General features: G+C 34.6%; 7 protein-coding genes and 1 long non-coding RNA gene across 11 annotated transcripts; 7 read left to right on the top strand and 1 right to left on the bottom strand.

The window, feature by feature from the left end:
* Nucleotides 1-1,768: 1,768 nt before the first annotated feature.
* LOC120339203 (uncharacterized) lies at nt 1,769-4,814 on the top strand. 2 transcript variants are annotated; one of them, XM_078115527.1, is made up of 5 exons: nt 1,769-1,862; nt 2,200-2,317; nt 2,392-2,517; nt 2,766-2,958; nt 3,254-4,814. In XM_078115527.1, the coding sequence occupies exons 1-5, from the start codon at nt 1,809-1,811 to the stop codon at nt 3,450-3,452; spliced, it is 690 nt and encodes a 229-aa protein (XP_077971653.1). In that variant the 5' UTR covers nt 1,769-1,808; the 3' UTR covers nt 3,453-4,814. The 2 variants fall into 2 exon arrangements, with proteins under 2 accessions (XP_077971653.1, XP_077971654.1); XM_078115528.1 differs by lacking the exon at nt 2,392-2,517.
* A 2,823-nt stretch (nt 4,815-7,637) lies between these two features.
* On the top strand, nt 7,638-9,773 carry LOC144421085 (uncharacterized). 2 transcript variants are annotated; one of them, XM_078111315.1, is made up of 5 exons: nt 7,638-7,731; nt 8,068-8,185; nt 8,260-8,385; nt 8,634-8,826; nt 9,122-9,773. In XM_078111315.1, exons 1-5 carry the CDS (start codon nt 7,678-7,680, stop codon nt 9,318-9,320), a joined length of 690 nt encoding a protein of 229 aa, XP_077967441.1. In that variant the 5' UTR covers nt 7,638-7,677; the 3' UTR covers nt 9,321-9,773. The 2 variants fall into 2 exon arrangements, with proteins under 2 accessions (XP_077967441.1, XP_077967471.1); XM_078111345.1 differs by lacking the exon at nt 8,260-8,385.
* A 3,834-nt stretch (nt 9,774-13,607) lies between these two features.
* On the top strand, nt 13,608-18,075 carry LOC120339219 (uncharacterized). The gene is made up of 5 exons (XM_078114814.1): nt 13,608-13,684; nt 14,022-14,139; nt 14,214-14,339; nt 14,588-14,780; nt 15,076-18,075. Exons 1-5 carry the CDS (start codon nt 13,631-13,633, stop codon nt 15,299-15,301), a joined length of 717 nt encoding a protein of 238 aa, XP_077970940.1. The 5' UTR covers nt 13,608-13,630; the 3' UTR covers nt 15,302-18,075.
* A 2,326-nt stretch (nt 18,076-20,401) lies between these two features.
* On the top strand, nt 20,402-21,095 carry LOC144424457 (uncharacterized). Its single transcript, XR_013476724.1, has 2 exons — nt 20,402-20,533; nt 20,836-21,095. It is a non-coding gene; the product is annotated as an uncharacterized LOC144424457 (long non-coding RNA).
* A 3,966-nt stretch (nt 21,096-25,061) lies between these two features.
* On the top strand, nt 25,062-33,080 carry LOC120338849 (uncharacterized). The gene is made up of 14 exons (XM_039406827.2): nt 25,062-25,533; nt 25,853-26,042; nt 26,461-26,654; nt 26,976-27,186; nt 27,677-27,821; nt 28,167-28,289; nt 28,738-28,850; nt 29,196-29,383; nt 29,492-29,653; nt 30,024-30,156; nt 31,105-31,201; nt 31,473-31,549; nt 31,651-31,910; nt 32,333-33,080. Exons 1-14 carry the CDS (start codon nt 25,174-25,176, stop codon nt 32,513-32,515), a joined length of 2,436 nt encoding a protein of 811 aa, XP_039262761.2. The 5' UTR covers nt 25,062-25,173; the 3' UTR covers nt 32,516-33,080.
* Nucleotides 33,081-38,589: 5,509 nt separating this feature from the next.
* Nucleotides 38,590-41,205, bottom strand: LOC120339248 (myophilin-like). Its single transcript, XM_039407343.2, has 5 exons — nt 41,069-41,205; nt 40,313-40,440; nt 39,937-40,003; nt 39,330-39,467; nt 38,590-39,171 (listed from the first exon to the last, which is right to left on the bottom strand). Exons 1-5 carry the CDS (start codon nt 41,117-41,119, stop codon nt 38,962-38,964), a joined length of 594 nt encoding a protein of 197 aa, XP_039263277.1. The 5' UTR covers nt 41,120-41,205; the 3' UTR covers nt 38,590-38,961.
* Nucleotides 41,206-45,341: 4,136 nt separating this feature from the next.
* LOC120338750 (P-selectin-like) lies at nt 45,342-63,597 on the top strand. Of its 2 annotated transcripts, XM_039406690.2 has the most exons (33): nt 45,342-45,466; nt 49,263-49,348; nt 49,543-49,647; nt 49,745-49,856; nt 50,388-50,475; nt 50,552-50,646; nt 50,986-51,067; nt 51,303-51,397; nt 51,644-51,725; nt 51,872-51,966; nt 52,278-52,359; nt 52,593-52,687; nt 53,386-53,467; nt 54,780-54,874; nt 56,497-56,578; nt 56,672-56,766; nt 57,046-57,127; nt 57,220-57,314; nt 57,692-57,773; nt 58,045-58,139; nt 58,510-58,591; nt 58,764-58,858; nt 59,129-59,210; nt 59,277-59,371; nt 59,447-59,528; nt 60,010-60,104; nt 60,390-60,471; nt 60,702-60,796; nt 60,871-61,056; nt 61,135-61,246; nt 61,599-61,750; nt 62,343-62,506; nt 62,785-63,597. In XM_039406690.2, the coding sequence occupies exons 1-33, from the start codon at nt 45,397-45,399 to the stop codon at nt 62,953-62,955; spliced, it is 3,288 nt and encodes a 1,095-aa protein (XP_039262624.2). In that variant the 5' UTR covers nt 45,342-45,396; the 3' UTR covers nt 62,956-63,597. The 2 variants fall into 2 exon arrangements, with proteins under 2 accessions (XP_039262624.2, XP_039262640.2); XM_039406706.2 differs by lacking the exons at nt 45,342-45,466; nt 49,263-49,348; nt 49,543-49,647; nt 49,745-49,856; nt 50,388-50,475 and having other exon boundaries at nt 50,986-51,054.
* Nucleotides 63,598-68,429: 4,832 nt separating this feature from the next.
* Nucleotides 68,430-69,676, top strand: LOC144425222 (collagen alpha-1(XIV) chain-like). The gene is made up of 4 exons (XM_078114747.1): nt 68,430-68,434; nt 68,967-69,087; nt 69,393-69,530; nt 69,671-69,676. The coding sequence occupies exons 1-4, from the start codon at nt 68,430-68,432 to the stop codon at nt 69,674-69,676; spliced, it is 270 nt and encodes an 89-aa protein (XP_077970873.1).
* The last annotated feature ends 1,733 nt before the right edge of the window (nt 69,677-71,409 follow it).

Below are 71,409 nucleotides of genomic sequence, written 5' to 3'. Positions count from 1 at the left end.
AGTTGATTCTTTGGACCATGTTTACAAGCGTATTGTCGTTTCATTGAGCAGGGCGCACTAGCGGTGGAAAGTTTATATCATTTACATATTAACCAAGTTTTTTTTTTATTCGAATATATTTATCCATTTATCCTAATTTTTTGACATATATAACTCGCATATATAACTTCTAGAAACGAAGCTTTCGCTAAAATGGTTTGTGATAAAGGGGTGTTAAATTAGCTGAGACGCTATCAATTTTATTAATGCTTCAACAATTAGGTTCTTAAATATAGCAAATTAAAATGTGCTGATATATAATAAGGACGATATGTAAATTCTTGTGTATTATTTTTGCGGAATTTATGTCTATTAATATTTAGAATCTCCACATTCCATTTGAAATTTGACCGTCTCTTACGTGTACGGCAAAATCCCAGTTCATATATTTCTACATATATGTATATATATCGACAAAAAAAATTAGCAAAAACATTTTAACATTAAACCACGATTTCATCATATATACAACTATCTTATTAAAAACATCCGAAACAAAGTTCAAGGTTATTGATTTAATATTTGTTATTTACAAGAATCTTCAAAAAGTCAATTGCTTATCTCAGATTATATTCATTTTGCGCTGGGACTAAACTCAATTTATTTTGTTCAGTGATATGTGTATTTGTCATTATATTTATGGCTGTGGATACCATGCACATGGATGTTTGTAAACTGAGATATCATTGTACTCTCATAGCATATTGGGTTAATTTAACCAACTTAAGTTAACAGTTGGACGTGTTTTAACTCAAAATAATTCCAATTTGATTCGGACATTGAAATTAGAACCAAACTAAAGTCTAAAAACGCGATAATTAGACCACCTAATCATTTTCATTTTGTTACACCCTGTGTTTCTTATTCGATATCGAAGTGCCGTTCCTGTACATGAATATTTCTGCCAACTGTGGTAGGTTGTTCTTTGACCGTCTCATTTAATTTGCTTAAATATGTGATTTTACTGAGTAATAAAATTGCTTGTAGCGTAAAATACATTGTCTAGCTTTGCAGCAAATGAGGATCGTGTGAACGCTTTGTTATTTGGAAGCATAAATAGTGCGAAGGTCAATTTTACATGAAAATACGGTTGGCAGAATATTCTCAGTCCCAATGAAGGACGGAAATTCTGTCACTTAGGTCACAACAATTCATTAGTGTACGAATAGCCCTTCCATATGAAAGTATTGTACCGCAATACTACATTAGTGCATTAACATAAAACAAACACAAATAAACCTGACGTAATTCAGAACTTACCGATCTTTTTAAACCATGTAACCTCAGTTTGAAGTCCGTATGATAACACAACCAAGTGTCCACCGATTCCTGAGCTGCAAACCAATTTACTAAGCAGGCTTCCAGCACAACACTATGAGGCGCTTAGAAAAGAACTAATCATTTTGCTTGGCGCCATTATGAAGTCTGTTTGGACTTCATTGCTGCGGACCGTGCTAATACAGTTATGAGCAAGGCAAACGAGTGGCGAAATCGTCGTCAGCGACCCGCGCACAGATACGGTGTACACGAAAACAATCCTGTTTCATGAAATGGAAAGCTGCTTTTTTTATTTTAATTTTATCTAACACTTATTCTGGAAATCACTTTAAACGGCAAACAAATATAGTAGTATAAAATGCCACAAGCAATGGCACGTCCGGCGAAGTGAATTTTGTTATTGTGACGTCATAAACGTAACAATTTTATTAAAATTGATTTATATTTTGAGAAAATATCAATTGCACAGTTTTCACCGCGTGAACAACTAGATGACAATTATGCAGTCGAGAATGAATATTATGAAAGCTTCTGGGGATATGATGGTAAGCAATTAATTGAAATTTAAATGCCAGTATGCACATGCCTGCGGTATGCGATAACTGTGTCGATTTTTTTTTCTACAAAAGAATATGGGAGACTTTCTCACAAAAGATTATGAACCTATCATTAATCTTGTACATCAGCTGACTACTTTTTTGTAGAAAAGAGTTATTTAGGGTGAAGTTAAGATAGCGTAAACGTTAACAAACCTCTTCTCTATTAGTGCACCGAATCTACTAATACATATCATCTTTCTGAATTTTCGCTTCATTTTGGGCATGATATTTGTATCACTACTATTTAAAATGTCCATGGTACAATTTTTTTTAATTTACATAGATCTCACCACTAACGACAACCAAAAAGTGGAGAAGCGAGTACTATCTCAATCCATCAATCATTCAAAAACCGAAGCAGGAATGCTGGCTGAGCACTCAAAGTTCACCTTGCATCTTGAGTAAGTATATATTTTTAAAATATGTAATGGAATTTTAAAATATAGATGTTAAAAAATTAGTTATAAATTCCCAGGTTTGTTCGAAACGAAGCATGTCGAATATCAGAAAATTATGGAGAAAATGATTAGCGAACCTATCGTGATGACGCAAGATCAGGCAATTGTTCCGATAATGGAAACATGCAGCTATCCGAATTTAAGTAAGTTTGAGTAAGCAGAGTGAAATGTGAAACAATATTGAGTCGTAGTATAGGAACAAAAAAATGTGATGACCTATACTCGTATTTATAGATTAAAGCCGACCGGTCGGCCCTACATATTTGTAGCCAGGGTGCTGAGGGCTCGTCTGGAACTACATTTTAACGAAAATGTTAATGTTTGTGAATGGAAATAACCGTTGGGAAGTTCAAGTTTCGTGCCCTATATTGAACATATTTTGTTTAAAAAGGATCTTTGGAAAGCCTGCAACTGGAGGACGACATTCTTGGATTGTCTGATCAAGAATCGGTTCATGATCCTAAACCACAAGCAGTCGCCCTACCCATACCGAATTATCCGGAAGAAATATTTTTATCGTATGAATATTGCAGCAACGTAGCGGAAATTCTCAACGTGATGGTTGACGAACTCATTGACGAATGGTGATTACTAACTTGTATTTATTTATTTCTAATTAACGACGTTTTTTAACGACGTAGAATCAAGAGTTATGTATAATAAGAAAGTCGTATGTCCCGTCTGCTTTTACTAACGGGTAAATTTAAACGCCAGTACTGGTAACACTTAATAGAGTCACGACATAATAATTGACTAGAGAAGCGTGTAAGTTCTTTTGGCCAAGTGGCTAGTCATATATACGCACAAGTGGTTCAATTTACGATCAAGTAAAGTCCTGTTTCAGAGTTCCAACTGACACATATACATGATTCTTTACAGCCTTGAGAGAGCAAGAACAGAGGAAGCAATGGAGGCAAAACTGAAACCCATGAAAATGGAGAACGAGCCAATCAACACAAGACGTAACCACCGACGTGTTCATCCTCAACAGAAAGCAAAGGGGAAGAAAGCAAGCAAGTTTCTGAAATGCTTGTTATTCCCATTTGCGCGATGCTTGGGTTTACATCGCAAACATTAACAGAAAAATTTAATTATAATTGAGTGAGTGCGAGCGTGAGTGACTATTTAGGGGCACAGAGTTGTAAGCAAGCTGATTTTAACCCACATACTTGACCAGAATTCACAATTCCAAGCGCCATCCAGAATTAAAATTGTTGTAATTGTAAATTTAATGAGATTGGTAAAATTATTTAATAATGTAAACAAATCTTTATAGGGAATTCCAATACATGTTAATTAGTTGAATTTGATTATTGAAAAATATGTTCATTTTCCATTCAAACTAAATCGCGCACCCAATCCTGTACAGATAAACTCGGCTCAACTTACAACTCTGTGTCGATAGTATTTTATATAGGTAGTATTAGGATTATACTTTGTATTTATCCCACTGGTAATCGAATGCTTGCCCATTCTCCACACCTGGTCTGGTTAGGTGGGTATTCATTCTAGATGCATATAAGTAGTAATTGTTGGGGGATGTACCTCTCAACATGTACCTCTCAACTTACAGTGGTATGATTCTAATTCTGTTTTAACGTAGTGGCAAACGCATCTATCATCTAGCTAAAGACCCTTAAAGTCTTAACCCTGTTTGGCACATATATATATATAGTTCTATGTTACGAAGTTTACCAATTTGAAAGCAGCCGAATACTCTGTCAATAATGTCGCAACTTTGGTCGCGATGACTCAGTGATTAGTGCGTTTGCATAAGATGTTGGTATCGCATTCGTATTAAAGATCTCGAACCAAGGCTAGTCCGTTGTTCAAGCTCACCGATAAAGCAAAGGTTAGGTCATAAGAAATACCGTCAATCTGAGAAATATTAATGGTTAATTTATTTATAAAAAGTCCAGTCATCTTCTAAATTCGATTATTGTACTTTATTTTAACAATTGATTCACATTGGTGCGTATGTTAAAAACAATGTGTTGTAGCAATTTTCGCAAAAATTCCCGAATGAATTATCATAAATTTTTAGGCGATATTCATCAATCTTTCATTTATTTTGTACCAAAAATTAAGGCAACAACAGAACATCATTAATAATTGTTTTCAAATATCAAAACCCAGCATATAACATTCATTCAATCAACAGTGTTTCCAACGACATGGTGGTTTCACCTTGAGGCTTGTGACGAGCCTGACTAGTTAAGGAAATGCTCTGTTTGGATAATGTTCCTACTTGGATGTGAAATGTTTCTGTATGGCCAATTGAGCCTTGAGATTTTTTTATTTTTTATACTGAAAATCTGACTATTTACAGAAACAACTCGCAGACAGTAGTGTTGCTGTAATGTTGTTCATGTTGTTGACAACAGCTTCTTTTCTGCAATTGTTAGACCAATCCCTTTAGTTCAAAGTAGAATAGTTTTGTTTTCTGAAAGTCTTTTACTTTGATTTGGTTTCAAATTATTTTTGGAATGTCCTAACTAGTGCCAATTGTTCTATTCCAAATTTGGCTAATTTCGAAGAGTTACACCAACACGCGGGTTTTTCATCCCTCAAATTGGTGCAAGTTATTCTCACCGAACGTTGTATGATTACCTGGCGATCCCCCGTTAACGTGCCCTGTCGAATGTCCATACGATACCAACGTGGTCAGTGCAACGCCATAACCACAACACCATCGCTCCTAAGAACGATTGTAATACTACTATGTCTTCATTTGCTTGCATTTATTGCAGTGTTATTATTGAACCATTTCGCAAATGTGAAATTGCTTTATGTATTATATCGTACTATGATTGCATTATGGATGTAGTTTACAATTTGTTGTTGTTTGCTACAATTTGAATTTAAATATTTAATTATTTTGTTTTATTCAACAACGTATTTTAAGTCAGCAACAAACAATTTGTAGGTTTTATATTAACACATTAGAAATTGGTGGGGTAGTTTGTTCATTTATTGTGTTTGTGTTTGTTTGTGTGTAAGAATTTTAGTGAATATATATGTAATGTAAATAAAAGTATATATATACCATAGTCTGTTACGTTGGTTCATGCAATCCACTCAGGTTGGGTATAGTTTATTTTGAAAACATTGAAAATGACAAAAAGATCATGCTTCCAGCTTGCGAAAACTAATAAAGCGTTACTCAATGGCAAATAGTTTCATGTAAACTATTCCAACAGCCGCGATTAATATCTAATTGCTTCATGCCTTTTTTTGAGTAGAGTAAGATTTGAAGAAAAATTATTCAAATACTGAAACCAAATAACATGACGTAGAATTTTACAGGTTTATTAGACAATTTGATTAAACCAGGCTAAATACTTTCTTCACTGTAAGATTCAGATTAGCTGTATCTTTCTTGTAATAGGCAAAATTCGACGAGCCAATATAACAATAGTCGAACGACAGCCTTTCCAGGAAGTTCACATTTTTTATGTGGGCAATTACGCGAGACACCTTGCGGCATGAGGAGTTGATTCTTTGGACCATGTTTACAAGCGTATTGTCGTTTCATTGAGCAGGGCGCACTAGCGGTGGAAAGTTTATATCATTTACATATTAACCAAGTTTTTTTTATTTGAATATATTTATCCATCAACTAATTTTTTGACATATATAACTCGCATATATAACTTCTAGAAACGAAGCTTTCGCTAAATTGGTTTGTGATAAAGGGGTGTTACATTAGCTGAGACGCTATCAATTTTATTAATGCTTCAACAATTAGGTTCTTAAATATGGCAAATTAAAATGTGCTGATATATAATAAGGACGATATGTAAATTCTTGTGTATTATTTTTGCGGAATTTATGTCTATTAATATTTAGAATCTCCACATTCCATTTGAAATTTGGCCGTCTCTTACGTGTACGGCAAAATCCCAGTTCATATATTTCTACATATATATATATATATATATATACCGACAAAAAAAATTAGCAAAAACATTTTAACATTAAACCACGCTTTCATCATATATACAACTATCTTATTAAAAACATCCGAAACAAAGTTCAAGGTTATTGATTTAATATTTGTTATTAACAAGAATCTTCAAAAAGTCAATTGCTTATCTCAGATTATATTCATTTTGCGCTGGGACTAAACTCAATTTATTTTGTTCAGTGATATGTGTATTTGTCATTATATTTATGGCTGTGGATACCATGCACATGGATGTTTGTAAACTGAGATATCATTGTACTCTCATAGCATATTGGGTTAATTTAACCGACTTAAGTTAACAGTTGGACGTGTTTTAACTCAAAATAATTCCAATTTGATTCGGATATTGAAATTAGAACCAAACTAAAGTCTAAAAACGCGATAATTAGACCACCTAATCATTTTCATTTTGTTACACCCTGTGTTTCTTATTCGATATCGAAGTGCCGTTCCTGTACATGAATATTTCTGCCAACGGTGGTGTGTTGTTCTTTGACCGTCTCATTTAATTTGCTTAAATATGTGATTTTACTGAGTAATAAAAATGCTTGTAGCGTAAAATACATTGTCTAGCTTTGCAGCAAATGAGGATCGTGTGAACGCTTTGTTATTTGGAAGCATAAATAGTGCGAAGGTCAATTTTACATGAAAATACGGTTGGCAGAATATTCTCAGTCCCAATGAAGGACGGAAATTCTGTCACTTAGGTCACAACAATTCATTAGTGTACGAATAGCCCTTCCATATGAAAGTATTGTACCGCAATACTACATTAGTGCATTAACATAAAACAAACACAAATAAACCTGACGTAATTCAGAACTTACCGATCTTTTTAAACCATGTAACCTCAGTTTGAAGTCCGTATGATAACACAACCAAGTGTCCACCGATTCCTGAGCTGCAAACCAATTTACTGAGCAGGCTTCCAGCACAACACTATGAGGCGCTTAGAAAAGAACTAATCACTTTGCTTGGCGCCATTATGAAGTCTGTTTGGACTTCATTGCTGCGGACCGTGCTAATACAGTTATGAGCAAGGCAAACGAGTGGCGAAATCGTCGTCAGCGACCCGCACACAGATACGGTGTACACGAAAACAATCCTGTTTCACGAGATGCAAAGCTGCTTTTTTTATTTTAATTTTATCTAACACTTATTCTGGAAATCACTTTAAACGGCAAACAAATATAGTAGTATAAATTGCCACAAGCAATGGCACGTCCGGCGAAGTGTATTTTGTTATTGTGACGCCATAAACGTAACAATTTTATTAAAATTGATTTATATTTTGAGAAAATATCAATTGCACAGTTTTCACCGCGTGAACAACTAGATGACAATTATGCAGTCGAGAATGAATATTATGAAAGCTTCTGGGGATATGATGGTAAGCAATTAATTGAAATTTAAATGCCAGTATGCACATGCCTGCGGTATGCGATAACTGTGTTGATTTTTTTTCTACAAAAGAATATGGGAGACTTTCTCACAAAAGATCATGAACCTATCATTAATCTTGTACATCAGCTGACTACTTTTTTGTAGAGAAGAGTTATTTAGGGTGAAGTTAAGATAGCGTAAACGTTAACAAACCTCTTCTCTATTAGTGCACCGAATCTACTAATACATATCATCTTTCTGAATTTTCGCTTCATTTTGGGCATGATATTTGTATCACTACTATTTAAAATGTCCATGGTACAATTTTTTTTAATTTACATAGATCTCACCACTAACGACAACCAAAAAGTGGAGAAGCGAGTACTATCTCAATCCATCAATCATTCAAAAACCGAAGCAGGAATGCTGGCTGAGCACTCAAAGTTCACCTTGCATCTTGAGTAAGTATATATTTTTAAAATATGTAATGGAATTTTAAAATATAGATGTTAAAAAATTAGTTATAAATTCCCAGGTTTGTTCGAAACGAAGCATGTCGAATATCAGAAAATTATGGAGAAAATGGTTAGCGAACCTATCGTGATGACGCAAGATCAGGCAATTGTTCCGATAATGGAAACACGCAGCTATCCGAATTTAAGTAAGTTTGAGTAAGCAGAGTGAAATGTGAGACAATATTGAGTCGTAGTTTAGGAACAAAAAAATGTGATGACCTATACTCGTATTTATAGATTAAAGCCGACCGGTCGGCCCTACATATTTGTAGCCAGGGTGCTGAGGGCTCGTCTGGAACTACATTTTAACGAAAATGTTAATGTTTGTGAATGGAAATAACCGTTGGGAAGTTCAAGTTTCGTGCCCTATATTGAACATATTTTGGTTAAAAAGGATCTTTGGAAAGCCTGCAACTGGAGGACGACATTCTTGGATTGTCTGATCAAGAATCGGTTCATGATCCTAAACCACAAGCAGTCGCCCTACCCATACCGAATTATCCGGAAGAAATACTTTTATCGTATCAATATTGCAGCAACGTAGCGGAAATTCTCAACGTGATGGTTGACGAACTCATTGACGAATGGTGATTACTAACTTGTGTTTATTTATTTCTAATTAACGACGTTTTTTAACGACGTAGAATCAAGAGTTATGTATAATAAGAAAGTCGTATGTCCCGTCTGCTTTTACTAACGGGTAAATTTAAACGCCAGTACTGGTAACACTTAATAGAGTCACGACATAATAATTGACTAGAGCAGCGTGTAAGTTCTTTTGGCCAAGTGGCTAGTCATATATACGCACAAGTGGTTCAATTTACGATCAAGTGAAGTCCTGTTTCAGAGTTCCAACTGACACATATACATGATTCTTTACAGCCTTGAGAGAGCAAGAACAGAGGAAACAATGGAGGCAAAACTGAAACCCATGAAAATGGAGAACGAGCCAATCAACACAAGACGTAACCACCGACGTGTTCATCCTCAACAGATAGCAAAGGGGAAGAAAGCAAGCAAGTTTCTGAAATGCTTGTTATTCCCATTTGCGCGATGTTTGGGTTTACATCGCAAACATTAACAGAAAAATTTAATTATAATTGAGTGAGTGCGAGCGTGAGTGACTATTTAGGGGCACAGAGTTGTAAGCAAGCTGATTTTAACCCATATACTTGACCAGAATTCACAATTCCAAGCGCCATCCAGAATTAAAATTGTTGTAATTGTAAATTTAATGAGATTGGTAAAATTATTTAATAATGTAAACAAATCTTTATAGGGAATTCCAATACATGTTAATTAGTTGAATTTGATAATTGAAAAATATGTTCATTTTCCATTCAAACTAATTCGCGCACCCAATCCTGTACAGATAAACTCGGCTCGACTTACAACTCTGTGTCGATAGTATTTTATATAGGTAGTATTAGGATTATACTTTGTATTTATCCCACTGGTAATCGAATGCTTGCCCATTCTCCACACCTGGTCTGGTTAGGTGGGTATTCATTCCAGATGCATATAAGTAGTAATTGTTGGGGGATGTACCTCTCAACATGTACCTCTCAACTTACAGTGGTATGATTCTAATTCTGTTTAAACGTAGTGGCAAACGCATCTATCATTTAGCTAAAGACCCTTAAATTCTTAACCCTGTTTGTCACATATATATATATAGTTCTATGTTACGGAGTTTACCAATTTGAAAGCAGCCGAATGCTCTGTCAATGATGTCGCAACTTTGGTCGCGATGACTCAGTGATTAGTGCGTTTGCATAAGATGTTGGTGTCGCATTCGTATTAAAGATCTCGAACCAAGGCTAGTCCGTTGTTCAAGCTCACCGATAAAGCAAAGGTTAGGTCATAAGAAATACCGTCAATCTGAGAATTATTAATGGTTAATTTATTTATAAAAAGTCCAGTCATCTTCTAAATTCAATTATTGTACTTTATTTTAACAATTGATTCACATTGGTGCGTATGTTAAAAACAATGTGTTGTAGCAATTTTCGCAAAAATTCCCGAATGAATTATCATAAATTTTTAGGCGATATTCATCAATCTTTCATTTATTTTGTACCAAAAATTAAGGCAACAACAGAACATCATTAATAATTGTTTTCAAATATCAAAACCCAGCATATAACATTCATTCAATCAACAGTGTTTCCAACGACATGGTGGTTTCACCTTGAGGCTTGTGACGAGCCTGACTAGTTAAGGAAATGCTCTGTTTGGATAATGTTCCTACTTGGATGTGAAATGTTTCTGTATGGCCAATTGAGCCTTGAGATTTTTTTATTTTTTATACTGAAAATCTGACTATTTACAGAAACAACTCGCAGACAGTAGTGTTGCTGTAATGTTGTTCATGTTGTTGACAACAGCTTCTTTTCTGCAATTGTTAGTCCAATCCCTTTAGTTCAAAGTAGAATAGTTTTGTTTTCTGAAAGTCTTTTACTTTGATTTGGTTTCAAATTATTTTTGGACTGTCCTAATTAGTGCCAATTGTTCTATTCCAAATTTGGCTAATTTCGAAGAGTTACACAACACGCGGGTTTTTCATCCCTCAAATTGGTGCAAGTTATTCTCACCGAACGGTGTATGATTACCTGGCGATCCCCCGTTCACGTGGCCTGTCGAATGTCCATACGATACCAACATAGTCAGTGCAACGCCATAACCACAACACCATCGCTCCTAAGAACGATTGTAATACTACAAGGTCTTCATTTGCTTGCATTTATTGCAGTGTTATTATTGAACCATTTCGCAAATGTGAAATTGCTTTATGTATTATATTGTACTATGTATGCATTATGAATGTAGTTTACAATTTGTTGTTGTTTGCTACAATTTGAATTTAAATATTTAATCATTTTGTTTTATTCAACAACGTATTTTAAGTCAGCAACAAACAATTTGTAGGTTTTATATTAACACATCAGAAATTGGTAGGGTAGTTTGTTCATTTATTGTGTTTGTGTTTGTTTGTGTGCAAGAATTTTAGTGAATATATATGTAATGTAAATAAAAGTATATATATACCATAGTCTGTTACGTTGGTTCATGCAATCCACTCAGGTTGGGTATAGTTTATTTTGGAAACATTGAAAATGACAAAAATAACTTGCTTCCCGTTTGCGAAAACTAATAAAGCGTTACTCAATGGCAAATAGTTTCATGTAAACTCTTCCAACAGCCGCGATTAATATCTAATTGCTTCATGCCTTTTTTTGAGTAGAGTGAGATTTGAAGAAAAATTGATTCAAATACTGAAACCAAATAACAAGACGTAGAATTTTGCAGGTTTATTAGACAATTTGATTAAACCAGGCTAAATACTTTCTTCACTCTAAGATTCAGATTAGCTGTATCTTTCTTGTAATAGGCAAAATTCGACGAGCCAATATAACAATAGTCGAACGACAACCTTTCCAGGAAGTTCACATTCTTTATGTGGGCAATTACGCGAGACACCTTGCGGCATGAGGAGTTGATTCTTTGGACCATGTTTACAAGCGTATTGTCGTTCCATTCAGCAGGGCGCACTAACGGTGGAAAGTTCATATCATTCACATATTAACCAAGTTTTTTTATTTAAATATATTTATCCATCAACTAATTTTTTGACATCTTGCATATATAACTTCTAGAAACGAAGCTTTCGCTAGCTTGTTTTGTGATAAAGGGGTGTTAGATTATCTGAGACGCTATCAATTTTATTAATGCTTCAACAATTATGTTCTAAAATACAGCAAATTAAAATGTGCTGATATATAATAAGGACGATATGTGAATTCTTGTGTCTTATTTTTGCGGAATTTATGTCTAACAGAATCAATGTGTATTTATAGATGGCAAGCCAATGTCAAGTGACGATTACATACATGTTTTCCACCGTCTTATCAGAACAATATGCTGTTTGTCTCTTATGAGATAAATTTATTTAATATTTAGAATCTCCACATTCCATTTGAAATTTGACCGTCTCTTACGTGTACGGCAAAATCCCAGTTAATATAATTCTACATATATATATATATATCGACAAAAAAATTTAGCAAAAACATTTTACCAATAAACCACGCTTTCATTATATATACAACTATCTTATTAAAAACATCCGAAACAACGTTCAAGGTTATTCATTTAATATTTGTTATTTACAAGAATCTTCAAAAAGTCAATCTCAGAATATATTCATTTTGCGCTGGGACTAAATTCAATTTATTTTGTTCAGTGATATGTGTATTTGTCATTATATTTATGGCTGTGGATACCATGCACATGGATGTTTGTAAACTGAGATATCATTGTACTCTCATAGCATATTGGGTTAATTTAACCAACTTAAGTTAACAGTTGGACGTGTTTTAACTCAAAATAGTTCCAATTTGATTCGGACATTGAAATTAGAACCAAACTAAAGTCTGAAAACGCGATAATTAGACCACCTAATCATTTTCATTTTGTTACACCCTGTGTTTCGATATCGAAGTGCGTTCCTGTACATGAATATTTCTGCCAACTGTGGTGTGCTGTTCTTTGACCGTCTCATTTAATTTGCTTAAATATGTGATTTTACTGAGTAATAAAAATGCTTGTAGCGTAAATACATTGTCTAGCTTCGCAGCAAATGAGGATCGTGTGAACGCTTTGTTATTTGAAAGCATAAATAGTGCGAAGGTCAATTTTACATGAAAATACGGTTGGCAGAATATTCTCAGTCCCAATGAAGTACGGAAATTCTGTCACTTAGGTCACAACAATTAATTAGTGTACGAATAGCCCTTCCATATGAAAGTATTGTACCGCAATACTACATTAGTGCATTAACATAAAACAAACACAAATAAACCTGACGTAATTCAGAACTTACCAATCTTTTTAAACCAAGTAACCTCAGTTTGAAGTCCGTATGATAACACAACAAAGTGTCCACCGGTTCCTGAGCTGCAAACCAATTTACTAAGCAGGCTTCCAGCACAACACTATGAGGCGCTTAGAAAAGAACTAATCACTTTGCTTGGCGCAATTATGAAGTCTGTTTGGACTTCATTGCTGCGGTCCGTGCTAATACAGTTATGAGCAAGGCAAACGAGTGGCGAAATCGTCGTCAGCGACCCGCACACAGATACGGTGTACACGAAAACAATCCTGTTTCATGAGATGGAAAGCTGCGTTTTTTATTTTAATTTTATCTAACAATTATTCTGGAAATCACTTTAAACGGCAAACAAATATAGTAGTATAAAATGCCACAAGCAATGACACGTCCGGCGAAGTGTATTTTGTTATTGTGACGTCATAAACGTAACAATTTTATTAAAATTGATTTATATTTTGAGAAAATATCAATTGCACAGTTTTCACCGCGTGAACAACTAGATGACAATTATGCAGTCGAGAATGAATATTGTGAAAGCTTCTGGGGATATGATGGTAAGCAATTAATTGAAATTTAAATGCCAGTATGCACATGCCTGCGGTATGCGATAACTGTGTCGATTTTTTTTTCTACAGAAGAATATGGGAGACTTTCTCACAAAAGATTATGAACCTATCATTAATCTTGTACATCAGCAGACTACTTTTTTGCAGAAAAGAGGTATTTAGGGTGAAGTTAAGATAGCGTAAACGTTAACAAACCTCTTCGCTATTAGTGCACCGAATATACTAATACATATCATCTTTCTGAATTTTCGCTTCATTTTGGGCATGATATTTGTATCACTACTATTTAAAATGTCCATGGTACAATTTATTTTAATTTACATAGATCTCCCCACTAACGACAACCAAAAAGTGGAGAAGCGAGTACTATCTCAATCCATCAATCATTCAAAAACCGAAGCAGGAATGCTGGCTGAGCACTCAAAGTTCACCTTGCATCTTGAGTAAGTATATTTTTTTAAAATTTGTAATGGAATTTTAAAATATAGATGTTAAAAAATTAGTTATAAATTCCCAGGTTTGTTCGAAACGAAGCATGTCGAATATCAGAAAATTATGGAGAAAATGGCTAGCGAACCTATCGTGATGACGCAAGATCAGGCAATTGTTCCGATAATGGAAACACGCAGCTATCCGAATTTAAGTAAGTTTGAGTAAGCAGAGTGAAATGTGAAACAATATTGAGTCGTAGTATAGGAACAAAAAAATGTGATGACCTATACTCGTATTTATAGATTAAAGCCGACCGGTCGGCCCTACATATTTGTAGCCAGGGTGATGAGGGCTCGTCTGGAACTACATTTTAACGAAAATGTTAATGTTTGTGAATGGAAATAACCGTTGGGAAGTTCAAGTTTCGTGCCCTATATTGAACATATTTTGTTTAAAAAGGATCTTTGGAAAGCCTGCAACTGGAGGACGACATTCTTCGATTGTCTGATCAAGAATCGGTTCATGATCCTAAACCACAAGCAGTCGCCCTACCCATACCGAATTATCCGGAAGAAATATTTTTGTCGTATGAATATTGCAGCAACGTAGCGGAAATTCTCAACGTGATGGTTGACGAACTCATTGACGAATGGTGATTACTAACTTGCGTTTATTTATTTCTAATTAACGACGTTTTTTAACGACGTAGAATCAAGAGTTATGTATAATAATAAAGTCGTATGTCCCGTCTGCCTTTACTAACGGGTAAATTTAAACGCCAGTACTGGTAACACTTATTAGAGTCACCACATAATAAGTGACTAGAGCAGCGTGTAAGTTCTTTCTGCCAAGTGGCTAGTCATATATACGCACAAGTGGTTCAATTTACGATCAAGTAAAGTCCTGTTTCAGAGTTCCATCTGACACATATATATGATTCTTTACAGCCTTGAGAGAGCAAGAACAGAGGAAGCAATGGAGGCAAAACTGAAACCCATGAAAATGGAGAACGAGCCAATCAACACAAAACGTAACCACCGACGTGTTCATCCTCAACAGAAAGCAAAGGGGAAGAAAGCAAGCAAGTTTCTGAAATGCTTGTTATTCCCATTTGCGCGATGCTTGGGTTTACATCGCAAACATTATCAGAAAAATTTAATTATAATTGAGTGAGTGCGAGCGTGAGTGACTATTTAGGGGCACAGAGTTGTAAGCAAGCTGATTTTAACCCATATACTTGACCAGAATTCACAATTGCAAGCGCCATCCAGAATTAAAATTGTTGTAATTGTAAATTTAATGAGATTGGTAAAATTATTTAATAATGTAAACAAATCTTTATAGGGGATTCCAATACATGTTAATTAGTTGAATTTGATATTTGAAAATTATGTTCATTTTCCATTCAAACTAAATCGCGCATCCAATCCTGTACAGATAAACTCGGCTCGACTTACAACTCTGTGTCGATAGTATTTTATATAGGTAGTATTATGATTATACTTTGTATTTATCCCACTGGTAATCGAATGCTTGCCCATTCTCCACACCTGGTCTGGTTAGGTGGGTATTCATTCTAGATGCATATAAGTAGTAATTGTTGGGGGATGTACCTCTCAACATGTACCTCTCAACTTTACAGTGGTATGATTCTAATTCTGTTTTAACGTAGTGGCAAACGCATCTATCATCTAGCTAAAGACCCTTAAAGTCCTAACCCTGTTTGGCACATATATATATATAGTTCTATGTTACGAAGTTTACCAATTTGAAAGCAGCCGAATGCTCTGTCAATAATGTCGCAACTTTGGTCGCGATGACTCAGTGATTAGTGCGTTTGCATAAGATGTTGGTATCGCATTCGTATTAAAGATCTCGAACCAAGGCTAGTCCGTTGTTCAAGCTCACCGATAAAGCAAAGGTTAGGTCATAAGAAATACCGTCAATCTGAGAATTATTAATGGTTAATTTATTTATAAAAAGTCCAGTCATCTTCTAAATTCGATTATTGTACTTTATTTTAACAATTGATTCACATTGGTGCGTATGTTAAAAACAATGTGTTGTAGCAATTTTCGCAAAAATTCCCGAATGAATTATCATAAATTTTTAGGCGATATTCATCAATCTTTCATTTATTTTGTACCAAAAATTAAGGCAACAACAGAACATCATTAATAAATGTTTTCAAATATCAAAACCCAGCATATAACATTCATTCAATCAACAGTGTTTCCAACGACATGGTGGTTTCACCTTGAGGCTTATGACGAGCCTGACTAGTTACGGAAATGCTTTGTTTGGATAATGTTCCTACTTGGATGTGAAATGTTTCTGTATGGCCAATTGAGCCTTGAGATTTTTCTTTTTTTATACTGAAAATCTGACTATTTACAGAAACAACTCGCAGACAGTAGTGTTGCTGTATTGTTGTTCATGTTGTTGACAACAGCTTCTTTTCTGCAATTGTTAGACCAATCCCTTTAGTTCAAAGTAGAATAGTTTTGTTCTCTGAAAGTCTTTTACTTTGATTTGGTTTCAAATTATTTTTGGACTGTCCTAAAGAGTGCTAATTGTTCTATTCCAAATTTGGCTAATTTCGAAGAGTTACACCAACACGCGGGTTTTTCATCCCTTAAATTGGTCCAAGTTAGTCTCACCGAACGGTGTATGATTACCTGGCGATCCCCCGTTCACGTGGTCTGTCGAATGTCCATGCGATACCAACGTAGTCAGTGCAACGCCTTAACCACAACACCATCGCTCCTAAGAACGATTGTGATACTACTAAGTCTTCATTTGCTTGCATTTATTGCAGTGTTATTATTGAACCATTTCGCAAATGTGAAATTGCTTTATGTATTATATCGTACTATGATTGCATTATGGATGTAGTTTACAATTTGTTGTTGTTTGCTACAATTTGAATTTAAATATTTAATTATTTTGTTTTATTCAACAACGTATTTTAAGTCAGCAACAAAGAATTTGTAGGTTTTATATTAAGACATCAGAAATTGGTAGGGTAGTTTGTTCATTTATTGTGTTTGTGTTTGTTTGTGTGTAAGAATTTTAGTGAATATATATGTAATGTAAATAAAAGTATATATATACCATAGTCTGTTACGTTGGTTCATGCAATCCACTCAGGTTGGGTATAGTTTATTTTGGAAACATTGAAAATGACAAAAAGATCATGCTTCCCGCTTGCGAAAACTAATAAAGCGTTACTCAATGGCAAATAGTTTCATGTAAACTATTCCAACAGCCGCGATTAATATCTAATTGCTTCATGCCTTTTTTTGAGTAGAGTAAGATTTGAAGAAAAATTGATTCAAATACCGAAACCAAATAACAAGACGTAGAATTTTACAGGTTTATTAGACAATTTGATTAAACCAGGCTAAATACTTTCTTCACTGTAAGATTCAGATTAGCTGTATCTTTCTTGTAATAGGCAAAATTCGACGAGCCAATATAACAATAGTCGAACGACAACCTTTCCAGGAAGTTCACATTCTTTATGTGGGCAATTACGCGAGACACCTTGCGGCATGAGGAGTTAATTCTTTGGACGATGTTTACAAGCGTATTGTCGTTTCATTGAGCAGGGCGCACTAGCGGTGGAAAGTTTATATCATTTACATATTAACCAAGTTTTTTTTATTTGAATATAATTATCCATCAACTAATTTTTTGACATATATAACTCGCATATATAACTTCTAGAAACGAAGCTTTCGCTAGATTGGTTTGTGATGAAGGGGTGTTGAATTAGCTGAGACGCTATCAATTTTATTAATGCTTCAACAATTAGGTTCTTAAATATAGCAAATTAAAATGTGCTGATATATAATAAGGACGATATGTAAATTCTTGTGTATTATTTTTGCGGAATTTATGTCTAACGGAATCAATGTGTATTTATAGATGGCAAGCCAATGTCAAGTGACGATTACATACATGTTTTCCACCGTCTTATCAGAACAATATGCTGTTTGTCTCTTATGAGATAAATTTATTTAATATTTAGAATCTCCACATTCCATTTGGAATTTGACCGTATCTTACGTGTACGGCAAAATCCCAGTTCATATAATTCTACATATATATATATATTTATATATATCGACAAAAAATTTAGCAAAAATATTTTAACATTAATCCACGCTTTCATTATATATACAACTATCTTATTAAAAACATCCGAAACAACGTTCAAGGTTATTGATTAAGTATTTGCTATTTACAAGAATCTTCAAAAATGCAATTGCTTATCTCAGATTATATTCATTTATTGGACGTGTTTTAACTCAAAATAATACCAATTTGACTCGGACATTGAAATTAGAACCAAACTAAAGTCTAAAAACGCGATAATTAGACTACGTAATCATTTTCATTTTGTTACACCCTATGTTTCTTATTCGATATCGAAGTGCCGTTCCTGTACATGAATATTTCTGCCAACTGTGGTGTGTTGTTCTTTGACCGTCTCATTTAATTTGCTTAAATATGTGATTTTACTGAGTAATAAAAATGCTTGTAGCGTAAAATACATTGTCTAGCTTTGCAGCAAATGAGGATCGTGTGGACACTTTGTTATTTGAAAGCATTAATAGTGCGAAGGTCAGTTTTACATGAAAATACGGTTGGCAGAATATTCTCAGTCCCAATGAAGTACGGAAATTCTGTCACTTAGGTCACAACAATTCATTAGTGTACGAATAGCCCTTCCATATGAAAGTATTGTACCGCAATACTACATTAGTGCATTAACATAAAACAAACACAAATAAACCTGACGTAATTCAGAACTTACCGATCTTTTTAAACCATGTAACCTCAGTTTGAAGTCCGTATGATAACACAACCAAGTGTCCACCGATTCCTGAGCTGCAAACCAATTTACTAAGCAGGCTTCCAGCACAACACTATGAGGCGCTTAGAAAAGAACTAATCACTTTGCTTGGCGCCATTATGAAGTCTGTTTGGACTTCATTGCCGCGGTCCGTGCTAATACAGTTATGAGCAAGGCAAACGAGTGGCGAAATCGTCGTCAGCGACCCGCACACAATTACGGTGTACACGAAAACAATCCTGTTTCATGAGGTGGAAAGCTGCTTTTTTATTTTAATTTTATCTAACACTTATTCTGGAAATCACTTTAAACGGCAAACAAATATAGTAGTATAAAATGCCACAAGCAATGGGACGTCCGGCGAAGTGTATTTGGTTATTGTGACGTCATAAACGTAACAATTTTATTAAAATTGATTTATATTTTGAGAAAATATCAATTGCACAGTTTTCACCGCGTGAACAACTAGATGAAAATTATGCAGTCGAGAATGAATAATGCGATAACTGTGTCGATTTTTTTTTCTACAAAAGAATATGGGAGACTTTCTCACAAAAGATTATAAACCTATCATTAATCTTGTACATCAGCTGACTACTTTTTTGTAGAAAAGAGTTATTTAGGGTGAAGTTAAGATAGCGTAAACGTTAACAAACCTCTTCGCTATTAGTTTACCGAATATACTACTACATATCATCTTTCTGAATTTTCGCTTCATTTTGGGCATGATATTTGTATCACTACTATTTAAAATGTCCACGGTACAATTTATTTTAATTTACATAGATCTCACCACTAACGACAACCAAAAAGTGGAGAAGCGAGTACTATCTCAATCCATCAATCATTCAAAAACCGAAGCAGGAATGCTGGCTGAGCACTCAAAGTTCACCTTGCATCTTGAGTAAGTATATTTTTTAAAATATGTAATGGAATTTTAAAATATAGATGTTAAAAAATTAGCTATAAATTCCCAGGTTTGTTCGAAACGAAGCATGTCGAATACCAGAAAATTATGGAGAAAATGGCTAGCGAACCTATCGTGATGACGCAAGATCAGGTAATTGTTCCGATAATGGAGACACGCAGCTATCCAAATTTAAGTAAGTTTGAGTAAGCAGAGTGAAATGTGAAACAATATTGAGGCGTAGTATAGGAACAAATAAGTGTGATGACCTATACTCGTATTTATAGATTAAAGCCGACCGGTCGGCCCTACATATTTGTAGCCAAGGTGCTGAGGGCTCGTCTGGAACTACATTTTAACGAAAATGTTAATGTTTGTGAATGGAAATAACCGTTGGGAAGTTCAAGTTTCGTGCCCTATATTGAACATATTTTGTTTAAAAAGGATCTTTGGAAAGCCTGCAACTGGAGGACAACATTCTTGGATTGTTTGATCAAGAATCGTTTCATGATCCTAAACCACAAGCAGTCGCCTTCCCCATCCCGAATTATCCGGAAGAAATATTTTTATCGTATGAATATTGCAGCAACGTAGCGGAAATTCTCAACGTGATGGTTGACAAACTCATTGATGAATGGTGATTACTAACTTGTGTTTATTTATTTCTAATTAACGACGGTTTTAGCATCTCATAACGTAGAATCAAGAGTTATGTATAATAAGAAAATCGTATGTCCCGTCTGCTTCTACTAACGGGTAAATTTAAACGCCAGTAATGGTAACACTTATTAGAGTCACGACATAATATTTGACTAGAGCAGCGTGTAAGTTCTTTTGGCCAAGTGGCTAGTCATATATACGCACACAGTGATTCAATTTGCGTTCAAGTAAAGTCCTGTTTCAGAGTTCCATCTGACACATATATATAATTCTTTACAGCCTTGAGAGAGCAAGAACAGAGGAAGCAATGGAGGCAAAACTGAAACCCATGAAAATGGAAAACGAGTCAATCAACACAAGTCGTAACCACCGACGTGTTCATCCTCGACAGAAAGCAAAGGGGAAGAAAGCAAGCAAGTTTCTGAAATGCTTGTTATTCCCATTTGCGCGATGCTTGGGTTTACATCGCAAACATTAACATAAAAGTTTAATTATAATTGATTGAGTGCGAGCGTGAGTGACTATTTAGGGGCACAGAGTTGTAAGCGAGCTGATTTTAACCCATATACTTGACCAGAATTCACAATTCCAAGCGCAATCCAGAATTAAAATTGTTGTATTTGTAAATTTAATGAAATTGGTAAAATTATTTAATAAATAAAACAAATCTTTATGGGGGATTTCAATACCTGTTAATTAGTTGAATTTGATAATTGACAAATTTGTTCATTTTCCATCAAACTAAATCGCGCACCCAATCCTGTACAGATAAACTCGGCTCGACTTACAACTCTGTGTCGATAGTATTTTATATAGGTAGTATTAGGATTATACTTTGTATTTATCCCACTGGTAATCGAATGCTTGCCCATTCTCCACACCTGGTCTTGTTAGGTGGATATTCATTCTAGATGCATATAAGTAGTAATTGTTGGAGGATGTACCTCTCAACTTACAGTGTTATGATTCTAATTCTGTTTTAACGTAGTGACAAATGCATCTATCATCTATATAAAGACCCTTAAAGTCTTAACCCCGTTTGGCACATATATAGTTCTATGTTACGAAGTTTACCAATTTGAAAGCAGCCGAATGCTCTGCCAATAATGTCGCAACTTTGGTCGCGATGACTCAGTGATTAGTGCGTTTGGATAAGATGTTGGTATCGCATTCGTATTAAAGATCTCGAACCAAGGCTAGTCCGTTGTTCAAGCTCACCGATAAAGCAAAGGTTAGGGCATAACAAATAACGTCAATCTGAGAATTAATAATGGTTAATTTATTTATAAAAAGTCCAGTCATCTTCTAAATTCGAGTATTGTACCATATTTTAACAATTGATTCACATTCGTGCGTATGTTAAAAACAATGTGTTGTAGCAATTTTTGCAAAAATTCCCGAATGAATTATCATAAATTTTTAGGCGATATTTATCAATCTTTCATTTATTTTGTACCAAAAATTAAGGCAACAACAGAACATCATTAATAAATGTTTTCAAATATCAAAATCCAGCATATAACATTCATTCAATCAACAGTGTTTCCAACGACATGGTGGTTTCACCTTGAGGCTTATGACGAGCCTGACTAGTTACGGAAATGCTTTGTTTGGATAATGTTCCTACTTGGATGTGAAATGTTTCTGTATGGCCAATTGAGCCTTGAGATTTTTCATTTTTTATACTGAAAATCTGACTATTTACAGAAACAACTCGCAGACAGTAGTGTTGCTGTATTGTTGTTCATGTTGTTGACAACATCTTCTTTTCTGCAGTTGTTAGACCAATTCCTTTAATTAAAGTAGTTCACAGTAGAATAGTTTTGTTTTCTGAAAGTTTTTTACTTTGATTTGGTTTCAAATTATTTTTGGACTGTCCTAATTAGTGCCAATTGTTCTATTCCAAATTTGGCTAATTTCGAAGAGTTACACCAACGCGCGGGTTTTTCATCTCTTAAATTGGTCCAATTTATTCTCACCGAATCATCATACCAGGTAATCATACCTGGCGATCCCCCGCTCACGTGACCTGTCGAATGTCCATACGATACCAACGTAGTCAGTACAACGCCATAACCATAACACCATCGCTCCTAAGAACGATTGTAATACTACTAAGTCTCCATTTGCTTGCATTTATTGCAGTGTTATTATTGAACCATTTCGCAAATGTGAAATTGCTTTATGTATTATATCGTACTATAATTGCATTATGGATGTAGTTTACAATTTGTTATTGTTTTCTACAATTTGAATTTAAATATTTAATTATTTTGTTTTATTCAACAACGTATTTTAAGTCAGCAACATACAAATTGTAGGTTTTATATTAACACATCAGAAATTGGTGGGGTAGTTTGTTCATTTATTGTGTTTGTTTGTGTGTAAGAATTTTAGTGAATATATATGTAATGTAAATAAAAGTATATATATACCATAGTCTGTTACGTTGGTTCATGCAATCCTCTCAGGTTGGGTATAGTTTATTTTGGAGACATTGAAAATGCTTGCTTAATTGCTTCATGCCTTTTTTTGATTAGAGCAAGGTTTGAAGAAAAATTGATTCAAATACTGAAACCATATAACAATACATAGAATTTTACAGGTTTATTAGACAATTTGGTTAAACCAGGCTAAGTACTTTCTTCACTGTAAGATTCAGATTAGCTGTATCTTTCTTGTAATAGACAAAATTCGACGAGCAAATATAACAATAGTCGAACGACATCTTTTTCAGGAAGTTCACATTCTTTATGTGGGCAATTACGCGAGACACCTTGCGGCATCGATGAGTTAATTCTTCGGACCATGTTTACGGGCGTATTGTCGTTCCAGTGAGCAGCAGGGTGCACTAACGGTGGAATATTCATATCATTTACATATATACCAAGTTTTTTTATTTAAATATATTTATTCATCAAATAAACTTTTGACATCTTGCATATATAACTTCTAAAAACGAAGCTTTCGCTAATTTGGTTTGTGATAAAGGGGTGTTAAATTAGCTGAGACGCTATCAATTTTATTAATGCTTCAACAACCAGGTTCTAAAATATAGCAAATTAGGATGTGCTGATATTTAATAAGGACGATATGTGAATTTTTGTGTCTTATTTTTGCGGAATTTATGTCTAACGGAATCAAGTTTTATTTATAGATGCCAAGCCAATGTCAAGTGGCGATTACATACATGTTTTTGTCATCATCTTATCAGAACAATATGATGTATGTCTTATATGAGATAAATTTATTTAATATATAGGTAGTTTAATGACCAGAACTAATATATAAATGATTGGGTTATTTCACCTCTAAGCTGCCATATTCCCTAAAATATCAGTTCTGATGGCGTTGATGTTTCGGGAAAAAACGATAAACAAATTCGGTTTTAAGCTTCCAAGTTCATTAGTCCTCACCATATTGACGGTATAGATCGAAAAAGCCATGTAACATAGGGTTAATAAACTTTTAATCCATGGATAGTTTATAAATACCTGAACCAAAATTTAAGGATTAAACAGCCATATTTTCTCCCACCAATCACTAGCTATAGATAAGAAGTGTATTTCAATTATATACACGCAAGTCACGCTTGATCCAAACCTCAAACCATTACGTTAATAAAAAAGATAGTATACGTATTCTATAACAAGCAAAACACGTTTTCGATAATTTGTATTGCCTGGGGGTATTTGCCTTCATTTACGATATTGTGGAAGCCGTTGACCAGCAATTAGATCAAATGCTGCACAGTTTATTAGATATTACTGGTTAGTTATATAGATATCAGTGATATCAATTGCTAGTACAGATCATTTTAGTTTCTGTGAATATGTTGGAGGTTGGTAGCAGTCTGTAAAAGTGAAAATATGCTTGGCAGTAATATGTGAGATCGCCTGTGTCCTGTAGCATAAATGTCTATTATCAAAAAATAAGGACGTTGAAGTAACAACACCACTTCTTACGTAAATTCATTTGATGCTTTTAATAGGTGATAACCAATTTTATGCAACCGCGTTATATGTAGTTCAGTATTGAACCTAAAAACTAAGTGTTGCAAAAATCTTCAATGCATATTGAATTTCAAGTTATTTTCATTGAGAGTTTCAATTTCATTGTTTATAAATTGTATTTCAGTAGCAATGTAAACTTCGATCTAACATTTATCACCAATCTAACTTGAATTAAAACCAGTGAAAGTAAGTTGAGCTGTTACAATGAGAATGGGATAAGTGATGCTGTCAAGGTTAGAGGTTGATATGAGCGAACAGATGTTTTGTTTACAACATACCGTTATAAGTCAATTTTATATTTTAAATATTAGGATTTGAGTTACCGGACTTAAATAATGTCCAGTGTGCATTTTAGCTTTCGTTTTCGATTGGATCTGGAAAAGCTTGGCTGGAGGCTAAGGTTGAACATTTGTACCATGATTTAAATAAAAGCTCAATTATGTGCGTGGACATATATACTGCTTGTGTTATATAAATTTCTCTTAATGTAAATTTACAGAATAACCAAATTAAAAAATTAAAAAATGAAACAACATTGAATCCTTGAAGATTTCCTGGCGCATTTTGTTTTTATGATTTTTATTGAAACAAAAACTTTTCCAAGATGAAGAAACTTTTTAAGCATCTTGCGATTGTTATTTTTGCGACAACTATGTTGATGCTCGTTGCAATGCAAATATACCTAAACACTGATAAAGAAAACAGACTTTTTCTTCAAATACGAAATGATCATTACGAAGAGCGGAATTTTATAAAAAAAGATTATAATACAGAAAATAATGATGAAAATGAAGATCAAGAAACGACTTCGGAAAGCAATGATATTTCGGAAAGCACTGTTCAAGATGAAAAACTAATGGAGAAATATACTGAAAAACAGGAAAAAGCGAAGGAATATACAAGGAAATACACCAGCACTGAAATTCCAACAGAGGGATATGGCGACAAGATTGTTGCAGATTCTGTAAGTCAAATCTCCACCTCTTCGTTTTCGTTATGATTTGAAATCGCATCATATATCTTTCAATTTATCCTCAAGATTGGTATCAGGATGCGTTGTGTAATCATCCCTTATTTTAGTGCAAGAAAATTTCTCCAAAATTTTATATCGTTTAATGAGTTCACCATAAAATAAAAGTAAATTGTGATTCATTTCCTCTGAATGGAATGTTTTTCTTTTCCCATCTTCTGGATCGGCGTTAGTAGTAATTCAAAATTGCTATTTGTTCTGTGGACAAATTATCATCCAATCTGTTATACTAACTTTCATTACTATATTTCAGAATGAAGAAGTGACAATTGAGCCTGACAGCATTGACAACGCATCAGAGCAGAAGCCTATCTACAGGTCATATGAAAGTGAACCACCAGAAACGGAAAATCGTTCCAAATCTCAAGAGTCGGAATCACCCAAACGAGCTACCGCCGAATCGAACAAACTTTCCATTTGCCCAGAATATTCGAAATTATTGGGTATTGAAAATATATATCTAACTTTAAGAAAATAATATCATTTAATTGATATTGAATGAGATTTTTGTACACAGTGGTTGATAAAGACCGTACTAAGGCTTACTGTGGTTGCAGTATATCTACATTTGGCATGTTTTGAGTTGAACTTCCTCTGTCTGAAAAATACCCATGCGGGTTCCGTGTCAGTATGTGTGTAGTACAGTTTCTGGTTTCTAATCTCTCTCCGCCTTTCTGTATAAGACGTAGACTGATACATAGTGCCGCTTTTTATTATGCCTATGATAGCATAAGAACCTTTTCATATGCCACACTGAGAGACCGACAGTCCTAAACTATCGGATCTAGTGGTTGTTCAATAAACCGTGAAAACGTCGTATATTGCAAATGTGTTCTTTAATAATAAAATCTTCTTCTCCAGTTGGTCCTCTTCAAGTGAACGCATCATACTCTCCTACCGAAGATGAAGCTATGAAGTCAGGCGGAACTATGGAGAACGGTTGCTTTGAACCTACTTGGTGCGTGGCACGTCAAACTGTGGCCATCATTATACCATATAAAGATAGAAAAGAGCATCTTATTACGTTGATGAATCATCTAAACCCTATTTTACAGGTGCGATTATTATTTGCTAAATCCATAGACCATAAATATATTGGATATTTTTGCAATATATAATGCTAAAGTTCAAAAATTAGCCAGTTCAAATATGATTCAGCGTGATATCTATGACAGCGAAGTTAACATTTAAACTATGTCAACGAATTAGATGCTCAAAAATTTACAGAAATGTAGTCATCATGACGAACTAACATTTGACAAGCAACAACAGAGAATAACAAAAGAAGAAAACGGCAATTCGCCATATCTTTTTTATATCTTGTGCGGTGAAATCATCCTTTCCCAAATTTATTTATGATTCTCATCATTTTTCAGCGGCAATCACTTCGATACTGCATTTTTGTTGCTGAGCAATTTGATAATGGAGCTTTCAATAAAGCGCGTGTGATGAATGCAGCTTTTCTGGAAATTATAAAATTTTCAAAAATTAATTTTGATTGTGTCATTTTTCATGATGTAGACATGCTTGTGGAAGATGACAGAAATTTACACACGTGTTCGAAGATGCCAAAACATCTTTCTCCGGGTAAAATTCCACAGTTGCTTCGTTTGATATAAACTGAACTAAATGGGTATCATTTGACTTCTGGAATCCAAGTGTTTTTATGTTTCAATCCTACTCCAAAGATTTTCGTCTATTTCTATTGGGAATTTTTTTGTAAAGTATTTGTTATTAAGCGATTGTCGAGTGGAAATTTTTCTAAACTTTCAAGTTTTATCGGAATTTCATGTCAATATAATTTGCACGAAAATAATGAGGAACTGTTAGTAAAGAGGGAGAAATGCGATTAAAGAGTTATGTCAGTTTACCACTGGATAAAATTTATTTCAAAAATATATTATATATTCATCTGCGACCCTTACCAGTGAAGAGAATGCTTAACAAAGCGAGCGAGTTGACATCATGACGCATTTTCAGCGTCGTTCTTCTTTGTAAAATTAAACACCTTAAACTTGTCCAAATCTTAAAAGTATTGTCATTAAAGTAATTATTGTTCTTTTATTTTTTAATTAAGCTATTGACAAATTTAACTACACTCTAAACTATGGCACGAGATTTGGCGGAGTCACTGCAATATCTGTAAAAAATTACATAAAAGCAAACGGACACAGCAACAATTTTTGGGGATGGGGTGGAGAAGATAACGATATGGAAATGAGGTAAGCATAGAATGGCTTTGATATTTAATAGCCTGATTGTTGCTAGTCTGAATTATTTTTCAGTATGCTCATCTGCAAGATAGTTGGTAAAAATTATCTTAAGTTTTCAAGCGCAAACTAAACGGTAGACGCGTTACATTTTTCCTCTCTAACTCTTTTTTATTGTTAGGATAGAACTTTTCAGCACAGCCCTTTTGGTAAGCACGCTTGAGTAGATGAACATACAAATATTCTGCGTACTTCTTGGATTTGGCCCACTTGACTTTGATAAGATTCAGATCGGAGATCCGTTCAAGCATTCTTTTTTACCAATGACTAAGCAAGCCTAAAAATGTTATTTTTCAGAATTGCTCGTAATAAAATGGTGATTGTTTCAACCAATACCACATATGGAAGATACAAAATGATTCCTCATGAACATCCCTGGTGGTTTAGTCCGTTATATGGGATAGGCAGCTATCTTCATTCGTGAGTTTCATATTATCAGAATTGACTTATAACGTAAACATCTGATGAATGTAATCATTCTACAAGTCCGGAATAAATAAAAAATAATCATGTTTTCCACTAAAAGTTAGTTACCAGTTTACAATAGAAACAATTTCTCGAGGTTCTTTTTAGCATATCAGCATTCATCACAAATGTTTTACCCGTAACTCATATATATTGAGCAATATAAAAATTAGTATATGTATATATAAAGCTCTTAAACTCTTAACATTTATATATAGGCTTTGCAGAGCCATTGGCATTTGGATGTATACTTAATATCATTCCGTTTGGCGTGTCATTGTACACTCTGTGCGAGATTGTCATGGAAGCATTCATAAACCTACAAAGGCTTAAAATATTATTGTTATAATATTGTTGATTGATGTCATGTTTTTATTACAATTTTCGTATTCAAATTTGACAGGAGAAGACATTGGAGTGTGAAAGGGATAGATAACAGCGGGCTTGGTGATATTCGTTATTCATTAAAATTCACTAGTCAACATAAATTGTGGACTAAAATGACAATTGATATAAGTGAGTTATAAGTATATACCGATCCGATATTCTATTAGTATCAACAACAGTGATCACACTATCAACATAGAAGCTAGCTAAATACTTCCGGTAATATTGTTAACATCAGCAACAACGAATGCATACACTTATGTAAGGTCTACTCTTCCGCTAACGACTACAGTAAAGTAAAAAATTGAGTTGGGCCTTGAAAATACTGGGTATATTGGTCAAAAAATTGGCTGGAAACTTCCGGATAGACACCGGTAAAATGAATTCGAAATTCGAAACAAATATTTATAGAGAAGCAGGAAATATGGCGGCATTACAGGAATTAAATTAGAAAAATTGTCTCTTTTTACATAGGAACAATCTTGGTAGAGAAAGCAACAGTCCGTTTTTATGGATATGGAGATGTTGGGGATCTTGAATTTACAAGTCCGTCACAAGAGACGGAAAAGGGAACGCAGATGTCACCGATTACCCCAGCTCCGATGAACTGTTTTTATAGAAAGTTTACCGGGAAAACAGTGAACAAGACTCTCGGAATTCGGGTAAGGAATTTTTGCTGTGCGTTGTAATTTTCCCTGTGTCAACATATAAACGCAACATCCACAATATAAACTAAGCCTTCATCTTGAACAATTATTGTTTGTCTCCAGGAAAAAGTCAAATACGGTCGTATGTACAAAACCTTGGAAGAGGCTGAAAAAGTTTGTAATGAAATGCAATCTTATTGTGGATCAATTGTTGAACAAATGCCTGGGCGGTATTCACTGCGTTCTACTGCATTTATGCATGAAAAGAATCTCCACTACTTAAAGGTAAGTCAAGGCGGTTTCTCAAACACCAACTCCCGAACGCAATCTTTATAAAGTTCTCCTGTGTTGTGTCCTTTTCCTAATGTTTTCGTACAACCCTTGTTATCCTGGTTCAGAAAATTACTGCCAGCGGGTTCTCAACGACCGCGTATTTTAATATTTACCGGTAGGCTACTCCATGTGGGCTACATATATATAATTGCATTAGTTATTCGGTCCGCTTATATTGCATACTTATATACAAGCATACAATTCTTGAGCCCGACTTAATAACGTCCTAGCAGCGAGCAAATTGTGTATATATATTGCTGTTACTATTTATGTTAAGACGAAATCGAATTATATCTTCGTATATTCCCGTATTTGATTACAGGGAATGGTGAAGCAAGAGGAAGTCATAGAGAATCATCCAACACTCTCAGTTCATGCTAAATCATGCCCAGGGTCAGCCAGTTACCTCAATTTTTTCGTTAAGCCTATTGTAATGGTGGGTGACGCTGAAAAAGGTAAGTTGCTATTTCGTTAATCGCATGCAGTCGTTTGTTAGCGAATTATTGCAGCAATTCTCCAGATTGAACAAAAGTTTTGAGTATAGCAAATAGAGACATAAGACACACTGTTGAGTTATTTGATTTATTGGTAAACTATAGAAATACAATGAATGCCTTAACATCTAGGCCTTGGACAAATGCAGGATAATCCGCCTGAATTTAGACAAATAGGCATTTGTATAGGCCTTCAATATTATGTAGACTGTAGAGTGTCAGAATCGAGCAAAACTATCTCCTAACGATGGCAATACACACGCTATTTACCGTGATCCAGGCCAGGCCTCAGGAGTAATGTTGCATGGGAACTTCTACTAGGCCCGACTCGTACTTAATATATATATATATATACTGCTTTGACCCCTGTCTTTTTGTCATAAAATTTCTCAGCATGTGTTATCTGTCAATAGCATCAGATAACTTTTGACTGTCATGATTATTGAACTAAAAAAAAACAGGGCGGTATAAGTACATCACCGTGGGTTGCCAAATGTCTTGTGTTTCTTCATTGGCTGTGTAAAAATAAGAAAAGCAGATACGGTTAAAATGATATTGACTGTCATTAAAATACAATAGAAAAGTGTGCAGAAAATAAAAAAATATATTTTAAGTCAAAACTAAGTTGATATGTATATTCGAAAGACGAGATAGTAGAAACAAGTAGTTTAAATTATATAAAACCGTTAGTTCATGCTTGGCGTATACTTGGTCGCGGCTTGAATTTATATCTATTCAAACAACTTTGCCACTCATTACTATCCAGTCTACTGGTAACCAATAAATACGCTTCGTCCCAGACTCAAAGCGTACTTCTAATCTAAATACCCCGCATTTAGGACTAGCAATGCTTATAATTTGATTGGTATTTAACAGGTTTTGTTTATGTAACAAATTTACTCATTTCAGGTCCGTCTCCCGCATACTTTGTTGAATTTAGAATAAAGATATTCTACGACATTAACACAACTTTGTACTATAATTCAGATATAATGACCGCCCACAGGTGAGATTATGTCACGGGTAACTAAATGAAAAAACCATAGTTTCAAAACAGGCTTTGTTTTTAATGTAGCTCATCTGTACTGTTATTAGACTCTACTTGCGTTGGTGATTAATTGAAAGTATAACTGTAATTAAACATATCTCAATTGCATAATTTATGGAAACAAAATATGTTCTATGTCATCGTTAAAGTACGTCTATAAGCTTAAGTTGCCTTAATACTTCCGTACAATGCATCGAATTACTCAACTAATCCTATATTTCATTTCTAGAGCAATCATACAGGAAAAAGTTCATGCAAATATTGAGGAAATGGGGACATGGGATACACTAGGAAATGTTTACTCTAGTAAGTTCTAGTAAATTCTCCCTAAATTCATCTTCAAGATCTTCATAGATAGCTAAAAAAGTCCAATATTGGAGCCTATAAATTTTAATGTTATTTCCTAGATCGTGTCAAACTTCTCAATACTTCTGATGCAGCAAGTGTAGCCAAAATTATGCCTAAAACGTACAAGAACATGAATGAGGTTGTTAAAAATGGTGATGGAATATTACACATCAAATCTCCAATAACCGGAATTCTTCGAAACCCTGGATGTTATGTATGTAAAGGCAGTCTCGTGGATGTAAATGGGGCAGCTCTTTTGCAGTGGAAGTGGTGGTTTGAAATAAGAGCAAAAACGAAAGAAATCGAAGACGAAATTTTGGTGAGAAATTCGTTCCTTTCATAGAAGCAGCGTCTTTATTGTATTCTTACAATCCGAATTAAAATTTTTTGGTCAAATACTATCAGGTTTAGGGTCACGTATAATAACCACGAATGGACTTATACAATTTAACATGAAAAATATCAATTTACTGTCACAAAATCAGATTTTGAATAGTTGCTGCGCCGTCGGTAAAAAAACTGTGGAAATACCTCGAAATCTTTTTGCGATTTCTCTCAAGTAATACCTAAACTAAGGCGTTCCGCCACACCTAAAATTATTTTTTTCGTGAAAACAATTTTGTGACAGATGGGTAAAAACATTTGGGTCGATATGTGTTGGAAATGCTAGATTCGCGCTCAACAAAAATAAACCTCACAAATACGTTATCGCGTTGTAACTTATTTTTATTGTTTACTCAGGTGAAGCAATTGAAGAAAGCAAGGAAAGCGGGCGTTGAATTCGCTGAAACTGTGAACAAGAGAAGACAAATGTGGTTACAATATCATGAAAAATTAAAAGAAAAAGGAGGAAATATAAAGAGCAAGTTGCCGGACAGAGTATTGGAATTAGTAAGAAAGGAGTCGCTGCAACCTGAACATTGAAGTTTTCAATCGCTTTTGCCAATTATCAAAAATGTCATTTCTATAACATTAAGAATTCGAAAACGAATCTGCTCGTCATGTATTAGTTATGGTGTATATTACAACGCAATTGCGATAAATAGGTATTGTCTATCGAAACGATATTATTTTATTTAAAAAAGAAGGTAAATTTGAAGCATTATATTAAGATTAAAGTCCATGGTAATTTCGGAAAAAATGATATTCGAAATAGTCAACGTAATACCCCAATATAGTTAGGCCCAAACTGCTCTCAGTACAAGCTAATTGCTTCAAAACTTTAATTCATTCAAAGGAAGATAACATACAAGCAGAGTGAGTCTAAAACCCTGTTCTAGCAAACTGACATCAACATGATGTTTAAGATTTCTCGTGAAAATTTACAACAGGTGGCGACAACGCATTATACCATTTTCGTACTGGATATGCAACAACATTGTAGTTGTCCGTTTCTCATTTTTGATTTCTATCAACATTTTATTTATATTGCAAATTGTCAAATTTTATTTTTTTTCAATATCGTTTAAATACATTAAACAGTTATGAACGCTTCATTTATCAATTCAAAGTACTAAGATAATCGACTAGATATTCCTTCGCGTTCATCGATTCTATAAACTAGTCAGACGGCTCTAAAACCATGCTCAACTCCAATTAGGATAGGAATGTTACGAGACGGTGTTTGCATCAATGGTTGGTTTCTTCATGGAAAATGGGAGTCTTACAAATTGCAAAAATCGACAGTTTTCTCAAACTGATGCTAGTTCTCTAGTTGGTGACTCGACTGCACGACGGCAGTTTGCACACTTGGCACAAATGCTGGATATAGTGCAATCTCCAACAAAATAATAGAGCAGCAAGCTATCAATCAAACAAATATTTCACGTTGACATTTGCATGAACATCCAAAATTGAATAATGCTTCTCTATCGCGGAAAAACTACATGACAACTAAGTAAAATTGAAGCATAAAATGACAATAATATCGGTGTTTTAATGCCAGTAGACCTGTAAAAATCACATTAAAGGCATTATTTGGGCAAAGGTATTGTTGTAGCGACAGATTGGAAAATGTTATAAATAGAATCCCGAGTTCCATACACAGTGCACTGAAATTTGGCAGATGAAAAAAATCCAGTATATATGTTGAAAATTTTCGGCCCTTGATCCAAAAACCTTGCCCACCCCTGCTCTAGTTTCTTGAATATTTGATACTTCTTCATTTTTTGTATCGAACACCCTGACGTGGACTCACAAAGGGAAAAGGATTGGGTAACTTGTGCTTTTCCCGCAACTCGTGCATAATGAAGTAAATATTGTCACTGTTATGGTAAGATTGGCGTCACTTGTCTCGGTAGGCCAGTGCAGCAATATAGGTCATATTTGATAAAAAAAAAGTGCAGTTTCCTGTAAGCCCATTGTCTATCTGGTCAAGTTGCCTGAATTCAGTCTTTTATGTAGGAATTAGATCATCGAATAGATATTTGATTTCCATGTTCTTCATCGGTAGGCCACATTTTATATTGGATCTGTTTGTGATGAAAAACGAAAAAAATTCCACAACACTTAATAAGGTTGAACTTATAATACTAGTGGTGATAGTGTCTGTTACATACTGCTTCCATAGACATTACACTTCGTGTATTGAAAGAAGGTGCCTTGCATATGGAGCAATTCGAAACCGACATAGTTTTTTTTTAGGCTATTTCTATCCATGTCAAATTTGATTCAGTCAGTTTAAATAAAGCATTCTCGTGGAGAAATCTAGTAGTTCGTTTGCACTGAAGCTCATCTATAGAAAAACCCTTAAATCAAAATTTCAATAAAAAACCTACTCATCTTTTAAAAGCAGTAATGAACAAAACGGCTACCCAAACTTACCTCATAATGCAGTCTAGACTAATTTTAAAGCTATTCTAGTTTTTATTGAAAATATTAAAACATTACTAGTGTTCACTGTTATAATATTCAACTCCTATTTTAAACATGACGTACCAAGAGGATCCACAGCACCAGATTTATGCACATACCATACCAAACGGGTTTTCAGGTTAAGGCGTCCATAGCCAGAGTTTGAGTCTTCCTTCTTTTCCGTACGTTTTTCGAGATAATAAAACTTCGTCGAAGATTGTCGCATTTATGGGTCCCAGATAGCAAAAGAACAAAGTGCCAGTCCCCAAGTTTCTTTTTTAAAACAGTACCTCACTAAAATCTCACACCAGTTGTCAGAGCTACGAAATGGCAGTCCAATGTCACAAGTGAAAATTCCCGTCACAAGCATCTGCTCAAAGTCGCTATTTCGAATTGACGGTAAACATAACGAGGCGCACAAAGATAAGCCAGTTCTTGTTTCAAGATGACGAGAGAGTAAACTCAAACCACACAAGAACCCTGTAAGATATTAATGATATTAGTGTATTTGATAAGGTCCATATGTGGCCAATTCAAGATTTCATGAAGGGCCTTTATTAAAATTATGTTTATTGTTTATAACGGACTCTTGAGTGACGTAGCGAGTATATCATTTTGTCGCTATGTTCAATATTGACTCTCCAAAACGGAGTTGATAACGAACGCTCATTCAAACAATCCAAGATATCGGAAGCCTTCCCATTAAGAACCGCCTTGATAAAACGATCCACGTTGTCTTTTGAGTAATGACACAGGAACGAATTGCGTCGTGTCACGTTAGTTATATCGAGAATTCGTACTATAATACACATGAGGGGTAAATGATATTACGCAATAACAAATTTTCACTTACTATTAGGCTGTTTGACAACGGTACATTGTGACTTTGCTAAGAGGTTCAGATCAAATGCATAAAAAAAATTTTTTACGTTTATACCATTTAAGTCAGTCTTGAATTGAATCAAAAGTAATTGTAATTGATTTATATCGTTTTCACGATCCTATAATACACCGCCTTGTTACCGAAAATTTTACAGCAATTACAAAACGTGGTAATTTACAGTAAACCACACAAGACTAGTAGTAGCACTTTCATCTTGGTGTTAGCCCGTAGCCCAGTTTTGTGTGAATATAGGCAACCATTAGGTGGAGAATCGAAACCATTTGTAACCATTGATTGGTTTGAAACTCTTTATGAATGTACGTTCAACATCAAATTCGCAGCTCTGATCAAGAGAATATTTGGCTTCGAGTTTCGGCTTATTTAATATTGCATTCATTTATATCTTTTATTGTTGATTTTTACCTCATTTTGAAAAACCGTTGATTCTTGATATAGTACATCAATAGCATATTGTTCTACAGTTACTTTTAATGTTTGCTTCGAACTTAATATGACTGTTCATTTCGATTCGTCGAAAAGATTATTTATTTGTTTGCTTATTCTGAGTATTCACATAAATATTGTCAACATAAGTTATTTTGACCATTTGACGGAAAACCGTTTACGCTGTGGACGCATTGTTCAGATTCGAAATTTTTGACATTCCTGGTAGAATGAAATGAGGACATGTATATAAATACGCCAGTTTCCTTGTACCAACAGTAGCGCTCGTTCCAGGGGCCATTCAACGGCTGGACAATATATCGAACCCGATTCCCAAATGTTTTCCGTTTCTCTCACAAGTCCGATATTACTGTTGGTTGAGTTTCGCATAGGCAAACAACTCATTAGTCAAAAAAATAATTCCCCACAATGATTTATATCTGACAGAATAAAGATATTTTCTCATCAATATACAATGCTGCTGAATTTGGACCATTGATATGATAATCTGTAGCAGTATTTCAACAACTGATTGAGAATCGAATTTTTAGAGCACACAGCTGGGTCGTTGATCTGACTGAAAAAATAAAACAGTTTGTATAAGTAAAGCTTCAAGGTTGCCCATAGGAATCCTACAATAATTGCCGTATGGCTCCTACTATATGAATTCAAAGATATGTGACCTTGTCATCCACTGGACCAACATGGATATAACCGAAAAGAGTTTACCCTATGAATATATGCCATGATCTTTTTACCATGGTCATTGTCCCGGCTCGTTTTTGTGAGGAACAAAGAACATTTTTTAACATGGGCGATTTACTACAATAAAAAACCAATGGTTTGAGAAGCGTTACGTACAGGAAACAAGAAGGTCACGCTCGAATATATGGACACGAAAGCGAAAACGAGTTAGCACCAAAACTGTTACATTACAGGTAGTCTAGCCACTAGGTCGGTGAAATATGGTCACGTAAACACGATATATATGGTGCGGATTTATGAATTTTGATGACGTCTTCACACAAAAATTTGAAGTAAAAAACGAATTCCATAGAGCCAACACCATTTTTGAAATAAATAATAGCCTTCTAGAGACAACAACAATCTCTAACCACCGAAAATTTCAAAGCAATCGGCAGGCTTGACCATGAGAATGGGATTTCCACGGGATGGGACAAGCAGTACACGTGAGACAATTTCATAGAAGATAATGCTTTGTACGTCAACAAAATTACCATTATGTTCTTACCGGCGCGATTTTTACGAGTTAGCACGATAATGCTTATATACAGTCAGAGTCGAAAATTGTTGCACGTATGGCGTTAGACGTAAGTGATAGGTATTATTAATACATTCTATATATAGAGTGCGAGCACAATTCTGGCGGGCCGATTCGGACGAAACTCGGCGTGTTAGTCTGGGATAGCGTCCACATAACCCAGAAAATTTTTCATTGCGATCGGGCCAGAGAAGTTTTTGTAATTTTAAGCCGGATACCTGCCAATCAAAACATCAACCAAGTCACACTCGGATGATTTTGTGGTTAGAGGTCGTTTTCAGAGTAGTTTGGCGATAGGGCCGTGATATTGAATTGATATAATTAGTCAATACTTTTGAATTTTAAAGTTAACAAAGTCAATAAATTTTGTCCTTTTGCATGTCTCTTCCTTCATGTAGTCTTATTCACTAGACAATAAACCTGAATTTTCATAAATTTACTAATTTTCATTGGGTTGTATGGGAATCCCATGGGATGGGACAGGCATAAATTGTTATGGAATGGGATAGAAAAACATACCCCAAGGATAAGCTTGGCAATTGGTCCAGTAGATAAAGAAAAACAACAAGGAGAAAAATACGAAATGACAAAACAATCTATAGATTCATTTCGTGTTCAACAAGTACCGGCTTGAGCATTGAAACGTTATTGACTGATCATGAGGAATTAAGGCATGATGTATCGTACATGTGTCTTAGGTGTCGTTTTCAGAATTTCTACATATTGGCGACAATGATGACGTCGTGATTTTATTTCAGTATCGACATGGTGCAGCTGTCGGGGTTAGTAGCGGATATGGATACATATTTATGCAATGCGCAGTCGAATTATATGTAAAAAAAATTGGTAATTCTTGCGTTTGATTATTTACTATAGCAAACAACCAAATATAGCAGTAAATAATTTAATTTGATTTCGATATGCATGCATACGCTATATTCTATCTTCTGTTGAAGGATGTCGTCGTAGTCAGCCAATTCTGTCTTTTCTATTTATATCATTGGCACTATTTTCCGTCGTCTCGACCTATATCCCAAAGGACTAAACTACATTCCTATGTACTGACATAAACTCCAAAACTGCATTAAAGTGTTGACAGAAATGCAAACGTGCCTTCGCGTGCATGCTTGTAGCATGTTCCTCCCTTGGGTGTAGCTCAAAGAAATAAAAAAGTTGTCGAACAAATGTTGATTGCTATTACAATGTGTTATCATCAAAGGTTACATAGGTTTATTCAGTCGGTAAGCATGGGAATTATCAGAGGTACTTCTGGTCACAACTATTGTGTTAAGTAAATTCCAACCAGTTCGTGGCCTACTTGTAATATATATTAAATTACAAAAGATACCCAGCTTTGAGTACTTGGGTCATCCCTCAATTTTTGAAATTATAACGAGATGCTATCTTTTGGCTAAAACGAGAAGGGAGAAATTGATGATACACCCCTTTGTTTGTGTAGACTGAGCGTGGGTACGTTTGGTACAGTTATGCTCATCCTAAGCCCTAACTTAGTCTTCTAAAACAAAAAATGCCAAATTATCTAGCAAATACTGTATTTTGTCGTTGTTATGATTTGATAAACATTACGAAATAAATGATGTCCTAAACATATACAGAAAACGACACAATATTTTTCTGGTTGTTCGGAGATTATAATTATTTTTAGTATTTGGTAAAAAGAAGATTAATTATTAGCTGAGATGCAAATAACTACCCGTGTGTTGACACGAGAGGCTCTACTTTTAGGAGACGCAATTTTTTTTTATTTATATATATGCATCTTTTAATATTGCAAAATAATAGCCGGGAGACCAACATTTATTAACATTTTGGCGTTGAACCGTATGCAAAAGTAAAAAGAAAATATTTTGGATAGTTAAAACACCATAACTGCTAATAAATTCAAAGTTAATTGATTTGTCTTCTTGCTCCAAAAGACTGGCCAGCTTGGCTAGCCATTTTGTTGGTTCCGGCTTGTATTCCGATAATATTTTTGCCTTCAGCGATAGTTTTCTCGTCAAATTCACGTTTGTTTTCAATCGAGGGTTTGGGTCCGAGAACGGGCCAATCCTTTTGGTAGGAGGAAGATGATGAATCCCATTCTGGTTTCAGTTGGCACTGAAAAGAACAATTTGCTATGAGCCATCACTATAATTGAAGTACAATATATCCATTCTGGCGTGATGACAGTACAGTGTGATCTCACATCTTCAGTATGGGGGGCAATTCACATTACCACAGTCAAACAAATCACAGAAAATATAAACTTTACTTACCGCGCGACCAAGGGCGACCATTGTTGCAGTGAAAGCAGGAATATTCGAGGTTTCGTACAGATCAACTGTTTGAAACAAGTCGCCTTTTGGGACACCATAGTCCTGGGCGAATTTCAAAAAGTTTTCGATGTTCTCCATCTGAAGTCAAATAATAATTACTTTTATGCTGTTTGAGCCATTGAGCAATCTCATCTTATTGAAAAATTATATATTGAACAACAAGTCTTTATGCCTTCCCCAGTTAGAGAAATCGGATTGAAAACCGTTTATTGTAGTGTGGTAGCCAATTTCAACCGCCTTGACCTTATTTTGTACCATTTGAACTAAATATTCTAAAGTAGTACAAATTTTATTTTTCTTTCGGAGCTAAAATGCACCTATAATTGACATTCAGTGGATTTTCAGTAATAGAATAAAACTAAAAAAACAAAAAAATTATAAAGTAAGAAAAATATATATATAAACTAGTATGTTGCACTTTTAACTTATTTGAAGCCTCTCATCCATATATAAAGATAACTGTGACAAAATGTGACAATATGTTAACTGAGACCCCGATCTCATTTTCCGGTAGAATAACACTCGTTTATCACAATGATATACTTACCTTTTTGAATGGCATTGTGCTTTCTTGGATCTTCTTAACTGATTTTGGTTTCAATTTGTTGGCCAAGCTGTTGAAAATGTTGATTGTAAATCACATTGGAAAAAACAATAAACACTAAATGAATGATAGGATTCCAGAAAAAAGCTTTGCCTGGCTTTACCTGATTTGGAGAGGCTAGAATGATTGACACGGCTCAAGTTGAACCCGGGTGACCATTTACCAAAAACGTCACTCGCCATCAACTGACCACCAGTGAGACTTAACTCAGTGATGTACTTGACTCGATTGGACTTGCGTCTAAGGTTCTACCTAACACTGAACTAGGGTTGTACTAACTGAATTTAAAATTAAGAGATAATACATATGGATTGCTTACTGGCATATGAGTTGGCCATCATGAAGATTCTCCTCGTAGCTTTTGGAAGAATCGAAAGATTGACCAGTGATTGTCTCAATAAAATGCTGCACTTTGGCTTCCGCATCCGTATCGCGCTTTCCAGCAATCTAGGTAAAAAGGGTTATGAAGTAAATGAACAGAGCTTCTTCATTTTTATATAGTCTTGTATCTTACTATCTTTATAAAATTTGCCTATTTACGTCGTGCTTTAAGTGTAAACATGTGTACAACTCATTTAAATAAGGTTTAATTTCCGTAACAACTATCAACATAAGCAATAGCTTTGCTTTCTACTTTATTATATTTCTGCGTTTACTGTTGATTCTTTGATCAGGAGTGACACGAATCCAAGGTATTTGTTCACCCTTGCCTTGTATTTGACCAGGAATCTATTGGTTATTTCAACCTACACACTGTGTAATAATATAACAACAACCAGAAGAATTTAAAATACAAATACCTCAGAAACCTTTACAGCTCATGTAGAAATTGAATATATATACATCAAATTAACTTAAAATCGCCCCACTTGGACTAGTACAAAACATTTTGTTTGTTTAACAAATTTTGTTTGAAATCATTTTTCACGACTATGGTAGGAATATTGGAGGAAATCGTCACATCATATCATCACATAAGCAATTCCACTTGCCATAGATTGTTCAAGTATTGACTGTCATGTGTAAAAGAGATGGTACAAATTTAACTAGGAACTTTTCAAAAAAATATACCTACCTTTTTAGCGACCTGAGCGCTCATGCCATACGCGAATCCCTTGTTGGCCATTGTGGTAGTTGATTAGTTAATTAGATAATTCTATGCTAAAAATGGATCTAAAAATAAATCGAAGTGCGGAAGGTTTTTAAAAAAATCTTGATTTTAGGCTGCAGTATGCAGTCAACTACTTATTTATTTGAGTGCATTTTAATTCGAGTCTTGTTGCTCACTAACACGAATGTATTTTTGTAGCGTTTCGTCTGACCGTTTCATTTGTGTTAGATTACAGCAAGACTCTTGAATTAAATAGAATAGTTGCAGCATACATCTGAGTATACTGAAATATTATATCATGACGTTTGACGATTGAAGTTTATCAACGCCAAATTAACTGCTTACTAATCTGTTCAAGTTCATACTCTGAATTACTGAAAAAATTTAACTGAGAAAACTGTTTTAATATTTGGGAGACAACAATTGACAATTCACCAATAATGGAACTATAAAACAATATTCCTTTCAACGACGTATTGTTTGTAGCCAATTCAATACAACAATCTGTAACTTGTATAAACTGATTGCTACCAATACCTAGCGTAGAGTTATAACGTTTACCAAAATTCTAACAATAAAGTACTGGGTTGCGAATTGTAACTGCTAAGCAAAAGTATCAGGGTGCAGTTACTCAAATATGAAGACGATATTACCAATGCTCGGAACTTTTGCTCTTTGAGTTGTTACACAAATTCAATTATACATCATTCTCCAGACGAGTGGTGAATTTGGTATGTCGGTATTGGAAGCATCTCGAAAGAGATCTTTCCTTATATGTGCTGCTCCACAAACGGGTCGCGCAAAGGATTCCCTCATCTTCCAGAAATAATCATGTTTGCCAAAGCTATCGGGAAAAAGGCGGAAATCCCACGAGTATAAAAGTATTCAAATGCGGTGATTACTAATTTTTGAATACAGCCCAGTCGGGTTATGTATTCAATTACCATCAAGCATGATCCATTGATCGTACACGCAACCAAGATGTGGACTCCATTTGTGGGCAATGCTTGGGGAAACTATTCCCGATTCGAGATTTTGTTTGATAATTTTAAAAATTTAAATCGTAATCCATGGTCATAATAATCAGTGTCTTCAATGAATATTGAACTACTTCAAATGAATACATCATCTGTAAGATTGCATAAGATTCCCGAAACAAGATTCTTTTAACATTTTGTAGAAAATTGTCATTTGAATAATTGTAAATACGTTATGTTTCCGCAACTGGGTAACAACAAATGATTAAAATATATTTTCTAGGAAAATGTTAGGCTTGGAATATAAAAGAAGGGATGATTTGTAGAATGATTTTTATTTTTAATTCTCGACAGACTGTTATATTTTTTCTATATTCGTTGCAGTTACAATAGTCATCTCAGATGAAGTATTTGACTTTCCATCTAATTTCGTGCGTTCGTATCTTTGCAATTCATATCGGTGTTCAAATTTTTCTGAATTAGTTCACCTTTAGCAACAGATTTGTTAAGGCCTAGTTTTAGAAATTCAGCAATCCCCATGTGGAACAGCTGAACGTTACGTCATTTGAAATAGCTGACAGTGTGACGTCGTGGTATTGAAGAACATGGGAGTGATCAGCTGAGTCACCTCTATGTTTGAATCATTTCTTCAAGAATTGTGGAGATCCATTTGATGCTGCTTTAGAACCGGATCCCAACATGGACCTGGCTCTTATATGTTGAGAAAGACGAAGAAGTTTTCGAAGCGAATATCTTTGGAAGCCCTGCGATCTCTACAGTTTTATTAATGGTGTTAAACTTCATTTCCAGTAGAATCGGACGAACTTTCACGTCCTTGAACTGTGATTCAGTAAAACTGGATGTGTATTGATTCATTGCCCCAAGTAAATATCAGTTTTAGAATCTATAAAAGACGGCTGTTTTTATCTGGGCTATTTGACTTTGGTGCAGTAAAATATTTACGACAAACTTTACCACGCTAATCTTAGCACAATTATCACCAATATTAATTCAGGTTAGAGACATTTGAAATAATATAAACAGTAAGTCTTTACATGAATCATTGCAATTTCCAATACACATCATCTGTTGCTGCCCTCTGTATATACCTAATTCAAATGAACCCGCTTCGGAGATGAACATTTAGATAGCGATTGGGCCATATACTCTTCCTTACTCCAGTAGTATACACTCGAAGGTTTAGATCGCTGGCTTGAAAATTACCCGTATAAGTGAAGCTTGTCTTATAGGGTGACGCACCCTTTCATATCTAATTTTATTACCTAATTTAGTTTTTATCATTTCTATTTACAACCTAATAGTAAAAGCCACCATATGAAGATTTTCATCGGTAGCCGGCGCTGTTTGAATTGGCAGAATCTTTGCGGTTCACAATATTCTAACATAAATAATAATTTAAAAAATAATAACGATTTATACGTCGCATAGAACAGTGTTGTTATGGCCTTGAGATAATAAATACCATCCTCCACGCACAAACCGTCAACGTGTTCGGATAGCATGTAGTATTATTTTTTTTTAATTATTATAACGTATATGAGAACTAGTTTGTGTAAAATCATCAATCAGCACGATTCAAGGTTAATCAGGTTCAATGTCAAACGTCTGCTTTGACTGATTTGAAAGCGCTATAACGTTTCACGCTTTATTTTGCGTAAAATCGTGCGTAGAATTACGTTCATTATTACGCATTCTCGCAACACATGGGCATGTATGGTTTTAACCATGAAAATGTTAGAGTGGTATAGTTTAATGCCTCGAGCGTGCATATCATAATATAGAAACCGGTACATGATTTATTTTGTCGTTATATTTGGTTTAACAATGATTTATTTAGGTGAGGTGAACTTTTGTTTGGAGCATAAAAGAATATTTCATTGTAATTTTTTTAAAAACTCAAAATGTATATTTTTGTTGATTTGATCAATTCTAAAGAAGAAAAGATGCCATGCGTTGTACGTGAAATTTGTTTGCAATATTTATGTTTGTAGTGATTTGTAAATTTGCTCAGATCGATCTGTAGGTGTAATTAATCTGTAACAAAATTGCAGCGCCACCATGGCGTGGGGTTTATCGCCATATGCCACCTACCCATGTGCAGTTGGACTCTACCCTGTCTATATCCTTAGGATTTGTACAAATTATGTGTCTATCGCTGAATTAAATATATAGGAATTAGTGATGGGATGGAAAACATCCACTTCTATATCGATTGCGTCCAGATTTATGAAGATTTAGTGCAGTATTGTGCGCAGCTATCGGAAAAGCCCAGCGGAGAATAAAGTTTTTTGAAATGAATTCTAAACAATCGGACCCACTTTCGCCACTATAGCTAAAGGTTAAATCAACCAATTATAAAAATCGATTGTGAATTATTTGAAATCATGGCTATGCCAATTCAGAGATATTTATTAGAGGTTTGTGAAAAACGTTGTCTCAATTGCATGCTAGAAAGAGCATAAACACAGAGTGGCCCCCCAGAATAGAACTCAGACCATATGTAACCTATTGTACAGAACATAACATTTGTGCAAAATGTCCTAAGTTACTGAAACTTCTCTCGTGTACAACCATACATAAGCAAAAGTTGAAGTGTTAAATATTTCTCATTTTTATATCAAAAGATTGAGAATACTTTTTTTCTACATATTTAGTGTAAACTACCATCACGTTATATTCATTCGCACGGACACTTACATGTGCAGTCGTTCAAAATTGGCGCGGAAACTATAACGTCCGACTGACGCGTCTGTCGATTGTTTTATTTTAATAATAGCTAAATGACTTTTCACGTTCGTCTACTGAAATTGAATATATTAACAACAATTAGTGTTCTAGATATGACGTGTTTATTGAAGTTAATGGCAATTTTCATGTCTTGCGTACAATCTATTGTAGTTGTGTGTATGCCACATATATGTGTAAAGAGGTTTCGTATCTCCGTCTGGCGGTCGTGTTGTCTATACGGCGGGGATAACAGTTCATCCAGATGCTAATAGCAAAAACAGGCAGTGACGCCACGCACAACTGAAATATAAATGAATAATACGGAAACAACAAAATTGCTGTATTAGACTGTGAATTAGTAGAAACAAAATTGTGGATAGATTGCCGAAGAATCAGAGTTTATTTGCGAGTATTTAGCAGATATACAAGGAGGATTTTTAGAGTCTTATACTTGTATCACATCTGGTGGACAATGAACTACTCTTTTAAACGTAAATTTTTATATATTTCTTAGGCAACAAAGTATTTCAATTTATAATAATACTATAGTTGTATTTAATCATAGAAATGATGATCGTATGTCGTGTGTTGCTTCTAAGTGGATTTCTTTTGATGTTCACCATACAAACAACCTCAGGTAATAGCTTTGAATTATAATCTTTAAGTTGTATATATTATATTATCGTACACGATATACTAGGTTATGAAAAACATGCTATAAAATTTTTGTTTTGTATCATAGAATTGGTTTATTATGGAAATAGGCAGGTATAGCATTAAATGCGATTCGCTTGGGGTTCAATCTGATAAAACTTTTTACTATTTAGTATGAAAATCTTGCATTTTTCAACCTAAATTAATCTCATTATCAGTTTATTTGAAATCATCAGGTTCACGCCGATATATGGAAGTATCAATTGGTGACATGTACGTCACCAAGAATGTGGTGGTTTGCCGAAGTATATGTATAACGTATGAATTAAAAAATTGGAGAAAATTAATAACAATTTATATTTGGAATCGGACTATGCGAATATAAAAAAAATATTGATTTATTGATAATTAGTAAAATTTGAAAGTCCTCATTATTTATAATATTGAAATATGAAAGTCCTCATTATTTATTATAATAAAATATAAAAGTCTTCAATATTTATGGAAAACACCTTATAACAAATCCCGCGTCCTTTCGTAATATGTTTGCCAACTTGTTAAACATTTTGTATAGAAACTTTACCATACGAATTCAATTATTATATCAATGAAACTCCATACACAAAGGCAGCCAGTGCACTCTGTTTTCGTGATTTTGCATCAAGAATATATCACTAAATAATGAAAACTCAACAGTCTGCGTTCCATTGGCGAAAAACAATTTTTGCGGGCAACAAATCAATCAATTATTTTGAATCCAAAACTTGAACTCAAAGTAACCCGCTGTGTCATGTTTTGTTTATTTTTGAAAAATATTCATTAGATACCAGACACTATCAGTTGAGTTCATTTTTATTCGTTAAATCGCCATTGTGATTGATTACTGTTAAAAAGCTTAATTGCGAGCCGTATCAAACTTGGGAATGGCTTGTTTTTTCCGGATCAATGGACAATAGTTTTAATGGCATGGAAATTTTCCTAGGAAAATCATTTCGATGACCATGATCCACAGTTAAACGTGCTATATGAACTATATGCTTTCTTTCGCATAACACAAGAATTACACTCCAAGCGAGTATGATACAAGTTCAAATATAGCACGATTGCATCATTTTCCGCGGGGCATTTTTCAATCTCAAATACATGTTTTTTTCTAAATTCGGTGACAAACCCGTTTCTTCTATAAATTTAATAAATTCTATCATACAAAAACCTAGAAGCATGTCTAATCCCCGGCTCAGCGCAAAACCGGTGTTATTATTTATTTACACTAGCTTTGTAGTGCTAAGCGGGATTAACTGTTGAATAAAATAACTAATAGTATTCGGAAATGTAAATCGGATCCTCCCATCATAATCAAATATTTCGAATTTATAAAATTTTGAAACTTTCGTTCCGACAGGCACGGCTTTTGTCTTTCAGAAGTAAATTTACTTAAACTTTCTTGGAAAAGAATTAAATAAGACGAAACATTGAATTTACGAAAGTTTAGGAGTAAAGTAGGTTCTGGAATTCGAAATCGCAACCATGCTTGAAACTAGCTAACGATTATTTTTAACAAATATTTTACATCAGCGATTTTTATTTAATAGTTTTGAGAAAATTCAAGTTGGTTGTCATCTATTTCGGGTAATCTGTAACTTGGGTTTGAGTTTTTTCAAATATTTATATTTGAGCCGAGATATTGGTCATATGTGAAGGGAACAGTATCCGCGGTTCGTGTTTTATAATTAATTCTGGACGATAAAGACCCGGGTTTAAATTCTAATGGGGAAGACTGATGATAAACCCACATCCGCCACATCGACCACAGACGATAGCAAAATAGTGGAAAGTAGTATAAAATCCAAACGAGCCGGGTTTTTCTGACCTCCTCGAGACTGAGAGAGCAAGCCTTTGTCCAGCGTTCTTCGGAACGGCTATTACAGAAGCACTTCATAATAGTCCCACTGGCGATAATGTATCAGTAATAACAGATACTTTAAATTAAATGGCGTTTTCACGTGAAACAAATCGTGATCCGTTTTTGTTTCAAGAGTCTTTTCGTCGTTGAAAAAGTGCTAAGTCACGTTTAAAATTCGGCAGATTCCTATAATTAATGGCTAACAAAAATGCTTATATCCAGAAACAAATAGAAAATGTAAATAGAAAATTATTGTTTACCGGTTCTGTTTAATTGTTGCCACTCTTGACAACCACTTGAAAGGTAAATTATTTGCAGTTAGAACGTGATTGATAACTTTCGATTGTTTTGTCCGAATCATTTTAAAAATTAGTGTTATAATTAACATGAATTTTCCTATATGCAATTTGCAACTAGTGGAAATGAGAATAAATTATAAGATATAAAAGGGATGGCGGTTTCAATCTGTAATCTACTAATTACTCAAGTATTGAAAGTTCAACGGTACATGGGTTTGTTTGTTGGTGAATTTTTGAGAAATCTTACACATTCATCAAATAACATATCATTCTATAAGATAGATAAAAACGTGCGATAGCTGAGTGCATGACGTGTTGGTAATTTCTATCATATTAAATTCGACAATCAGAAGAGTGTTTGATTTACATATACATGACGAGTGTATTAACAAGTGATGCGTCTGAAGATAAAGGTTGAAATTTCAACCGGTTTTGAAGCGCCAATAAACAGATCGATAGTATATATGGGTTATATGATCCACGTCATTGTACCTTTTTGAATTCGTACGTTATATTCAACACCGTTTGTATTAGCATACCTAATCATGATATTTAAATAAGGTTGTCATCATTTAAAATTGTTTCGACGTCATTCAATGCATTTTAGATGACATTAATCTATCATCTGCAACGAAGAATAGTAAAAAAAAAAGTGAATTCATTTAATACCAATCACCCGCGAACCCTAACGACACAGATGAATCGTATTATATTCGACTGACTTAACTTGTCAAACAATTCTGGCTTTGCGAAGGGAATAAATTTGATATAATCTCACAATCAGTATAACTCGAACTTTGAATTCATTTTCGTATTATTCGCTGTGGAATAAATACGCGTAGCCAGTAGTCTAACATTTCATAATTTCATGGGCGTAAACCGCATTATAACGTGGTATTCGTGCTGGTGCTGAAATATCTTAGTTCCTATCTCATATCAAATACTTGCCTCTCATGCCAGCAAGCCACAGTTTAAGCTTAAATTGTATCGAATGTTTTATTTTATTCAAATTGAGATCACTTCGACAACAGGAAAGTCCAGCAAATTAGGTGATAAAAGGGGAATTCGAAAATTTTTTTTTAGTGCGGACTGCAGATGCTTCTCTGTCACAAATTAAGCGTTTGTTTCCTGGAAATATTTGTAAAAATCTTAATTTCTGTTAAAACATTTTTCTTTATATCTTGATAACAAATCGGAATTGGTAAATACTGGATGGGAGTAAAATGTAAGTCAAGCGAAATATAAGGTCGACTTGAGTGAATTACTGGGGCCAAAACAATTCGGTATCCAACTCCCGTTTCACTATTTTCTGTTCTCGCACACTATTCTCCCTAATTGGGGATATGGGTCATGGATTAGACAAAGTTAGCTCTGCAGATGAAGGTAACTGCTTGTTAATAAAGACACGTCCGTCTTCAAAGCGAGAGAATGAAAATACAAAACGAGAGATTGGATCTTAACTGATCCTATTGCCCAACATGGGTACTTTTGCAGTTTTAAAACGTATACAAACCAGATGAAAACAATTTTTGTTCACAAATTTATGTCTCTACAAACATGCCTTACTTTCGATTTAGGTATCACTTGCTTGGAATGCTCTGGTGTTCGTTCCGATCAAGAATGTCGTGCAACTGGGAGAATTAGAACATGTGGATATCGACAGGTACAAAATATATTTGCACTATTTTTAAAAAGTTAAATTGTTTTCGGTAATCACTGATAATAAAAAAAAAATAGCCCGAACGAAGGGTTATCGACAGACCTTCAGTGATGATTCTTTGTCATTGGAGGTCTTTGGGTAACTCTTCTGTTTGCAATTTATATTATATATACATACTAAGTTTTTTGTGTTGATAGGACGCTTGTGAAATCGAACTTCGTAATCATGGAGGATGGGGTGGTGGATTATTAATTTTCAAGCAATGCAAGGAATCAAGGGCGTGTGAGAATAATCACGTTCAGGTATGTCGACTGCTACTCTCAATGTATTGATTTTCAGCGAATGTCACAGCATGTTTGCCTAATAGTAGTGATTTAATCCAACATATATTACTGACAGAATCTAAGAGACGCTTGGAAACCCACACAATGCAATCCATATGAAAGAAACTCCGTGTGTCGTTGCTGCTGCTTTACAAGCATGTGTAATATTGCCAGAGAGCAATGTTTTGGTAATATTGGATATTTGCTATTTTTCTATGTTCTTTTTTTGTGACCTAAATCAGTTGTTATCACCATTGCATGGCTTTCCGCCAATACAACAGTGACTTCTGTGTATTCTCACTGTAATAGAAATGAAAATGCATTACGTCAAATTTGATTTCATAATTGATCGATTAAATATTTTCTGATAATATTGGCCTGAATTGTTCCTTTTGTAAGCATGAACTTTTATGTTGCTCGTAGCGCGGCATTGGTTGTGAATCTGCTATCACAGTATCTCAACAATATCACGTTCTACTTGTCCCCTCATTAGCGCTTGTCCCATTGTCCTGAAATGGGGTTAGACATTTATTGTGAAGCAAATGGTTAAAGTATGCATATGTGAATTATGCTCTTAGTTAGGATAGATGTAATACTTTGGCAGAACAAGCGGGTTAAGTAGGACAAGTGTGGGACACGATAGTACACTTTGTAATCATTCCACATTTCGTCAAAACTTTGATTAAAGACAATTTCTTACTTTTTAACATTCACTTTAGGACAAGTGATGTGCCCTAATCCGCCAAACTACGTTCACCGAGGGATGATTTCTTGCTCAAACGGGAGACTACCGGGCAGCCAATGTAGGTATGCTATGGCTAAAGCAAATTGAAATTATAATATTATTCAAAGTAATCACATCTATCCTATACTTTTGCTATAGCACAACATGTAACTCTGGCACTAGATTGGTCGGAACGAAAACAAATTATTGCAAGTCGAATGGATACTGGAGTCATCCGTTTGCGCGCTGCGGGGGTAAGTAAATTTCTTCAAAAATTCATGTATTGGTATGCTATGTGGTTCTCAACTATTCTTCTTCAACTACCCCCTTTAAGTTGGATAAATGTCTGACTTTCACGAAACTAGAAAAATAGGTCATTTATATTATTTCTAATAATCTAAGAAAAGACAGTAGCAGATCCCAAATGGAGCATATTGGCGCTATATGTCAATTTTTACAAAAAGTATAAAAACAGTTTGTGATGCAAAACATTATTACTATTAAATACTTCCAGATATGCCACAGAAATTTAATATAAAAAACGCCAGTTTGAAAATACAAATTTTGAATAGGCTACTTAATTTTTATTTAAGATGTTATATGCCGTCAACGAATTAATATAAGAAACGGATGGTATTCATGCACAAAGGGAAACTTTGCAGGTAGCAAATGCCGGTGAGTGTATGTGAACCATCGTAGCGTATTTTTGTACGAATAATATTCTGAACTCCAAACAAAATTCGTGTTCGTATGAAATCATTTTTTATATATTACCCAAGTTTGCTTGAATTCTGCCACAATAACATTTGTGTAATGTAAGACCTTTTACATGTCGATTGGAAATTTTGTACCCACTTAATATAAATAAAATAAACAAAAAGTACTCACTTTCATATACAATTTTATTCAGAGCACAGTGTAGACCAGGATATATTTTACGAGGTTTTAGACAAAGTACATGTACAATGTATGGATTGTGGACTTTGCGGCCACCATTTTGTGTTCGTAAGTGAAAAGTTTTATTTCATATTATCACTAACAATATGGAATCTCTTTCGCTCATATTAAATGCCTCCACATGCCAAATATTTCATTTTTGGAATTTGCTGGACTTTGTGCTATTTATATCATAAATAGCTCAGAATCTCTTTTTCTTGATGCTACTATTTTGAACAGAATTGAAAATGGAATCTACAAATTTAATGTTCTTTCAATGCATGTATTATTATAAGCAATACATACATATTATAGCAATTCTTTGTCCAATTTCTGACAAACTGATCGGCGGGAATGCTGAATGCAGTGACGGGAGAAGAGTACAAAGTAGATGCAGGTCAATTAATTATTATACAATTGAGTCGAAAAGCTATAAAATTTATTGGAATAGCTTCATAATTGGTCGTTATCAATATCTATTAATACATTTAGCGCCAATCAGTCAACTACTGTCCCACATTTGTAACGTTTGCCTTCTATTAGGTTCACATGCGACCCGGACAGAACGATGAAAGGTTTAAATGAACGCCATTGCCAGGAAAATGGAAAGTGGAGCCATAAGATGCCAGTGTGTGAAGGTTGGTATAAATGGAATTGCCTCGTTTTCATAGCGGCCAGTCACTTCAATTGATTTTCCGATTAACAATCAGATGTACAGTTGTTTTGGGATACCTGATTGAGTAGCTGTCTGGACCAAAAATTAAATTGTTGAGAAAAAATTATATTTTATTTTCAATATTTTCATTGAATATATTTAAACACCACTTTACAATAACCATTCTTGGTAATACAAAGCTTGGCACAAATATAAAAACTATACCTATTGCGGTTTTGAAAATCAAAATATATTTTTTCTAAATATTATCACGAACTTTTTATTTATTTTAAGAAATCAGTTGTCCAAAAAGACCTAGAGTCTTGCACGGGTCAACAACATGCAATAAAGGAACAACAGCAAACAGTATTTGTCGGTTAGTATTAATATCATTACTTGATAGATTTATAAGCTTGACTTGACCGTGGGAGGGATTAATTTCAAGCATATCGACGCTCATCAGCCTGTTGTTGATGTTTGATGTGATTGCATTTTTATATATTGAAATATTTAATTTGTTTCATGCCCATGGACAAATTTCAATAAGCCGTTTAGTTACATATTTAATCATTATTGGTTTGATAATTTTATATTTTTCATTTAAATCAGGTATAAGTGTAACAGGGATTATCGAATGCGAGGAGACTCTACATCAATTTGTCAAATCGATGGAAAATGGAGTAGTCCTTTGCCAATGTGTCTAAGTAAACTCATTATAATAGTTCAAATTGTAAAATAATTTAGGTATTTGCAATTCACGGTATACTATATACATTTACATCATAAGCAAGTGAGGGTTTGAACTGAACTCAGTTCAAATAATGTTCCTGAGCCATGACTTCAATACGTAGCAGTAAGTGTGTTATTGGACACTCGCCACTTTGCTATCGTCAATGTTTCTGATGTTCGTGACTTTGCTTCGATTTGAGCAATCTTACGTAATAAAAGTTAAATAGGATTGTTATGATTAATACTCAAGAAACTTACTTCCGATAACATTGGCATGCACTATTATTGAATCGTGACAAGATTTTAGTAGATTGATTTATGATAATTCCCACTTTTTGTTCGTTTTCATCTTATGAATGATAAATCTATTATTGATCGTACATGCCAAATTTTTTTATTCTTTTGTGTTTACGACAAATTGATTTGCATATGCAGTAATTGAAAAAGTAAATAGCTAATCGAAATCGGATGTGATTAATATTGTTTTGAATTATCTGTTCTGAACATCGGAAAGTCCTATTCGATCATACGTGAACAACCTGCAAAACAAATGCAAAGACAGCCATGCAGAGGTTTTTATTTGTTAAACGTTTTCGATACATCGTTACAGAAGCAACTCATGTATATTTATATGAATTGAACCTGAATCTTGATGGATGTTCTATTTTTTTAGGAATAATGTGTCCGCCAAGAGGCTTCATTATGTTTGGGAAAGTAGGATGTTCAATGGGATCTTTCACTAAAAGTATATGCAGGTGATTACTGATTTATCTGCTGTGTATTTATATATATGAATATATATATATATATATGTACAGTATTGATATTTGAATCAACTATTTATTTATTCATTATTGTCAATGTAATGTGATGAGAGAACTAAGAGATGAACTTTCTTTTAAAAGGTACATTTTATAAATCGTGATATAAAAGCTACAAGTAGGAAATTGAAATAATACTGATAAACAGCAGCATGGCTCAACTTCAAATGGCCATGGTTTAGCAAACAAACTCATAATAAAGACCGAATCATTAATGAATGAATAGATTTATATTCCAATCTAATCATTATGAGCCATTTTACGACTTAAAATTGGAGGCCGAAACAGTTAAATAACGAAAAGCTATAGCGACTTCATTAGATATAGATAAATTTTACAAATATCCAGGGTTGTCCATGGTATTCCCATGGGATGGGATAGCACACAATTGTAAATCCCATGGGACAGGAAAACCGTATGATTCTCGGGAAAATGATGGTAAAACATTTTGTTATCGACTTCGTGGGCATACATTTGAGCAGAGCTCTCTTGTCGGTTATAAAAAGCAAAATATATGCAGCATTAACAATATACTTCGTGAAGGGTCTGATGGCCACATGTTAGAGGTAAGATCGGCCCAAAAAATTCCAGCCCGACCCGACCCGGGCCCGTGGGTATTAAACCAGACCCGACCCGAGCCCGACTAATTTAACTGGATTCGCAGGCCCGACCCGACGGGGGCCCGTGGGTATTGAACCCGACCATTCTCGAGCCCGCCTAATAAACTGGATTTGCAGGCCCGACCCGACCCGAGCATGGTAAAGTATAGGAAGAATATTTTCGGGGGTTAAAGGTCGAGGAAAGGTCCATTACAGCTTCTTCTTTGTTTTATTCGAATTATTTCCTTTATAACAGGTATTCCTTTGTTTAGTATCCACACATAGTTTAAGTATTTATTTCAAAAAAAGTCAGCGATAGAGAAGCCCGACCCGACCCGAACGTAATGATTGGCATTTCAGGCCCGACCCGACCCGAAATGTCGAGTCGGGCTCGGGCTTCAGATCTTAGCTCTAGCACATGTATATAGAAGTTATGGATATAAAGTTTATAAAGTCCGTAAATTTTGTTGTTTTGCATGTCTCTTCGTGCATGTAGTCCTAAATAGTGGACGCTAAACCTAAATTTAACAAATTTCATTTCAATGTGAATCCCATGGGATGGGACAAGCATAATTGCTATGGGATGGGAATGGGACCGAAAATATGTCCCATGGACAAGCCTGCAAATATCCCTTTTTAAATTATAGAGCTGAATGTAATTCTGGGCATTTCATGGTCGGAGAAGCGCAAAGCACATGCTCATCGGAAGGAGAATGGGACTTTTCGTTGCCAGCATGTAGAAGTAAGTTGATCAATATATTTTTCTAATTATATAATTATTCAAAAAGTGATTGTCATGTAGTGCTTAAATGATCGAAACCTTTGCAAATTTGAATTTCGGGATAGAATGCAAATTTCTACTGCAAATAATAGACTTTGTTAATTGCATGTGAAAATATAAACAAAAATACGTCAACGTCCCTTGCGTCTAGACTCACGATTAATTAGTGTAATTTATTACGTCATGTCACAAACCTTGTCAGCATATTTTCCAAAACAAGCGTAAAGCTAGCAATGCAACGGTCTTCAGATTTCAAGCTAGTTCGAATCATAGTTGAGCCACGATTTTTAAACGAACATATCAATGTTTCAAGTTTGCCCAACTGTTCGTAGATATACATTCACCTGCATCGAGTTTATTTCGCTTTGTCTCAATACCATTCTTGTCCAGACAAGGATGTAAAATTGTCCGTAGTAAGAGCATTTGTTAAATTCTACGTGGCCGAACATTGCCAACAAGAAGATATTATAGCTAAGCAGATCGTCGTGTCAGTGAAATTACATTGCAATTTAGACAACATATAGCTGATAATCACAAAGTTCATCACATATAGGTGTAACAGCAATGGTTAAATTGAACTACTCATCATTCCAATTAAGAGGAATTCATTCAAAATTTATTTATTCATTCAGAACGCAATATTAATATCCTCTCGAAGTAGAGAAGAAGAATTTATTGGAATAATTAAATGTATTTGATACTTTCAAATGATTTAATATTTTAGAAACACAATAATATGTTATTACGTATGACGTTTAAATGGCATACGAAACTAAGCCAGGTGTCTTCAACTCAAAACATGTCGCGGGCCACTTTTTGGAATTTATTGACCACGCGGGCCGCAAACCAAGAACATAGATACAAAAATGGGTATCTGAATGTACTGTGTTGAAATTACACTTCAATCTTACAGCAAACGAACCATGAAGCATATTTATTTACTTGTGCTGGATATTTGGTTTCGATGTTTGGCCTTATTTTGCGTTGGGTTGCTAGTCTTAAGACAACATGCAAATGCTCGTCCGTTAGTCCAGTGCGGAGGGCTAACTTTCATACTTGGAAAAAAAACTGCTCGCTAATATAAGAACTGCCAAACATCGCATGTATACGACGTGAATGTGCGATTGGCTTTGTAAACCTTTCTCGGGCACAATGGACTGACCGAAACTCGTTTATTACGTCACAATGAACATGCGAAATGAAATTATTGAATTTATAATTGAATTATAACCATAGAATAAAACATGAAAATGGATAATGGGCGGGAAATTTTTGCTTCACTTTTCACAGTCGGACCGGATTCTTGATGAGAAATATCACGATAAAACTTACTAATAGTTGACATTAGTTGTACTACTATAGTTTTTGTGGAAAAATCCCAACGATGACGCGGGCCGCAAAAAAATGCCTGGCGGGCCGCATGCGGCCCGCGTGTTGTAGACCACTGGCGTAAACCAATGAGTCGCGTTAAAAAATAGAAAACGTACATGACCTACATGCGGCACAATGAGTGCAAAAACCAAGTGGATCAAAATTATCCCCATATATTGTTACGTATACACATGCTTTTATTCGTTCAACAGAATTAGAATGCCGACCTCGGGGACCACTTGAACATGGATACGTTACGTGCACGAACAGAAATTTTGTTGCTAGTAATTGTAGGTAAGTAAGGTGATGTTAAGTATAGTGAGAAAGCTTTGTAAATCGAATGGAGACTTATTGTACGAATATATTTATTTGGCGGATTTCCTGCAGAGCGAGATGCAATAAAGGACGAAGATTATCTGGTGAATCGTCAAGCACTTGCTTAGATTCTACGGAATGGAGCAATCCACTGCCGGAATGTGAACGTAAGTAATCTTGTTCGTTTCGAGGATAAATCTGACAATTTTAGCATTTAATTTTTTTTTTGAGGTTTCGTATAGTGTTATTCTGCAATGCTCAATGGACAATTGTGTCAGGCTAAGTGTATCTATTACGTGGAACATTTTCTGGAAGGCTACTATTAAAATACATCATCGATTTCTTTTCAATATTAGGCCATAACTACAAAAAAATCTTTCAATGAAAAGGGCAGGTTTTATGTCGCTAATGATTCAGTAACTGTCATTTTCACTGTCCGTTTTCAGAAATAGTTTGTGAACCTCGAGGAACTGTGGAAGGTGGTACAGTAAAATGCACGAATGGAAATTTAGCAAAAAGCATATGCACGTAAGTGTGTTAAGTAAATGTTGGTGAAAACTGAAAGGTTAAACCGGTAAACATTAATATATACTCCATGTCATACGCTTTTCTTTTATTAGGGTCGAGTGTGAACTTTTCAGGACAATAATCAACACACCAGTTAGCATATGTTTAGACTCGGGAGAATGGAGTGCACCACTTGCTGCTTGCCAGAGTAAGATTGTGAATGTCGTTTTATTCGTTTAAAATTTGTATTTTCAATTTTTTTCATCCAATCATTTACTCGACATGAAGCGACCCGATATTTCACGCAGAAATTTGCTGTTGATTGCTCTCTTGTTTACTTCTGTCGCTACTGTGGGTCTGGTAGGAAATTTAGGGTCAGATTGCGACAGAAAGCATTCCTATATTTTATGAATCGTTCCAAGTGAACACTTTTGTGATATAGATATACCCACACTTTGACATTTAGCCAAGTTTCGCATTTTGGAAAGGTACAAGTTGGCGTACATAAGTTAACATAACCCACCCTCTTTAATAATGCTAAATTGTTTGATATGAAAATCTATATATTTTATTAAACCATCACAGGGCAGCAATGCAGAAATAGAGGTCGAGTAGTTGGAGGTACGGTGACCTGCACTGATGAAAGCTACGCCCGGAGTTTATGCACGTAATAGATTTGTTTATTATATTTTTCATTAGTGTCGTGCCCAATACGTAATTTAAGCCAATGGAAATTGTGTCGTACTGAGTTCTGTAGCTTTGAAAAAGTGATTTTAAAGTACCATGCATCTCTCCTGCTCGCTATCGTTCAAATAGTGAGCGTATATTCAAAAGTGTGTTCCTATAAGCTCCACGAATATAAAATTTTTATGGATTTAACCGAGCTAACTTCACGACAACAATGCACACCCTTTTCTATGCTGTTCACCATTTTACAGAGTATCATGCAATGATGGCAAAGAAGTTAAAGGCACAGCGACCAGTTCGTGTCTACGTTCAAGTGAATGGAGCGAACCGCTAGCTACATGCGATGGTACGAATTTCTTTAAAAATAGATAGAGTTGCAATACTTCAATGAAAGTTCTGTGATTGGCTGAACCCAAAGTGTTTAAGATAACACTTTTTTACCACAAGCAGTATTGAGTCGTTAGTTATAGCCATATTTTTAGAAATCGGGCAAACACTGGTAAAACATTCTTAAGCAAAGTTTTTGATTTGATTCGCCAATGGGTGAAATGCTGTTGCCTAGAGGAGACTTTGGAAAACCGACAAACTATAATACGTAAAACTGTTAGCCTGTTATTGTTTGGTATATTTGCTCAATTTTAAAACCTGAAACGAATTGATACAATGTCGAGTAAACCTGATTTTATATGCTCAAAAGTCTGCGAACATTTTTTCAGATATCTTGTGTTCACCACGAACTGCCATAATAGGGGGAACTGTTGAATGCACAAACAGCAATATTGCTCGTAGCATATGCACGTAAGTATTTCCGTTGTCTAAAATACTGAATATGCTAATGTTAGAAAGAACTTCTATTCTATGGTGTGTAGAAATTTAAACATCTTCAAAAGAAACGCAGTTCCGAGAAATGAGCAAAATACTAACAACCTATTTTTTATAATAAATACCATGTTTTTCCTGGGTTTCACAGAACAATCTGCCATACTGGCAGAATTATGATCGGAACTCCGTCGAGTACCTGTTTAAATTCAGCTGAGTGGAGTCTTGACCTGCCTACATGTCAAAGTAAGTATCGAATGAAAAAGGAGTATGAAACCCCTCTAGCGCCATCTTGCGGCTATGCATCCATCATGTGGAAAAGTCATCTATCAAAACAGAAAATTATGTACGTCTCCGGCAATGCCAAGGATAAAATGTTCAACCCACTCATATCAAATAGTAAAAAACCTTCCTTATGTCAAAATAATATTTTGCTATGATAAATGTTGGACGTAAATAAAAGTTATTGCTCACCATTTGGCCCTTTTGAAGTCAAATTATTATTTCTTTATGTAGAAATTGTCTGTCCTCCTCGCACATCTGTAGATAATGGAATCATTAGCTGCACAGATGAATTTTTCTACGAAAGCGAATGCACGTAAGAATTTATCAAGAAAATTGTCTTTTTCTTGTGTACTTGTTTAATAGCAATACATGTTTTTAGAGTTGCATGTGAAGTATTTTATGACATTGTGGGAGACGAAACGAGCGAATGCATGGAATCTGGGAGTTGGAGCGTTGATCTGCCCATCTGCAACAGTACGTGTTTTTTCTTTTTTTAATACTTTATTCTATATGTGAATTCATGTCTAAATGATTGATTGATGAATTCAGAAAGAATGTGTCCTCAGCGAGAAAAAATGGTAGATGGGCAAGTCACATGTTCCAATGAAAATAACATCAACAGCGTGTGTGAGTAAGTTTTTCAACACAACGCTTTATCTATATATGATATAATGAAAATAGTACTGTTTATAAATATAGCAACGACGTTCATCTCCAATGCGTTGCTAAATATTTCTAGACCAGACCTAGGTGATAATAGGAAACATGATCACACTCTGGCGTTGATCGCATTCATATAACAAAACTGAATAAAAAGTATTGTTAACATAATTTAATCCATTTACTAACATTAAGTGATAATCATGCTTTTTTTTTTTATTTCGTGCCATGTCCATACACAATGACAAAAAGTAATATATATAGTACATGCTAGTTGTTTTTGCATAGCTGCCATAATCCAAACAAAAAGCGTCGTGTTCAACTAGTTATGGTACCATTTTCTGCACCCGCCTCGTTTTCAACTTTTTTGTAATTTTATATTCACAAAACTGTTTTGTTATTTTATTCATCCTTTATATATTCTAAATATCATAGTTAATTTTTAATGACAGAGCTTTCTGTTACCTTGGATTCAAAATGGTGGGTGTGACAGATAGCGAATGTTTACCAATTGGAGAATGGAGTGACGATTTACCTGTGTGTGAAGGTAGGGATAATGGTTTTTATTGTACAATTACTTATTGCCACCCATGTTATATCCATATTGCTATTTCGGGGAAACATATGTAAGTACTAATAAGAACAAGTTCAGCGCGCACACAAGAGTACCACAAATGTGGTTACAATCCATAGTATATAAAGTTTATTAAAATGGTTTATTATGAGTCTGATCGTTCATATAGATTTGTTGTAATCATATTACGTAGATTTGAAACATACTTTTTAAACACTAAAAAAAAAACTTTGGCTTTATCTCTAATTTAATTTACAGCTATTTACTGTCCTTCTAGAAGCGAAGTTATAGATGGTTCAACAAAGTGCACAAATGGAGTGAATTACTCGAGTCGATGCGCGTGAGTTGTAGTAGATTGAGCAGTAATTTTTAAATCAACCATTTTTTGCCCCAGACTCTATATTGGCAACTGTTTTTACAATGCAGTCGTTTCAGGTAAGGTAATCAAAAAATGCTAATACTGAAAAATCAAGCGCTTACTCTAAAACAAAGAAAATTGAACGCAAAATACATGATAAACTACATAAGAAATACCATCCCATTATATATAACCATGTGTTTATTTTCTAGAGTGACCTGCCACTTTACAACAAAATTAGTTGGAGAACAGTTCAGTGAATGTCTTGGGAATGGGGAATGGAGTGCGCCATTGCCCATTTGTGAAAGTAAAGTATTTGGAATTTTTATTTATCCGTCCTACCTGATATCCGCTATATTTTATAGCTACCTTTCTTTTCAGAATTATACTGTGATGACCAAGGGGATTTAGAACACGGTAGAATTGTTTGTACAGACGGAACTGCCGTCAGATCCACCTGCGTATTTGAATGTATTGATGAAGGATACAATGTCTACCCGGCTGAAAGACTTCGAACAGTCTGCCAGATAAACCAACGATGGACGTTGCCTAAACCATGCTGTTCAAGTTAGTAAAAAGGTACTCTATGTAAATCATTTTTAAGGTACAAAATGTCTAATTATCAAAATTCTACAAACTTTTTAGGATCGTGTCCTCCATATGCACTGGTAGATGTTGTCGTTGTCATGGACTCTTCTTCGTCAATTGGTATTGAAAATTGGTTCATGCTAACTGCATTCGTCGAAGGGATACTCAGGTGAACTAGTAACGAGATAAAAATATTAATACCCTACATACCTATTCTGTTTCCTATACTTTCGAGGATAAAAACAGTCGGAAATTGAGACAACCCTTTCCACTAACATCGCTGAAACGCCAGAAATTTGGCGCGAAAATTCTCATACTTCTGTTCAGCAAAGTACTAACCATGCGTGACCAATGCCATGACTTTGTTTCTGTGTTGCCACAATTTGTTGAATGGAAATATGCAATAAAATATATTTAGTATACAAAACGGCACCATTGCTTAGATTTATACAAAGACTCAGAGAAATCACTAACTTTGACAAAAAGAAATGTGACGGATCGTCTATATTTATTTGCTCCAGGTCCTTCATAATCGACAGAACAGCTGTCAACTTTGCTATGTTTCGGTACAACAATGAAATAGATACGGAGTCTCAAATATTTTTAAACAGCTTTCCGGATGACGTCGAGAAACTTGTCCAGGCATTCAATAAGTTTGAGTACAATGGCAGGGGTGAGTGGACGAAGAGCATTATATTTATTTTATTGTTGCGTTTTTTTTTTTTTCATTGAAATAAGATTTTTAGCTGAGCGCTACTAACAGACAAAGTTGAAACTTTTTGACTCTAGCTATTATAAACGTTGACACCTAACAGCCGAAGTACTGGTAAATGAACAGAAATATTCTCAAAAATTGGAGAAATTTTGATCATGTAATGGTATCATTTACAACAGGGTTTTTTAACCTGAGGTTCGCGAACCCCTAGTGGTTCACGGGGAGATTCCCAGGGGTACTCTGATGGCAGTTGCGTTTTGATTTGTTGCTATTTATTGAATATATTTTACTACCAGAGGAGAATGCAAAATAACAAAAACTAATTTAGTTATGTCCTCATCAGCGAAGGAAAGTATGATGAATCCTACATTCAGCATGGGTTTACTGCCATTGACAAAAATGGGCATGTCGGTCAATATATTACAATTTTTTTTGGTGTCTGATTACTGGGGGTTCGGGTTGATTGCTTCGTGATTCGGGGGTACAATTAACAGGAAAGTGGTTGAGAACCCCTGGTTTACAAAGAGAAACTTCAATCATATTTTAACAGGAACCCTAACAGGAAAGGCTCTCCAGCACGCTCTTGAGGTAAGTTTGACTCCAGAAAACGGAAACCGACCAGACATCAAAGATGTAGTATTTGTTATCACTGACGGAAAAGCAGGAGATGATGTATTAGCTCCTTCGCAAGCATTGAGAGAAAGAGGAGTAACGGTACGTGTTTTCGTTATTTTTCCAAGTTCAATGTTTTATAACTGGTTACCACTATGAAAAAAGTTCCAGTCAGGAAGTAGTTAAAGCGAATGAAACTTTTGTGAAAGGATTTTATAATTGTGACAAAAGTGTGAACATATACTGGTATATTATTCATCTTATCCAACTTGAGCATAAAAATAAAATCTTCGCAAATCGAACTTTGTTCAATCGCGCAGATTTCATCTTGAATATGAAACCTTCACTGTGAATGTTTTATAATTTATTTGTTTACTCAGGTGCTTGTACTTGGAATTAAGCCACTGAGAGGATTTCTCGATTTGAAGCAATTACAACAAATAGCGGGTAAACAGGATAATCTTGTGATTGCTGAAGCTGGATTCGCTGGACTGACATCAGAATTTGGGTTAAAACTCAGTAAAACAATTTGTGGACAACCATGCACTTGAAAATTATATTTTTGAATGAATTGTTACAACGTAGTAGTTTTTATAGAACATTTATCATTTTTGTGTAGCCGTAACATTCCACAAATGAACAGACAATATATATACCCCAAAATGCTTTACATGTTTGGCATCGAGAATGCTATATTTATCGCTGAATATTTATAAAACGTTTTCACACGGATCCACCACGATCAGACAGATTTTTACTGTTTGCCTAAAATCTACATGTGTTTCACGGCCAGATATTGAAAGTAGTCTCGCGCTCCTCAAAACTAAAATATTTTGTTACCACAATTCAAGTGTAAAATTAATTTATTTAAGCAACAATCACTAGATAGAGAACGTCAATTTAGCGTTAATAGGATTATATATATCACACAATTAGAAATTCCCTAAATTACTGAAAGTACAACGTTCACAAATTTGAGACCCAATTTTAAACCTTTCCGATTATTCATTCAGTTTGTGCGGGGTTTGGTATTTGATAAAACTGACAACGTATTCAGCATTGCATTATCCTACAAAGTGCTTAAATCTAGCATCGAGCTGTAGCGATGATTTTATACGAAAAGTTTGTTTGCTTTCATATGATGCTTAAAAATTGTGATTAGACCTTGAATAAACATGTATCATAAAAGTGTCTATAGTTGTAAAGGGATGGCGGCTTTGTGATGACTATAGTATTTGCATTTTTTTTATCCATGTAGTGTTAGAGCGCGTTAAAACGGGTTGAATTCAGATCAGTTTGAACAAATACTACTCTCTCAAAATCTGGTAAACCTCGCCAATCCTACGTTTTTAATATGTCGACGCAATAGTTCATTAATTGAATTCCATCATTCAGTTGCGCAAAGTGAGGTAATCCCCTTGTTTCGGACCTCAATTTATTTGCTTCTATGTCTCTCCATGCGCCAATTTCTGGAAACATTCTATGCTTTTGGAATGAGGCCGAACAAAATGAACAACTTTTATGATAACCCTGAGAACAATATCCAAATTCCTTATCTGAGCTTTTTCATAACTTAGCCTTAGCCCGTTAGCCTTAAGTTTGAGTATAGGTTAAACCGTTAGATATTACATACCAGTATACCACTGTCAATATTAACCTATTCAATTAACATATCATGTGTTAGTGTGTACCCTACAACATTCGGTACGGTACACCCTATCGATGTGGTACACCCTTCAAACTTTATGGTACACCCTGGGGTGTATTATACACCCGATTGAAGATTTTTGCCAATTTGTCACTTTAAATCATCGGATATTACCCCCAATTAATCCTAAAACTTTGACTTTCGACGGAGCACCTGTAAATTTCCATGAGCAAAAAACAAAGATTCATACTCACGGGACAATGAAATCATCGCCATTTTTAACATAAACTATAGGTCATTTCATAATTTTTCAAGATATTTGACCTAATCGTGCGCATCCCAAATTCCTCTTATCGAAAACGAGACAAACTAGAATTTGATTGGTCTATAAAAACCTTCTTCCCGAAAAAGTAATAAATAAAGATAGATAAATTATCCACAAAATCGAGAAACCTCCAGTTCCATTTTTAATAGACTGATCAGGACAAAGAAAAATAGAGTGGTGGGAGAAAGGTTAGCTGTTCTAGCTAATTATGTTGTTATCTCATAGACGAATCTGTTTGAGGTACAGTTTATACTTTATGATTTAAGTTGTGTTTTATAAAGTCTTGTTATTGATGATCGTAATTTGTTTGAACGGAGCGATAAAATATTATTAAATTATGGAAACTGTGTTGATCTGTTATATAAAATTAACAAGAGTTCCTAATTTGAACACGTATAACTTCTGATTAATATAATTGTTTTATATTGGAGTCTAGATTGTATAAGTCTAAGATATAATTAAATGAAGTAACTAATCAACAACTAACGAAGAAGATAACAGCAGCAACAACTTTGCTTACAATTTTTATTAAATTATTTTCTATAATGAGTGAAATAAAATACATGTTACTGTATAAATTTGATAGTAATTCCGTTTATATTGCACGGAGTAGATTGTAATAATAACTAACATTCTTCACAAATACTGATATTTATTGGACAAATAGAAAGTCAGCAAATAATATTCCACAGCGGTGGTTTCAAAAACCCTCAAGTATATTTCTTCTGCTATTTTACTGGCAACTCACATTCGTAATTGAAATATTTCTTAAGTAAACTAATTTAATAATAAATTAAAAGTAAAGACACATAAACTTTTATTGACGATGTTTCCATATCAGCCTCTTGTTGCGTCGTAGATAGTTTCTACTCTTTCCCAATTTTGAGAAATATATATAGCAATACCACCGTCCACCAGGTAGTTATAATCGTTAATATTGTCATATAGAACTATAGTCACGAAACAAGGACGATTCTTGTTTTTCTCAGTGTTGAAAAAAAAATTTGCGGAAGAGAAATATGTATATATAAATTGAGTGGGCTTGTCAAGTATTTTCTATTAGTCTACAATTACAAAAGAAGAACGTCAAAATGTTTTTTAAAATAGTGAGCCTTTTTATCGCGAGTGTCCTGTTCCAAGTTTCGTCGACTTTTGATTTCAGGTAAAGTTACGAGAAATATTTTTTATCTTTTTCTAAATTTGTGAAATATAATATTTATACTCGTAGATAATTTAGTCCAGGAATCTGGAACGATTACCTGGTTAAAAGACCCCGTCTTCGACATGAACTGGTAACCGAACGAAAGGGCGTGGTAATTAAGCAGCTTTCTCGCCTTTCTTCCTCACACTGACTCAAAATGTTCATAACCTAAATCCTATTTATGCTTTTCAAACTACAAAAAGTTTTTAAAACTGGTTCACCAGCCAAGAGCCATGGCTTCTTTTGGCTTTCAAATTATGTGAATAATAGATTAATATTATACGTACAAATTATGTTTCCAGTTCGACAGAGGCAATCGACAATTGTTGTCAACCCGTGCTAGACAAACCTCTTGATCTCGATGTAAATGGATTTGAACTTCAGCATCCTAGCGTTCTTGTCCTTTGTAACAACTTCAATTTTACGACTACAATATGTTTGCCAATATGCTGGGATCCAGTGACAAAAACAGTGATACGAGACCGAAATCTAAAATATGAAGTCGAACCGGTCAATGTTGACAAACAGTTTTTTCATGATGGGGAGTGGATTCTGGTGTCAAACATCACAATTGGATGCCGTTGTGTTTTGAGACGTTAATTCCTATACGCTACTTGAACTGCAACATATATATATCAACTTTTGTTCTGAAATTTGAACGCAGGAATTATTTATTAATAATAGTATTTATTTAGTTATTTATATTTATTCACTTTTTTTCTCGTATGTGCTCACCCGCCTCACTATTCCTGAGGGTGTTTCGTTCACTTCGTTGCGTGACTTCATTTCTAGCAGATGTGTATTGAAAAATTTCACACACCGTCTAAAAATCAGTTGCTATTCCGTTTATCCCATCAGTACTTTTCAAGATATATTGAATGAAACAGGCGAAATTTCCTCAATTAAATGATATAACCGCAAAATTATTTAATTTCCAGTCGATGATATCTTCAAATAATCTATACGTCCACATGGGTTATACAAATGGCTCAGGTTTTTCACTCTTTCCCTTATGAAATCATTTACAACTACCTCAAACATATAAGTATACAACACGTAGCGTCTCTTCAAGACTGCAAAACAAAGTCAGTAAATTTATATTGGTCGTTTATAGACTAAATATAGAGCTCTTTGGAGAAGGGTGATCATTAAATATGTTTCTACTAGACAATTATCAATTGAATGGCGCACTACTTTCAATTACAATGTAAATTTGTATTTTTCTGATATTTGTTATCCAAGTTCATCTTCCTTTTCAATCAAATAACAATGTCATTTGTTTTATTTTTGTTTTGTTCCACTGTGTCTAATAATTTTCTACCGTCATCAAACGATTGTTATGAAATTACACATTATTTTTCGTTAGTTTATTTATTGTACTTATTTAGGTATCATACCGGATGATTTTATATTTTTGAACCGATCATGATTTCTATTTTTTCACGATCAGTATTTTCTCGGTAAGTCTGAACTCGATTTGCGAGACTTTGTATTCGATTCAGCATGAGTATATAAGGCTTCTTTCATCAACCAAATTCCGTGTTTAGCTCACTACCAAATCTATTCTAAAAATTAATTTTCAACAAAATTCTAATCAAACTATTTGATTTGATGCAATGAAGAAAATGATACCATCACGTTGAAAAATGACATAGCATATTTTGACATCACGATCCACTCGAGTAGTTTTTCACTCATCTTTCTAGTCTCGCTCTACAATACTACGCCCGTTGAACGAGGTGCGCTATTGGACCATGCTAAGGTTGTGAATATTACGTCTTGAAAACAAATACGAGACATAGGTAGTTACAGATGCCACTATGAAAATTTCTCCCTACCAAGAAATTTGCCTGGTCACGTTATTTCGCGTGTCCGCCATTTTGTAACATTTTGTTCCGTCCATGAAATCTTTTTTCTGTCAACTAAGTGAGAGAAGAAACAATTGAGATAACTTCCCCAAGTGGAATGCGGCTCGATGGCGCCCCTTCTCAGTTTACCGATTGCCACTTAATAAAAAAAACCATTTTCTGAATGGGTCGCTGTCACACAATGAAAACGACTAAGAAAAATCAATAAAAACCGCTTTAAATATTAACAGCTTATGAGTCTACAAATGTTGACTTTTTGTAGTATCGGGTATTATGTGTTCAATCTAAAACCTTAATACAAGATATTCTTTACGATAGCTATCAAAATATTACAACCTGAACCGTATCGCTTCCGATTTGCCTACTTGTAGTTTCAAATCATAGCTAGGGATTTATTTACATCTGGCGTATAATAGACAACCCGATAGGCTAAACGGAAAGACAAAAATACAATACGCTTAATTTTGATTGTGTTTTACATTGAGTACAGTCAATAAAACTCGCGCCCTCGTATGCATAAAAACACAAAAATTAAAGAAGGTCAACTCGAGATGTCTCTGGGATTTCGTCACTAAAAGTCAGTGGACAGTCTGATAAGTTTTTGTTGGAAATTCCATGAGACGTAGCAATGAAGCAACTGCAAGCAGCAAATTTTTATTTATTTGATATTTAACATTTGAATTGCTGCATCCGATGAAAATTTGATGGTTCGTTATGAAAAAATGCACATAATTATATTCTTATCCGGTCTACTTAATATATATATTTGAAATCCGTTGTGCCAGAATAATTATAATATTAGCCATTTCTCATTTGACAAAACGCTGCTTGACTTGTCGTACAGATTGCATCATCCTAACTGAGCGAATTACAAAACGAAGTTTTACCGCCTAAATTTCAAATTTGTTTGCGATACGAAACCAAAAATTCTTAAATGTTTTGACAGCAGAATAATTAAATTTATCACCTTGAAAAATAGACTAATGGAGTAGTGATATAAATTTGATGAAGTTTCTCTTCCCTTACTCGTAGGCGGGGTGATTCTACACCGGATTAAGGTAGTGTGAGCAACCGTCGATATACAATAGGATTCAATAGGATTTTTCAAGTTTCCTCCATATGCATTCGTAGATGTTGTCGATGTTATGAACTTTTCCTCGTCAATTGGTATTGAAAATTGGTTCATGCTAACTGCATTCGTGCTAACTGCACTCTGCTTTCGAGGCATAAACAGTCGAAAATACTGTCCACTAAGCCCTTACACTAACATCGCCGAAACGCCGGAAATTGGCGCGAAAATTCTCGAACTTCTAGCAAAGTACTATTCATGCGTGACCAAGGCCTTAACCTCATTTCTATGTTGCCACATTTTGTGCAATGAGAATATACAATAAAATAGAGTGCCTGTATTTAGTATACAAAACGGCACCAAAGCTTAGATTCAAACAAAGATTCGAAGAAAAAATTACTAACTAGGACTATAAGAAATGTGACGGATCGTCTATATTTATTCGCTTCAGGTCTTTCATAATCAACAGAACAGCTGTCAACTTTGCTATGTTTTGGTACAACAATGAAGTAGATATGGAGTCTCAAATATTTTTAAACAGCTTCCCGGACGACTTTGAGAAATTTTTCCAGGCATCCAATGAGTTTGAGTACAATGGCAGGGGTGTGTGGACGACGAGCATTATATTTATTTATTTATTTGCGTTTTTGTGAATTTTTCTATTGAAATGAAACTCTTAGCTTACCGTTAGTAACCGCAAAGTTGAAATTTTTTCACCTTAGCTATTATAATCGTTAACACCAAACAGCCGAAGACCTGGCAAATGAACAAAATAATTCTCGAATAATTGGAGGATTGACCATGTATGGTATCGTTTACAAAGAGAAACTTTATTCATATTATTTCAATAGGATCCCTAACATGAAATGCTCTCCAGCACGCTCTTGAGGTAAGTCTGACTCCAGAAAACGGAAACCGACCAGACGTCAACGATGTAGTATTTGTCATCACTGACGGAAAAGCAGGAGTTGATGTATTAGCTCCTTCGAAAGCACTGAGAGACAAAGGAGTAACGGTACGTGTGATTTGGTTCATTTTTCAAAGCTCAATGTTTTTTTATAACTGGTTACCACTATGGAAAAAGTTCCAGTCAGGAGGCAGTTGAACCCTCGCACATCGAACTTTCTTAATTCAATCGTTAATTTAACGGTTTAGCGTTAATATAATTATATATATATATATATCACACAATTAAAAATTCCCTAAATTATTAAAAGTGCAACGTTCACAAATTTGAGACCCAAATTTAAGCCTTTCCGATAATTCATTCAGTTTGATGTGCGGGGATTGGTATTACGTTAAAACTGGCAACTTATTCAGCATTGCATTATCCTACAAAGTGCTTGAATCGAGGCTGTAGCTATGATTTTATATAAGAAGTTTGTTTTCTTTTATATGATGCTTAAAAATTTTGATTACACCTTGAATAAACATGTGTCATAAAAAAAAAAGCTTTGTGATGACTATATTGTATTGGCATACTTTATCCATGCAGTGTTAGAGCGCGTTAAAACGGGTCAAATTCAGATCAGATTAAACAAATACTATTCGCAGTCTGGGTCGATATGCAAGCACGTTAAATAGTAAAATTATAATACTCCATAACCACTGATAAAGCTTGGACCATACATTGGAATTTGATTCGTTCGTTGCATGTAAAAATGACAAAATCATGAATAATGATCCAAGTTTGCGAGCTTGATATTGTGACACGAATACCAAAGATGGATTTTCTATCAGTAAAAGTTTCATCAGCCGTGTCGTAATACGTGAAATATAATAGAATAAGTAAATAATAGAATAATAGAATATTGCGCCATGAGAACATTGTGAAATATATATGAATCAAAGAATCGGTATTATCTGAAAAAAGTTGAAAAAAACAATTGAGATATTTTTATACTATTTATTTATTCTAAAATATTTGGTACTCCCAAAGTATTTGAACCAAGATGGCGGACACCGGAACGCAGTAGTTGTTCAGTTTAGGGTGCCCACCATCTTGATTCACTACTTCAGGAGTACCAATTATTTTCTATGATGAGTGAAATAAAATACATGTTACTGTAAAAGTTAATAGTAATTCCGTTTATATTTCACGGAGTAAATCGTAACAATAACTAACATTCTTCACAAATACTGATATTTATTGGACAAATAGAAAGTCAGCAAATAATATTCCACAGCGGTGGTTTTAAAAACCCTCAAGTATATTTCTTCTGCTATTTTACTGGCAACTCACATTCGTAATTGAAATATTAAGTAAACTGATTTCATAATAAATGAAAATTGAGTACGCATAAACTTTTATTGACGATGTTTTCATATCAGCCTCTTGTTGCGTCGTAAATAGCTTTTTACTCTTTCCCCATTTTGAGAAAAATATATAGCAATATCACCAGGTAGTTATAATTGTTAATATTGTCATATAGAACTATAGTCACGAAACAAGGGCGATAAAAATCACCTACAATTTTTTATCGCGGTATCCGTGAAGCAAAATTAAATATTGTTAATAGAGATGATGAAACAAGATTACATCACAAGCGTTCAATTTGTTCTACCAAATAATTTAAATTCTTTATTTCATTGTTGGGAAAAAAAAATTGCGTAAGAGAAAAACGTATAAATGGATGGAACATTTAAGTATTTTCTATCAGTCTACAATTACCAGAGAAGAACGTCAAAATGTTTTTATCGAGCCTTTTTATCGCGAGTTTCCTGTTCCAAGTTTCGTCGACTTTTGATTTCAGGTAAAGTTACGAGAAATATTTTTTATCTTTTCTTTAATTTGTGAATTATAATATTTATAGATAATTTACAGCTTCTTTCATTACCCAAGTCCAGGAATCTTGAACGATTAACTGGTTAAAAGACCCCGTCTTCGACATGAA

This window comes from Styela clava, chromosome 1 (assembly GCF_964204865.1).
Source record: "Styela clava chromosome 1, kaStyClav1.hap1.2, whole genome shotgun sequence".
Lineage (NCBI taxonomy): Eukaryota > Metazoa > Chordata > Ascidiacea > Stolidobranchia > Styelidae > Styela > Styela clava.
This window is presented reverse-complemented; position numbering and strand designations above follow the sequence as displayed.

Coding starts and splice junctions, on each gene's coding strand:
- LOC120339203 (XM_078115527.1), top strand. CDS start 1,809: ATGACAATTATGCAGTCGAGAATGAATATTATGAAAGCTTCTGGGGAT. Junction 2,518..2,765: donor ATGCAGCTATCCGAATTTAA/GTAAGTTTGAGT, acceptor TTGTTTAAAAAG/GATCTTTGGAAAGCCTGCAA. Junction 2,959..3,253: donor GACGAACTCATTGACGAATG/GTGATTACTAAC, acceptor GATTCTTTACAG/CCTTGAGAGAGCAAGAACAG.
- LOC144421085 (XM_078111315.1), top strand. CDS start 7,678: ATGACAATTATGCAGTCGAGAATGAATATTATGAAAGCTTCTGGGGAT. Junction 7,732..8,067: donor AAGCTTCTGGGGATATGATG/GTAAGCAATTAA, acceptor TAATTTACATAG/ATCTCACCACTAACGACAAC. Junction 8,827..9,121: donor GACGAACTCATTGACGAATG/GTGATTACTAAC, acceptor GATTCTTTACAG/CCTTGAGAGAGCAAGAACAG.
- LOC120339219 (XM_078114814.1), top strand. CDS start 13,631: ATGACAATTATGCAGTCGAGAATGAATATTGTGAAAGCTTCTGGGGAT. Junction 14,140..14,213: donor AAGTTCACCTTGCATCTTGA/GTAAGTATATTT, acceptor ATAAATTCCCAG/GTTTGTTCGAAACGAAGCAT. Junction 14,340..14,587: donor ACGCAGCTATCCGAATTTAA/GTAAGTTTGAGT, acceptor TTGTTTAAAAAG/GATCTTTGGAAAGCCTGCAA.
- LOC120338849 (XM_039406827.2), top strand. CDS start 25,174: ATGAAGAAACTTTTTAAGCATCTTGCGATTGTTATTTTTGCGACAACT. Junction 28,290..28,737: donor ATAGGCAGCTATCTTCATTC/GTGAGTTTCATA, acceptor CAAATTTGACAG/GAGAAGACATTGGAGTGTGA. Junction 30,157..31,104: donor GGTGGGTGACGCTGAAAAAG/GTAAGTTGCTAT, acceptor TACTCATTTCAG/GTCCGTCTCCCGCATACTTT.
- LOC120339248 (XM_039407343.2), bottom strand. CDS start 41,119: ATGGCCAACAAGGGATTCGCGTATGGCATGAGCGCTCAGGTCGCTAAA. Junction 39,468..39,936: donor GCACAATGCCATTCAAAAAG/GTAAGTATATCA, acceptor ATTTGACTTCAG/ATGGAGAACATCGAAAACTT. Junction 39,172..39,329: donor TGGTCGCCCTTGGTCGCGCG/GTAAGTAAAGTT, acceptor TGTTCTTTTCAG/TGCCAACTGAAACCAGAATG.
- LOC120338750 (XM_039406690.2), top strand. CDS start 45,397: ATGATGATCGTATGTCGTGTGTTGCTTCTAAGTGGATTTCTTTTGATG. Junction 53,468..54,779: donor TTCACTAAAAGTATATGCAG/GTGATTACTGAT, acceptor TTTAAATTATAG/AGCTGAATGTAATTCTGGGC. Junction 59,211..59,276: donor TTCTACGAAAGCGAATGCAC/GTAAGAATTTAT, acceptor ACATGTTTTTAG/AGTTGCATGTGAAGTATTTT.
- LOC144425222 (XM_078114747.1), top strand. Junction 69,088..69,392: donor ACTTTGAGAAATTTTTCCAG/GCATCCAATGAG, acceptor AATGCTCTCCAG/CACGCTCTTGAGGTAAGTCT.